Below are 72,089 nucleotides of genomic sequence, written 5' to 3'. Positions count from 1 at the left end.
CTGTTGGTGACTTTAGGAGTGATCATGGCACGTTCTTGTCCCAAGTTACCATCAAACATTATTAAACTTGAGAGTTTTCCAGCCAGCTCTTCTCTCCTAACACCACATCTGATTTCATCCCAGGTCAATCAAATTATCAGATCAACATCTTTGGTAGAGACTTCTAGTACCTTTCTTGTTTTCTCTTAGTTTATTTTTATTTCTTTCTGTGGAGGGTAATTCCTAATTTTCATCATTACTCATCTATAAATATATCTCACTTTTTACTGACCTGATTTCACACTTGTGAAATGAAGACTCCATCATCACCATAAAAGACTAGAAAATATTAACTTGACTGGAGATATTAAGGTCAGTCTTAGGGGCCTGATTACAAGCTTGCTTAGATCTAAATCTATTCTCAATTGATTCACTTCTTCAAAACATTTTTATGTTCTAAATACATTTTGTGCTAATGTAGCTTATGGTTGCATAACATCCTTCACTCTTTTGCCAGTGACATGTGGGCAAAATTGGATCCACTTCCAGATCCAAATCTTTTTAATTTCTACACTGAACTCCATAATAGTGTTGCCTTTAGATACAGAGTTTGAGCTTTCACCCTTAAACTACAAACTATTCAGAGTATGGGAAAGCAATTCCCAGTTTAACAAAATACTAAGAGCTGCCATGTACAAATAATTCAGGCTTAACCAGATATTTGGCATGAAGGACATCACCAGGAATCTAGATAACAGGAACCAAGCAATTATTCCTGATGGCACTGCTTACCTTTGTAGTAAATGGCAAAGTTATAATAGTACAAAATGGAGAGAGAACATTAGAATCACATTTTCAGAACAGAGAAGGGGCTCCAAAATATTCTTGGTAGCTCAGTGAGATACCATGTCTTGCAGTTGAACTCTGCATTCAACCACTCTCACAGATGACAGTGCTTTGCCTTTTAAGTCTTGATTGTGACGTGGTTAAGTCCAGTACAAAGCAGAGACTTTATTGAACAAAAGTATTTTTCATTCCAGCCAGAGGACTTAATGTTCTCTCCAGAAAGGCTCTCACTGTTGGTGACCAGCATTTGAAATTCAATAACTAATTTTGGTACATTTCTTCAGTTTGCTGTTTGTTTTTTGTTTGTTTTTTGTTTGGTTGGTTGGTTTTTTCAATGGTTTAATCTCATTATAAACTCAGTGGAAAAATTCCCATGTCAACATAAAACTCCAGTCCCTGCAGTTCAAATCACAAAAACAGTCAATGTTCCCTGTTTTTGCAAATGAAAGGGATTGAATTTTGATTGTCCCCACAGCCTTTTCTGTTCTGCTCATGCCATCATATATCTTCTCTCTAGAAGTATTTCATTATGTATTGTGACAGTTGTGCTTTTAGAAATGTTTTCAGTCATCTTTACAACCATTCTACAAAGCAGACTGGAGAGAAGTTGTTTCCCTTACCTTTGGTTGCACCTTTTCTTCTACCTCCAAGAAACTGGAAATATTTTCCTGCTGTTGATCATTTAGAGATCTCCTTGGTTACTGTCTTCTTTATTTAATAAGCCCTTTCTTGTTCTCTTCTCTATTTTTAGTTTAGTTAGTCCTATTTTTAGCAGTCTTTAATAAAACACAGATCAGCCTCTTAATTTTTAATATTGAGATTTAGTCTGATCATACTTAAAAATTACAATAGCCATTTTTTGACCACTTAGGTTTTATTTCCACTGCTGTCATTATCTGTCATTTTCATGAAATTCTTTTGGACTATGAGAGGCTTCCTTGCAAATCTGAATCTGGTTCTGAACTGGCTTTTCCCTTCATAGTGATGCACTCTTCCAAGCTAAAGGCAAAAGGCACCACTCAGGACTGCCTGAGGTTTAATGTAGCCCAGCTGTGTTTCCCTCCTTTCCTTCATTACTGTTTCAAATGAAGGAAGTTTAGTTTAACTTTGTGTCTGGTGGGTGAATGAGAGGAAGAGAAATACTTTCTACACTGATCTGCTTCTCGAAATTTTTTTAATGCAACTTACTTAAGGCTTGAATAGCAGAAGTGAAATCATTGTGGATCAGAGTTTAACCAATTTATCATACAAAATTCCTTAAAGAAAAAAAGGGAAACACTTATATTTTTCTTTGGGGTGTATCTCTGGCATTGTCTGTACCACAAATCATATGCATGGCATGTTTTTGCACTTGCTGTACTAGATGTAACATCACAGCCTTGCAAACATACCAGGTACTTAGTGTGATTTTCTTCTCCATTTTGTTCAGATCACCTACTGTAATTTTTTTGGAATTACTCCCTTTTAGGAGATGGTAATTGCAGCAATTTCAGAGCTTTTCAGTTCATTACAAAGCTGGGTTAGGAATTATGCATTATTTTATATTGACTGGTAATTGTTCTAAAATCCTCTATCAGAAAAAGAAGCAAAAGCTGTTGTTGAAGTCTTAGGTGCTGTAAGCTCTCATGGACAGAGCATGTCAGGTCTACAGGGAAAAAAAACATGGAAAATATGCAGTGCTACAATTGGTAGAAGAAATTAGATTATGATACACAATATCAATTGAGATGTCTTTGAATATCACTGGTAATCATTAATCCTTAAATGTTGTTTCTCAAGCTGTACAGTGTATTTTATGAGGCATTTCTAGCATCTCAAGTGCACTCGAATAACCTTCTGTGTTATTTCTTCCTCCAGACTTATGCTGTTTAATCATTCACCCAACAGACAAGCACTATAAATAATTTCAGTCATTCAGCCCTACCAGCCTTTCTGCAGCAGCTTTCAAAGAATGAAGAAGTCACAGTAGGAGACTTCCTCAAGTGCACTTTAAATAATGTGCAGCAGGTACCAGCAAAGATACCCTCACCAATGTGAACTCGGTGTGGGCAGGCCAGCAATCACACTATTATTTATTATTTTGGACTCTGTAAGCATCACTGGGCCTCATGGTTTGCACTTGAGTGCCAGAAGTTTCTGTATGTTTATCAAAGGTTATAAAGAGAAAGTATTAGAGAAATAGCATATGTTTATACAAACACAGTCTCTGCTAAAAACACAAAATGCCCTCATGGCACCAGTAAAAAATTTTTGTTTACAGAAAGTCTTCTTTACATTTGATCCTTATGTTTCCTTGCTTATCAAGGTCATAATATGCTTCCATTTTAGCCATAAAATCTGGTGTTGGCCAAAGTGGTTCTTTTCTTGGCCACAAAGAACTGGATTGTGCTGCCCCTGACTGTTTGGTCCCTTGAGTTGCACCAACATTTCCAGGGCTGAACCAGGGCATTGTTCAAGTTTTCAATATTTGAGATAAAGGTTGAGAGGAATAGGCATTGTCCCAAATATCAAATCATTACTGCATTCAACAGCACTGTTTTGTGCCTTTAAGTAAGATGGTGTTGTTCAAGACAGTTGTCTTACAGTGCATCTCTTTATAACTGTTCCATCAGCTGGTGCACCTACAACTACAATTCTGACTGAAAAATGAGGATCTAACTCAAACAAAGTAAGTGTTTTCTGGCTAGTAAAGATTTAATCTTAAAGACACTGAGCCATAGGGTACCAAATGGCACCTATTCCTTCACTAACTCAGTAGGTGCCTCTGAGTGACCCTTCTCTGTGCAACACAGCTTTTGCTCTTCAAGTTGATCCTTCCAATACCTGATGCCTTTAGGTGGAAAGGGGATTCAGACCTTCCCTTAGAGTCAGGCAAGTCCCATTTCTTTTGTAAACCTGACCCTTGACTGTCAGTGAGGCCAAGACACACTCCTGTTGAGATTTCCCTGTCAGGTCTAGGGACCATAGGGAGAGGTGATACCAGTCTTTTTGGAGGGAGACAATGGAGGGAGAGACCATTTCTTGATGGCTGCTGCCCCCTTGTCCTGGGTTTGCTGTCTGGAACATCCCTAAGTAGGAGGCTGTGGTGCATTCACTATCCTGAACTCCTCCAGTGTGTGCTCACAAGAGTTGAGGTGTGGTGGGATCATCCATCCCACCTGACATCAGCATCAGCAAAGAGCCAGGGCTTCTCCTCATCACAGGCAAAGGTCTGATGAAACATTCTGTTTCATGACTCCTGCTACATTCACCTCAGCAGGAACAGCTTCACCTCCACAAAAAGGGCATTTTCCTGGTTTAGGCAGCAGCTCCAAGCCTCCAGTTTCTGCTGAGTTTGATGTTTAAGTTACTCTTCTGTACTGCTCCTTCTGCATTCAAAATCATACTGAGAGTTGTATAAGAAAATGCCTTTTTAGGAGAAAGAAACCTTTTTGTTCTTTTTTCAAGATCTTTTTTCAATCTCTGTTGAAAGCATTCAGCTATGCTTTTTTTCCTTAGGCAATTTATTTAACTACAACAAAAAAAGATTTAATACTTGATGACTCATTTGAGGATTAGGGATGTATCCCAAGCTCATTCAGCTTTTACTCTTGAATGTCTTCAGTGCAAGGTGCATCAGTCTTTTAGTCCTGGAGCTGCCTGTGCTCCTCAGAATTTATTTTTTTGTTTATCTCTGCTCTTCAAAATTATTTATATAGGAATAAAGATGAAAACTGAATGGATAGCAAGAGTGACATACTATAGTCCAAGGATTCTTTTTTGATGCAAGAAACTTTCCCTCTGCAAGATCTTTTCTGGCAAAAGATGTGTGGATTGTGACTTTGATATCTGATCTGTACTGCAGGAATGAGCTTCTTTCCTTATCACATTCTCTGCATTATCTCTTGGGATTAGTTTTGTATATTATATATCCTTAATCTTAGATTCTCTCTCAGAAGGGAGATATTTTGAGGACTCCAGAAGTTTAATTCCAGTTTGAAAATGCCCAAAAATTTGTTTTTTAAAATGAAAACACAAAGTATTTCTAGAACTCCAAATGAAGTCTCAGGAGAACACTCTTCTTTTGATACTGAGATTCAAAGTCACCATATGTTCCCACAAGCACATCAGTTCATAAAAGCTGATTTCTTTCTACAGGGCTTGAGCTGCCAAGTGTGTGTTTGTGTATTCTGTAAACAGGATTTCAGACAAGCAGATATAAAAGGGGCAAGAAGAGATTATTACAATTTCAAGACACGAGAAACAGGGTGCAAGGGGAAAGAAGAATAGGGACACTTTCAATTTAAGTGAATATAAATAATACATGCTGATTTTCTAGTGGGAGATGAACATGTAGGGTCAGCTGCTGCTGGGAGCCCAGGAGGGAATGGGATGGAACCAGCCTGCTCTCCTTGGCACTGTCTCCCTTGTCCACACCTGCATCCAGCCAGGAGAGGGCTGTAAGGGATGCTGCCATGGATTAGGGCTTGGTGAGGGATGTGTATGTAACAAGAATTATAGTATTGCTAAGTCTTTTGAGCCTCCCAGGGTCCTGCCACAGGAACATCTCAGTGACTCAGACTCTGCTTTGTGTGCTGAGAAATCTGATCAAAGGCTTCATAAATCTTGTCACCAGGGATCGGACATAAGACACAGTGTTCCTGCTCTCCTGCTCTGATTTGGGAGCAAGAAAGACAAGAAATTAATTTCAAAAGTAGAGCTGAAGCTAGTAACTCTCCAGTGAGAGTTTATTCTTCTTATTTACCCTAGATCTCCATTCCTAACAGGTACATGGAAATAAGAGAGAAAACATGTCAACAATGTGCCAATTTAATTTTTTTAAATCAAATCACAGTTTCATTAAAAGCATATTGGTTCACTGAGCTGCCCAGCCTTCATTCAAAACCTCTCAGGCTCTTAATGACTCATGAACAAGGATGTTTACATCTGCACTTCAAAGAGATGTCAGAGAAGCAGATCCAGTGTACAGAGCAGACTTCAACCCACACTGTGGCGCTCAGACATCACTTTGCTGGCTTGCAACACTCCACATACACAAATGGGCAAGTAATAGATAACTCAATGAATTTTTTTTCATGGGCTAATGGTCAGAAAGACTAGGAAAGGGAAAGACAAAGAGAATAGATCACAGAATCATTAAATCATTACAGCTGGAAAAGACCTCCAGTATCATTGGGTCCAACCTTTGACAGAACACCACCATGTCAATTAAACCATAGTACCTCATCATAGTACCTCTAGTGCCTCATCCAGTCATTTCTGGAATTCCTCCAGAGACAGTGACTCCACCACCTTCCTTACTAATGGCTGACCACACTTTCAGTGAAAAATTCTTTCTGATGTGCAACCTAAACCTCCCCTGGGGCAGCTTGAGATTATGTTCTCTTGTCCTGTCCTGTTGCCTGGGGACCAACCTGGCTGCACCCTCCTTTCAGGCAGCTGTAGAGGGTATTAAGGACTTCCTTCTGCAGGCTAAACAACCCCAGTTCCCTCAGCTGCTCCTCATGACTTATTCTCTAGAACTTTTGCTAGCTCCTTTGTCCTCCAATGTTTTTCTTGAAGTGAGGGACCAACAACTGACACAGTACTCGAGGTGTGTACTCACCAGTGAGAGTACAGATCATCATGACTGATGATGATGACAGACTCTGATTTCTCCTTCCCCCCATTTGTTTTCCCACTGCCTGTGTGATCCACATGTGGCTTAGTGGCACTGGATCTGTGTTTGCATCCTGATGATTCAGGACCAATGATGCACACACACTTCTTCAAATGAAATGTATCACCAAAAAACATTTTGGCCAAGTACAAATGTGAGCTTAAAATGGCAGTGGCCCACTGCCTGCTTCTGAAGCACTGGAAGTGTAAACAGCTCTGCTGTCTCACCACTTGTTCTTTGCAGATGCCCTCTCACATGAAAACTCTTTTGAGCTTGGCTCCCAGCTCATTCCCAGACTTGTACAGCAGAGAGGCTCCGAAGGTCACCATCTGCCTTTAGAAAATGGTCACATTTAGTAAACTCCCATCAAGGCTACACAGGTGACTCCTCTTGACTTCATATTATTTGGTTGTATTTAATATTCTGTTAATTTGCCAGATGCTTTTTCCAGGGTTTTGAAAGTGCTTCTGCTGCGGTAAAAATCAGCGCTGCTCCTTGGATCTGATTGGCTATTTCGGCACTGTCCTATGGAAAAGTGTCTCACATCATTAAACAGTTTAATTTACTGAAAGCCTTCTAAGAAATTCATTCAAACAGTCAGGGTCATGGAATATACATATATTTTAAGGCTTTCAAATAAAAATGTCTGAAAAAAAGGCCAGGCAAACTGATGTTCTAAGACCTAGGAGTGAATAAGGGATGATATTTAGGGTTTGGAAGTTGTAAAGATGGGTGAGGTTAGTAGAGAAAGAGATGGAGATTCAGCTGGGAAGCTGTCACTGTCTCCCCCTGGATCCTGGACTGGTGTCATTTAGGTCCCAGCTGAGTTATGGGGCTCCAGACTACATGATTTGATTTCTTTGTTACTTGCTCAGGACCTTAGCCAAGGGCTGGTTCACCAACATGTAATTAATTCATTGTGCCCAGTGTATAACCTCTTCCTTTAGTTTTCCATATCTGTTTGTCATGATGTTTTGCAATTCAAATTGTACTGAAAGAGAAGCTCTTTGGACGACTATGAAAATGCATAAAATCCATCAAAAAAATCTTATTCAAACATAGAAAGACCCAATTTAGGCTCAGTGAGTTCTGACACTGGACTTCTATATTAGTATTTGCAGCCCCAGCTTCTGTCCTTGGCTTTCTGTTTCTAAATTTTTACTGTCCTTATCCATTCCCCAAGTACATTTTCTCTTTGATCAATTTCTTAGATTATTTCTGATCCTCCCTATTCCATGTTTAAGAACCCTTCTTTTTTGTTCTTTCTCTATGCCTTCCCCTTTTCCTTCCTCTACCTTTCATCATTTTTCTGGCACTTCTTTCCTTGCCTCCCTCCTTCCTTCCCTCACTGTTCCTGTGGCCCAGCTGTGGCCATTGGTGACTCTTCACCATATCCACAAGTGTCTGACACAGAAGGGAAGGGACGTGACCCTGTGCTCCCCCAGCTCAGCCTGAGGGCACAAAACCTCACATTCCCATCTCTCCATAGCACTTCTCCTTGGGGAAAGCTGAGCAGATGCTGGACTAGATGGCCCTGGAGTCACCTTCCAGCCTGGGTGACACTCATGTTGAAGAAACCCTCATGTCTTTTTCCCTGGAATTAGAGCACAGCAGCACGGCTGAATGTGAGGCTACACTTAAAGCACATGAGCAACCAGAGCCCAAGCTGGTACTTAGACCTCCAGTAAACTGATTTCAGTGTTGTTCATGGGGACTGTGAGTGTTTGGGGAGAGCATTTGTACTGGAGGGCTGATTTAACACTTTTCCTCTCTTGCAGTCGAGATCAAATATAACAGGGAACATTTCTTGCCTAAGGGGCTTGTCATGGTCCTGCTAACAACAATATTTCCTGAATAGATTTTAACATTTTTTTCTTGTTAATTTGAAATTTGTATTTGAAAGTTTCATTTAAATGCATTTAGACATCTCTCTAGATGATCAATTATCTCAATTCATGTAAAGTTCTCATGCACGAGCTTTTCTTATGATAGCAATAAATTAAATTTAATAATAAACTCTCATAAATTTATTAAGGTGCACAGACACAGATCACCATTGTCAGTTCATATAATGCTTCCCTAGTTACTTAAAAGCTGTATTACATGCCATTACACTTATAATCCCACTTAATATTAGTCCACTTAACAACTTCTCAAACATTGAGTTTGTAGTCTCTCATCAGTGCCTCTCTGAGGTTTATTGTAACGTTTCCTCTCTAAATGTTTTTGTGGTCTGAGAAAGGATTTTCTCATTGAAATGCCATAAGCCTTGCTCAACAACTCATTTGTTTCTCCCCTCTCTATTCTTTGTGCCTTTTTGTTTTTTCCCTCCTAGCTCATTTATTCTGTATTCCACTCAAGCTAACCTCTCTCAATGCAGGTGACTGGTTCTGGTTGTAAATCTTCAGTGCAAATAGCCCTAGATCCTGTACACTACCTACAGGGAAACAATAACTTCTGGGGATGTCATTGCTTAGCTGCTGTTATCTTGTAGAATAAGCTTTATATCTCTGCTTTCCACTGATTATTCATAAAAGCACACAGCAGTCTGAATCTGTGTCATGCCCACCTCTCTCCCTGACTAATGACCCCTCATTCAGGTGGGTCAGGATGCTGACAGACCCAGGCATGTGTTTCCAGCCTGAAATATACAACCAGTTCTCATCTAGTGTTGCTGGCTAAATGAAACTCAAAAGGGCTTTGCTATTAGAAAAGCCTCTGGAGTGTGCAAACCACAGTGAGCTGGAACTGCTGGTTTCTGTTGTGTCCCTCAGATCAGAGGGCTTCTGAATTTGCCAGGTGAGGCATGACATGGGTTTTACCTTTTTGTCACACTTTCTGCTGGCAACTTCTACAGGAAATGTCTGACAAATTTCCCCCTGTCTGAGCAGTTTCCTGGGCAAGTACATAGCTCCTCACATTTACAGTGGTGTTTCTGTCTGTAATGAAGCACGTCAGTATTACATTGTAAATGTAAATCCATAAACATTACAGCATCATGCTTTTGCAGGGACTTTTGTAGGAAATCCTCATGAACTCTGGGTTTGCCAGGAATCTGAAAGCAGATCCAGGACGTTCTTGCCAGAGCCAAGAAAGAAGGACCAAGCTAACTGCTGATCCTGTCTCTACTCTTCTGCTTATCCTGCCAGCAGCTTTTTCCCCAGTAACACTGCACTGGACTGGCTTCCTGCCTTTCATAGCCCTTGCTGCTGCATCAGCCCCAAGGATGGAAATGGCTCAGCCTCTCCCACACTGCTACCCTGCCAAGATCTGTCTCTGCTTGTTGTACAGCTGACTTTGTCATGGAATAAGGCTTTACTGACAAAATGCTCCAGCTTTCGTGGAAATACAGGAACACACTGTACATGATGTATGGATTGGAAAACAACTGCTGCCCAGCAGGCTGGCAGAGAACACAAGCATTGCTGTGTGATCCATACTGTCCTGAGGTTTTTGCAGCTCTCTGCTCAGCAAGGGGCAGCCAGAAAGCTCCCAAAATCACCAGGATAAAGCTTTTCCCAAATAACATTATTAAGATCAAAACATGTCTTTCTATTCCTATATCTGAGTGGAGTTTTAATTAGGTTTTTTCAGCCTGGGGTGGTTTTCCTCCCTCACTTGATGCTGTAGGCTCCAAGACAGTGTTTTCATATTATTTGATGAAAAGAGATTAAGTTAAATTAAATGGTGCCTCAACAAGAGAAAACAAAAGTGAAAGGACATCTTTTTCAGCAGAAGAAAACCAGCCTGATGATTAATCTCTGCCACCAACACAGACACAGCCTCTGGGTGCTGGTACACAGCCACCCAGCAGCTGCCTGCCAGGCTTTTAATTTGGGATTGCCCCTCCAGCCCCGAGGGGACTGCCTGCTGCTGGAGGATAGCAGTGAGGAATTAAAGGCACTTGCCTCTCAGTAGCTTCCACAAAACATCTGTGTCCTTAGCTAAAAGTTATAATAAAGGAGAGTTTGTTTAGGACTTCTATGAGGTTTGGGGATATGCCTTGCCCTCCCAGCCCTGCTGCAAGAGCAACACTCTGGCAAACATTGCACTGAGGGTGGACTCTTCCCCCAGCCCTCTGCAGCCTCCTCCTGCAGCCTCACCTGCTGTGCCTGCTCCTGTGGGGATGCTTCCATTCCCATCCAGCTTGGGCCATTTCCATAAGCAGCAAGCTGGGCTGGAGATTCTCCAGGGAAGCAAATGGCAGAAGGTGAGCAGAGTGAGCAGAGACAGCATGATCTGGCTCTCTAAACTGCTTTTTTTTTTTTTTTTTTTTTTTTTTTTTTTTTTTTTTTTTTTTTTTGTGGGCAATCTGGATTGTCACACAGAAGGCTGCAACCAACATATTGATAGAATTACACTGGGTCAAAAGGTAAACCTTTTCTGTGTATTTGAGCTGTAGCATCAATGATTTTGACATTTCCTGAAATCCCCTTGCATGCTTTCTTCACATCAGTTTAAATTAGGTAGCTGATGATTGTTATCTCTTTGTTTTGTCTTTATGGATGCTACAGAAGGGATTATTTTCTCTTTTACACTTCTTTTTTGTTGGTCTTGTTGTTATTATTATGCTGAGGCTTCAAATAGCCAAGTTGCCTGGAAATTCATATCTCCTCAGAAGAACCATTTGGCTCATCTGCTGATGGCAGAGAGCACAAGTTGGCACACTTTCAAAAGAGAAAGCTTATTTTACCAGCAGCAACTGTGCCTTTCATTCAACCTGGACTAGCAGATAGGAAGTCAAGGGACTTTCAAGGAGCAATTCCAGGCAAATTACAATCTAAAATCAGTTTTAAAAAAATGTGATGAAAAGGAACTATATTATTTCTTTGAGTTTTGTCTTGTCATTTTCCCCCCTATTGTTTTTTTTAAAGAGAAAGCTAGAGTGAAACCAATCTATTGATTGGTGTATTGATTCAGTTCTGTGTCTTTCAGATTATTCCTCTCTCAGATTTGTGAGCTCCTAAAAGGGCACTTTCCATCACTTTGGTGAGGTGATGTGTCCAGTATTTGAAACTTGTATATAATGATTCCTCAGTGATTTCCTTGACTTAAAAGGTTTTGGGTTTTTTATTACTGTATGATATCTGAAATGGGTATCTGTTTTATCTAGAGAGATTCTTTCATCCCTTCAATGAAATAAATTTTATTTTCAAGAGAGATCATAATCTTGATTCTCTCACAACTTTAATTGTACTGAGTGGAGGATTGTGCCCTATGGCCACACTTCTCAGAAAGGGAAAATGTCACAAGCAGCAAAAGTACAAAGCAGTAACAGTGGATAAAGAGTTCCTGTTTCTTCCCAGCTGGTGATCTTGGGGAAGAAAGCAGATGTATTGCCTCTCTGTGTGTATATGTGCCTTTCCCAGTTTACAGTATGGCAAAACTTGGAGCAGCAGCAAACTGTACCAGAATTTGAAAATCAATAACTGAGGCAGTAACTGCAGTGCACATAATGTCTAAGTCATATTGTTCACCACCAAGAGATCAATTCTGTATTTTGCTTTTGTGGTCTTTTATTGTAATAAAAGTCCTGAAGAAGGTACATGTGCATGTGGTTCTCCATGTTATGGTGTGGCTGAGGCCACAGAACCCATCCTGCTCGTGGTCTGCAGGAGGTTGTGGTGACTCTCCTGCCATGGTGACCATCCCATCATGGTGAACACTCAAATGCATGTTCTAGTGCAGTGATTTTGCTGTGCACAAGTAGTCCAGGGCTCAGATGTGCTGTCCTAGGGCCACAGACTGGGCACCCTGGTACCCACCACAGGCTAGTTGCACTGCTGAAGGCATGATGGGCTCTTCCACTCCCTCATCATCCCACGGAGCTCAACATCTTTCACAGCTCTTCTGTCACTGTATTTCCCATTATATGGATGCCTGAAATAATGCTATGGCAGCCCAGTGAAGACTAATGGAAATATACAACATCTATACTGTGTGAGTTGAAAGATCCACCCAGCATCTTGCCTCCAGCTGTGGCCAGAAACAGATTCTTATGAGAGAGCATAAGAAGCAGAACAAAAGCAAAGTAGCACCTTCCCAGCTACAGGTTTCTTTCAAGGGGCTTCCTGAGCCAAATGTTGCATCCAGACCATGACATTCCCTCACTACTGGGGGACATTCATGCTTACATGAATTTGTCTGATCCCTTTTTAAATTAATTTATAAGTTTAGCCTCTGCAACCTCCATGAGCCCTTAGTTTCACAGTTTAATTAGATGTTAGGGGAAAAGGCATTTCTTTCTCATTGTTTTAATCCTGCTGCTGATAATTGGGGTGCCTTCTGATTCTCATAGTGGGTGGAAGATTGAGTAATTGTTCTGTGTTTACTTCAGTTATCATTATAAACCTCTATTATCTCCCCTCTCAGCTGTCTCTTCTTTTCAGCTGAAGAGTCCAAGTCTAATTAGTCTGTCCTCATTTCTGCAAGGCTGAAACCAGCTCAAAATAATTGCCAAGCACGATCTTAGCACACTATCCAAATCATACCTACTGTACTCTGGAGGTTATTGGGCTGCTTAGAAAACCAATGCACATCTTTGCAAGGCCTGCTGTGAATGCTAAGGGCATGTCCAGGGTGCTTGGAGCAGAAGGATAGCACAACAAATATGTGACATTTTTGTACAAAGTGTCACTTTTGATCAGCTATAAGCTGTAACTGAATGTACTGGTAAAGAATATGTGCTTTTATGTACACAGGGAACTTGAACCTGGCAACAGAAACACCTGAGAAGATGCACCAAGAGCTAAGATGTTTTGAAAGTATATAAATATAACTTTAAGGTGTCAAGATTATATAAAATCATATTAGTAAATGAACCAGAGGTACAAGAATGAACAGCTTAGGTATGGTCATTTAAACTGATGAATATCAGAATCCAACTTGTCTTTTGCCAAATCACAGGGAAGGGCATTCTGTCCTTTGATTATATTCTTCTCCATGTTTCTCTTTGCAAACTAATATTTTAATGTGCACATCCATTACAAGATGTAAAAATGAGACAGACATAACTCCATTGATATGCACTTTAAAATCAATCTGATTTCACAAACCAAATTGAGAATGAGATTGTACTGAGTGTAAAAGGAGTCTGTAGTCATGAAGCTCCAAATCTGCTGAAATAATCTATATAAACTTCAAGTGAAGGGAACTTCTTTTACATTTCACATGGCACTGCAATGTTCTATATATTCAAAATAATCTCAGCAGCCACAGCAGCTCTTTGATTAGGATCAAACTTCTGTGCACAACCTGACAAGAGTCTGAATTTCTGTTTAGAAGCCACTTTTCCCTCTGACAGGATTTGTCCCCCACCTGCCATACACACAAACTGTATTTTCCCTTCCCCTGTGGCTGTCAGGGATTCAGGAGTTTGGGTTCCTCCAGGCACTGCCAGGACAGTGGCACTTTTCCCTCCTGGGCTCCTGGTCCACAGTGTAGGCTATTCCCTTCCAGTTCATACAAACTTTAGAAATGCAAACTTTAGAAATCTAGAATACTATTGCAGAATTTTGGGAGTTTCTAGAACACTGGAAATACTGGAACTGGAGGAAAACCAGATTTTGAAACATCTAAATCTGTGAGATAAAACTGACCATCTCTTTCTCACTCAGCTCTAATTCTGAGGCATATTTCAACCAGGCATTTTTATCATGTGCAGAAATTCAGTAACCTTTATAAATCAGAGATTTAAGTTCTGTGATGAGGCCCAGATTTTCAGATGACATTTAGACTTAGAATGTGGGTGTTGTCTGGGCTGCTTAAAGGGAGATGGAGGGAAGCTCCTGAATGGACCTGAGGTCTTTCTACCCTGCTTTATTTGACCTTCATCATTCTGCACAAATCAAGTGCATCTTCATTCACCTGAGTGTGAATTATCTCCCTGGTAGTCAGCAGCACTTGCAAAAATCTTGTTAGGCCAGCATCTTTAAAATTGCTAGGTATTTTCTACAATCTGAAGATTATTTGTCCAGTGATTCCCATCTGCCTCCTCCTTATCTTTCTTCTAGAATAATAAAAAAGCATAGCTATTAATATATTTAAGAAACCTGGTATAGTGATTCCTTGGTCTTTGAGATATCATGCTATCTGGTTATAGAAAATCAATTTTCAGACTCTTGAAATGGAAAGAAAACTCCCTAGTGCAGCAAAATGAAACATCCAAATATTCCTCCAGCAACAAACTAAAAATTAATTCAGACTTTGGGACAGAGTCACACAACACTGTTTTCTTCTTTGCTTTTCTAAAAGTGATGTTATATCCTCATTTATGTTCAAGGACTTACAGTAACCTTCTTATTCTGGAATTGGGATATATTTCAAGGCATATATTTAAGGAAATATAAATCCTGATATCTCATGGATGGTGGGCTCTTTCATTAGGATTCAGAAGGCAGGCACAGGGTGCACCAGTTCTTTTGTGTAACCTATAGCTGAACACAAAAGCTGCATCTTGCTGGTAGCTGAAAAGAAAAGTCCTGAGTTTTCTGAAGTGTGGGGCTACTCAAGGATGACACATGGAAGCAAGTAGAAATGCATTGGTCCTGAGCTTTCACCTGGTCACTCCTTATGAGTACAAAATGAATTTGAAGTGCAGTCTGGGGACAGTTTTACAAACACTGAACATGGGTGTAAATGATTACATGGGCTGGATCTTAGCAGCAAACAGATACTGACATGGCAGCAACTTCTTAACTCCTTCTTTCCTTTTTGCTTATCTGGGTATCAAGGAATGAATTGGGATACATCAGTGGCTCACCCCAAGCCCTGTGGAAATGTCCTTTCTCATACATGTGCTGCTCTCTGTTATGAAGCTGGTGGCATCCCCCCTTGATCTTTATTTTGTTTCAGGTTTCATGTTCAGAAACATTACAGATGTGTTGCACAGTATAACTACATGGTGTTTTACAAGCTTTTATTGAGTAAAACAATAAGGAAGGAAAGAATCAGAGCCAAGACAGAAGCAGGAAAAGCATCTGTCAGAGTACAGCCTCAGTCTCCAGTGACTTGTGCCTGCATTGACGTCAGTCAGAACAAAGTGTGTGTTCTTACATGTCCCCTCGTGATGCCTGGCTGTCTTTATTTTATGTGTGTACTGCATTGTTTTCCCAGCAGCAGTGTGCCCTGGCTAGGTCTGATACTCTGTCAAGGAGCTGAGTTAGAGACAGTGGGGCTGTGTCAGCACAGCAGAAGCCATGCAGGGTGGTGGGGCTGTCATCAGCAGCTGCTCACAGTGCAGCAGAGCAGCTCTCAGGATGCCTGCTGAGTGCCAGAAAGTGCTTCTGATATAATCCCAAGCAAGCAACAAGGTGTATTTTGGTCAGTCTGTAGCTCTTCCAATTAGAATGATGATTCTGTAATTTTGGAAATAATGTCTCCTCTTTATTACAAACCTAAAAACTCTACTGTTCACCAGGTATACACAAAGGTGGAGAAATGGTGACATAGAACACAAAGTGGTGGATCATGTAGCTTTGATATATGTTTTGTGTGCTAAAAATCATGAACATCCATGCTCTGAGAAGCTGGTTTTCCTTGCTGTTCTTAGTGCAGATCTAGTACAAGGAAAAACAGAGCATCTACTGATTCATTGATCTGGTAAGCAGTAGATTTTTCAAGCAATACCCCCAAAGAGAGAAGGAAGAAAAGAATGTCAGTTATTGAATGCTAGAGAGACAGTGTGGGGACAGTAGATCCAGCAGACATTCTGTGCTCTGCTGCTCATTTCTAAGAGCTACACACATATAAGTAGTTTTAAACTCAAGCACAGAATTCACTTTCTATTCACATAATTTCAAACTAGTGTCACAGGATAACTCAGTTACTGAACAGAATCAGTTGTATCTTACCAAGAAATGCCAAAACCTGCTGTGTGCCACACCACAGGTGTTACAGGGAAACTGAGAAATCAGCCTCCTATCCATTTTAAAGGCTCTGTTTAAAAACTCCCAGTCTTGATCCATGTCACAGACACTGCACAGCAGAGCTCCTACACAGAGCTTGTGACCCAGTTCTCACAAAAAAGCTTGGGCTTTTCTGGCTCATGCAGATCACATTAATGTGATTAAGTGAACTGAGGCATCCTTCCATTGCAGCTGAACTGATGCTTCCATTCCTTATGGTATGTTAGGAAGCTGAAGGTCCTTCATGTGTAGGTGGGGCTCCTCTGCAGGCAGAGCACACCCACTCACAGCCCTGACCCCAGCAGGGCAGAAGCCCTGAGCACTTCAGCCTTTCTGCTGCCACTGCTCACAGCAGTGACCACTGCTCAGCACACTGAGAGCAGCACTGTGCCACTGCCTCTCCTTCCCTGCCTAACCACCTCAGCCACCTCTCCCTGTGTCTAGCTCAGCAAGACCCATCTTTGGAGGAAAGCAGAATTGAATCACCAGTTTTTCCAGGGATTTCTCTAGGAAATGGCTTTGTTTTGATAGAGCTGCTCCTTATGCTCAAAATGTGTAAGCTGAAGAGCAGCAAGCTCATCTCTGCAGCAAGCTCTGGCTGAGTATTTGCTTTTTTCCTTTGCAGATCCCCCTGGATCTACTCCATTCCATCCTGCTCATTGTACAATTAAGAACTGAAATGGGAATGTGATCGTTCAATCTAATACTGAGGCCCCTGTGGACTGGTACTTCATTTCTCTCCTGCCTGTTGTAATGGCAAGTCCCCACATTTATTCCCCTGGTGCTCTGCTGTGCTGCTCTGGTGAGAAAGTCATTACTCTTTTAAGGGAAAAAACTGCATGGCATGTCAAAAGCCTGAAAACTCAAAAAGCTGTTGCTTTTGAAAAAAGAAATAAAAAAAAAATAAAAAAAAGGAAATGGAAAAACAGGTTTTGGAAGCTGCAGCAGTTTTCTCAAGGAGAGCTGTAAATGGCATTTACTGTGTACAAATACGAGCCAGCAATGATGAAAAGAAAGCAACAAATAAACAAATCAATGACAATGCCAACAAAAAAGTGTTCACCTGCCAAGAACATACTTTATCTCTCATTAGCATAATTATTGCTTGGAGTTTCAACTCCAAATGCCACAAACCATTAAAAAGTTGTGTTATGCTTAAACATTTTGTCATTTTTTGGTAAGGCAGGCTTAGGGAGAGGAGAGTATGAATTGCATCGCTGCCTTGTTCTATGAACTTACCTCTCTCTTTTGAGGAATTACTCTCCTGCAATGATAAGCCAATGACAGCCAAACCTGACAGGAGCCAACATGGCCCCTGTGCATCAGAGAAAGTAGAGGGAGCTGCTGCCAAACTGCAGCAGCTTGTAGATTTTTAAGATGCTGAGGATCTTTTAAGGATTTTTTGCCAAAGAAAATTTCACACCGAATTTTTTACTCCCAGGGAAAGGTTGGGAGAGGCAAAGAGCTAAGGTCTGGTCAAGGAAAGTTGTTCAGATTGTTTTTCCTGGATATTGCTTCAGCTGCCTCTTTCCCCAAACCTTACAGCATGTATAGACAGAGCATAGGGACCCAGAGGGGAAGTGAGCAGAAGTTTGGTGCCAGCTGGGCAGGAAGCAAAAGAGCAAGCAGTCTCTCCCTCAAGCCAGAGAGAGGCTGGCATTTCCTAATCCTCCTCAAACACTGCTTGTAACCATGCATAAAATTATCACATATTCCTCCAAATTAGCCTTATGTTTAGGCAGTGAAAAAATCTGCATGAAGACAGTAATTTTTACCCAGCCTGATCCATTCCATTTAACTTGGAAAACAGTTACTGGCTTTTTGGGTAGCAACGACATTCTTGAGACTTCTATGAACAGATAAATGTGAACTGCATATTTCTACCTAAATACTGCACTTTCTCATCTCAAGGACGGTCCATATTGTTTCCAAAATAAATTTAAGGGAGATTTGTTAGTAACCTCTCTGGGATTGAAGTCCTGCAGCTGAGTGAGTCATATATAATGGATCCACCTCTGAGAAGTCCCATCAATTAAAAATCAGGTGTGCTGCAGGAAAGTGCTCTGGCAGCAAATCACCGTCAGAAGGACCTTTCAGAGTCAAGTCCACCCTTGTTTTATTGCAGGGCCCTGCTGGGTCATTACCTTTGGAAATCAATTCTAAAGTGTGACAGATGCTTTCAGCTTGCAGAGCAATGCACTGTGGCAGGCACCAAATAGCTGCAGAGCTGCTGTGGCTTTTGTGGGGTCTGCTGATAGCTGGTGGCTATAATTAGCAGAGCCCTTTATGCAACAGTCATGTCCCTGGAAGAAATCAATGCTGCAGCATCGTTTTACCTTCCTTGCCTTACCTAGGCTGCTCTAAATTGAAATGCAAACACAGCCACTAACTGCAAGCTTTGAACCATATTTTACAGATCTTCACTGGTTATTACAAAGTTTCAGCAATAGCATAAGGAGGTGCAGAATAAAGCTGTTTGCTCATGTAATTGTCTGGGGAATCCTCAGGGCTGGGAATCTTCGTTAGACAGATGTTTAGCAGGTATGACACAGCATCATTTATCCAGTTTAGAAGCCCTCCCAGAGGCTCCTGTTTTCCTTTTTTTGCAATGGCTCTGTACACGTGGGATGATCAGGTTACTTACAAATTGTTTGGCAAACTGGAGGACTAGGAAAGCTTCATTGGGCTCATGAGTGGATTCCCTTAATCTAATAACATGGATGGTGTTCATATTTCTTTCAGGAAAAGCATGTACAGAAAATTCTCCCTCCACAGACTTTTGTGTTGTAAATCTTACAGGACCAAAGCATTGATTGAAATTGGCTGGCTATCACAGTAGTTATTAAACAAGTGCTGACACACCTACCTGCAAGCAAGCACAGAGGGTGATTGTGAGAGCCCTATTACACCATGAAATCAGGCTGAAATGTGAAGCTGATGCAGGAGCCTTATGAGGCAATTTGGCAAATGACCACTCTGTGGGAGAAATGGGAGGAGGTACATAAGGTTTTAATTACACTGATTATGGAGTGAATTTTTTTAGTGTATTGCAGCCATAATTTTGTGCTAATCAGGCAATTCAAAGCTTTCAGAAGCTCTTCTTAAATTTTTCTCATTTATTTTGTGTCACTGGTAAAGGAACCTGGATGTACCAATGTATCTAATTCCTTCATAGTAGCAGTCACTGGTAAAACAATGACAATAGTATGCACTAAGGGCTTATTTTGTGGAGTTAAAGCAGAGTTTAAAAGTATTAATTTTATGTGGAATTTTATTTTTGTATGCTTCAATGGCACCTACTCCCAAAGACAGAATGAGAGTTGCAGGTGATGAACTCATGCATGAGTTTAGTGTTGCTTTTTACTTACAGAAGATAGAAGTCTTGGGGATGTATTTGACCCCCTGGGTAACATTGCAGGAGTATATCCACTGTAACACCTCTCAGAAAGCCAAAGGGGAACATGCCATGTTAGAGCTGTATTTTTTTCATAAAACTCTCAATAGTGACAAACAAATGGGGAAAGTTGAGTGGGGAATTCCTTTGAATCTCAGAGGTTGGTGCAGAGGATCATTAAAAAGTGGGTCTGAACACAGAGGACATGGAAGAGGGAGCACATGAAGGAACAGCATCCTGACTAGAGCAGAGAGTGATGCATTCCACACCCAGTGGAGATAGGTCTTTTTTTCCCATATCTTCTGCTGACAGAAGAGGGAATAAGTAAAGTCAAAGGAATTACACTGAGATCAGATCAGAGGAGTTAATGAAACACTATGTGAATCTATCTAAAGTTCAAGATACTCAAACAAAACTGATCAAGAGATTCAAGTTTATCTTTTTGCTGTGGTCCTTGCTTTTCCCAATTTGTGCTCTGCTTGTTTTCTCAGTGTGCATTTTTACAGTTTCATGCAAATTTATCCCCAGGGTTTCTGAACAAGAAATGTGTAGGTGACCAACCAGCATTCATGGCAGAATTGGATGGAAATATTTTTCTCATCTTTAATTTGCCTGCAGTAGGTCTTCCCTTCTGACAAAATACCAAAATGCTGCCTGAAAAATACCAAATGGGATGCACTGGAGTTCAAGACTGCAAACGGGATAAGGAATAAATGTGCCATTGATGGCTGCCACAGCTAAAGCTTTTAAAAATGCCACTCAAGTTTCTCCTGCCTTCCTCTGCACACACCCATTGAGAGGAATCATCCAGGGGAAGCCACTGGAATTTGGTGAACCTTATTCTAGCTGATTTGATGGGCAGGGTGTAGGCCATTGGGAATAAGCCCTGGAAGCACATATTAAAATTGATTATTTGTCCTTTTAGTGGCTTGGGGTCTTCTGCTGTCACGTCTTACTGATGGCTTTTGCTTTTGCTGGTGTCGGAGATGGAGTGTGATGAGGTTCTATGCCTGTTTTCAGACTGAACTGGGAGTTTCAGACCTCTATCCTTATTCCAGCTCAAAATGGTGAGAAACATGCTGCCAGTGAGCTGCCATCCCTCTGTTCTCTCTGGGACATTTATGTGGAGCTGGAATGGTGGACACAACGTCCTGCAGGGAATGGCACCATGCAGACAGCTTTGTCCCAGTCAGACTGCTCAGGAAGGGCAGAACAGCAAAGAAAATACTTTGCTTTGTGGGGTTGGGGTTTGTTTTTTGATATGTCTGTTTTTAATTAGTAGTCTCTAGGAAAAAAAAACACATTATGCAAAGTAGTTTTTTCCCTTGCTTTCTTAAACTCCCTGGTGCCACCTGTTTGTAGCACATGTTGTACTAATGCTGGATACGGGACTCCAGCAGCCAGGGTAGGTAGCATTTTAATAATTCAGCCATGGTCTGCTTGTCAGAGCTGTTTTCTCTCTTTTCAACCAGCACAGCAGCCCTTTCCTTATGTGACAACTGAAATGTTCCCTCCAGACTACCCTGTGCACAGTCACTCCACACTGCTTTCAGAGCCCAGGCAGCAGATGCAAATGATCAAGGATACATAAACCTTCAGCAGAAGGCAAGGCTGGTACACAATGGAAAAATGAACCACTGATCTCTGGGTATCTTCCTGTCTTGTCCTGCTGCTGGCTATTTTAGCAATTTCAGCAGCTTTTTGAGGTATACCAACTCTACAGTTCACTGCTGGTTCTTGATAACAAAGACTCTTGCCAGGGATCATTTCTGATTAAAGGATTAAAGCACAAGGATGAAATTGAGAGGGAATCAATTTTGATTTCCAAGTCTTTAGATGCATGAAAGATGTTTTCTTAGCTCTGGATTCAGAAAAAACTCTATCTGTGCTGGTATGTGTCATGTTTGCTTCATCCAGCTGCTGGAGAAAAGAGGCTTCAGTCCCTTTGAAGTTTACCCTCCTCAGCTTAGTGCTGGTACAAGTAACTGAAGTGGCAACTTTGCCGTTTGAAGATGCCTCATTTCTGTCTCAGAGTTTCCTTCATTTTTTCCTTTGGAAGCTGTTGGAGTTAAGGGAATACAGAGCCAGTGTGAACTCAATATCAGCAAGGCTCTAAAGTCCTAGTAATAAGAGCACTGTAATAAGCTGAGTGAAGCAGTAGCATTATCATCATCAGATTTCATCGTATCTATCCCTGATGAAAAACACTTTATTTGTTCTGGTCTCTCCATGGAGTATTGTGGTCTTGGAAGTGACTCCCTCACCATGACTACAGAGGGGTGAGTCTTGTAACTTAGCACTGCCATTAGGTACATAAACCCAGATGAAGCCAACACCCTACAGCTCCCCATCAAATCCGAATCACACATCACAGTTCCTCTAGCTCTTTGGAGATATGTGTAACTAGAGCCATATATTTTACATTTTTCATTTACTTTTTCTGTGTTTTTTATTAGCAATTAATTTTACAGCAACATTCTGAATTCTTTATTATTCAAACTTCTTTTCTTTATTTAATATACTATAGAGAGATTAAAAAAAAGTTAAGAAGTTCGGCCTCTCCCAGCCATTTTCATCATTAATTTCATCAATTTCTCATTTTTAATTGCTGTGTTATCTCTGTAGCTCCATTCCCACTCCAATATGTTAGGGGAAAAAAACCCATCCAGACCATCCTTCTGGTTTCTCCTAGCCCCTTTGGCTAGCAGTAACTCATTCTAAAGCTTTAATTGCAGTTTTAAGTAAGGCTGCCACAGCTATTGGCTTTGAGCCTTTCATCATGCACAGTATTTTGTTAGCATGCAAAGCAGTGCACACTGTTCAACAGGGACAGCCTCTCACAGAGGCAGAGATAAAAAGTAGAGCATGTAATGCTGTCTGCTTGACGAACCTGGGCAGGGAATATGGAGATGTTAGTTAATTTCTTGGCTGTCTCGCATGTTTGGATTTAATTTAGTCACCTCAGTTCTCTGCCTGTAAAATATTCTTTCTTACCAGCTAGTGGCACAACTACTCACAAATACTTGGCCGTCTTCTGCCTCAATCATCCAGCAGATTCTTTGGCACACGCCCTCACACAGATACCAAATAGTCTCTGCCTCAGCACCAACATTTCTGGCATTTGCAGGGTGCAAGGATTGCTGCCTTCTCTCACGTGTGCCAAACCCTGCATCAGCTATTTTCCCATATCCAAAACCCTTATGTACTGCACAGAACCCAAGAATAAATAGAGTGATGTGGTGCCTGTCCCTATGCAAACCTTGCCCTTCCTCTGCACGTTTGCCCATCCTTTGTGTGATGCAGGATGGGAGTGCATGCTCTCTGCTGTGGACAGAGAGAAAATCCACCCTGCTCCTGCTGAGTGCTGCAGTTGTGCCACCTTAAGCAGAGTGGTCACACACCATTAATGCCCAGCTAGTGTAGAGGACGCTCACCCGGGTGTGGGTTCAGCCATCCGCTATTACTGCACTGTGTATGACTCATCTCTCTGACCTTGTGTTAACATAAAATCCAGGCTGCTGCTAATAGGAGCTGTGTTTAAACAGTTGTAAGGGCACACCCTTGACACTGCAGTCATTAAAAACAGCATTATTTCATTTCCAATAGTACAAAGATTTTAGCTTCCCTATCCTAGCCACATTCTAACTGAATATTTACTTTTTGCATCTCAGAGTGGTTTCTGTCATTTTCTCTAGAACCATAGCTTTGCTTTCTACCCTGAACCCTATTAGATTGCTCATAGACTGTATACAGTGCCGCAGAGAATGAAGCTGTAAGTGTATTTGTATATTGGAAAACATTCTGAGAAGAAAAGACAGAATATAATGTTTAAACATAATAACGTATCATATTATTAATTGATATATTTTTCTGAGTGTTCATAAAACGCTCTGAATTTCTCTGATGCAATGTGAATTGTGAGAACAGTCACTGCTTATACAGTGACAAACTGTAATCACAAATGAACCTGAAGTATCATAATTGCTCTCCTTCCAGATTTAGCAGATTTCACAATGCCTTAGAAAAGCATAACCAGCAATAAGGCTGCAGGGTAATTCATTCATTGAAAGCAGGGTGGACTTCTTGTAAAACAAGCTAACATACCTCATTTATTTCAGCTTCTTCAGGAAAATCTCTTCAGGCTCCTGATAACCACTGAGCCAGGAGTTGACTCAAGCACAAAATTTAGGGAATTGGTATCAGATCAGCCCTTCCCATGATGAATCCTCTGGCCAGGTTCTGAGGAACAACTGATCAAGTTGAAGCTCACAGATTCCCCCTTTCCAGTGAGGACAACCCCAAAAATGAGAAATGGAGCAGCTTCATAGATAGCTTTCAAAAAATTATTAGCATTTTAAAGTTAGTTTCTAGAGAAAACCTGCTGACTCTGATATGGCACCCAGAAAGGTTTACTCCTATGGGTCCAGATGTCAGGAGATATTTGTCCAACTAAAGTGTCACTTTTGGAAGCTTTTAATGTGTAATTATTTGTAGATCCTGCTAGTGATTCATTAATGTCATTAATTTCTTTATGAGTCATTGAGTTTCACTATATTCATATATACTAAATTTTTTCAGGTCTCTGCTTTTTCTTGATACTCAAAACCTTGTTTTCTAAGTGTTTTTTATTTATTTTTGGGTTTTGTTACTTTTCCTTATGAAAGAGAGTTTTAAAACAAATGTTTGATAAAATGATATTTACTAGAAATTATAAGCCTTACAGACTTTTGAAGCACCCGTGGAGTTTCATGGAAAACTGCATCTTCTGTAGAATGTAAGAAGAAGCTTCAAGAGTATCACCAAAAGATGCTGGTAACAGTTCAGAAGTTTGATAGCAATTTTTAGCAGAACCTTTTGCATGTGTCCATAATTCCCCTGCAAATTTAATAAGGCATCTTGGGAGAATCTCAGCTCACTGTTTGTTGATGGATTCACTGTGCACCATTCCCTTGAAAGTTCATGGCCTGAAGACCAAGTTGTTACACGTCCAAGACCCTTCCCTTTGTCTTATTTGGGATCTATCAGTGGGCCTTAGTAGGAGTATATAAGCAAAAAGGGGAATTAGCTGCAACCTTTCGTTGTTTGGGAAGACAAAAATGATGTGTTTGAGAAGACTTTCAAAGGCATGGGAACAAGCCACTTCTCTGATTTCAGAGGGGGTTGGGCCAGGCTGTTTCCAGAAGCAGAGTTTCCTTGCAGTTTTTCAGCCTTCAAGTAGTCTCAGCAAAACTTTCCTGGCTGCTTCGTGTGCTTTGCATTTTCTTTGTTCATCTATTTTTAAATAACCAGACAGACACACTATTATAGTTCAATTTATTCTTCAATATTGATTTTTTTAGGCTGGCATGTGATTTGCTCCCATGACTGTTTGCTGTGACAGATCTTTGGAGTCAGGACTTTTTTTGATAAAAGAAATTGCATTGTTTCACCAGCCACACAGTAGGTAAGCAAGGAGAGCCAAGCAGGCTGGGTCACCTGAACTGGAAATCATGGCTGTACTTACATGACAAGTTAGTGAAAGTCCATGTGTATGTCCTAATTAGATTATCTTTTACAGCTGATATAAAGACACAATGTCCTGAACGCATGCCACAGGGTCATAATTTTCCAAAGAGGAAGGCTATATTCTGGAACGATATGCTTTGTAAGGACTACGGTCTGTAGAAATGCTAAAAAGCACTGAAAGGAGTGACATTTAAATCTAATTATAGACAGATTTTCTAACTCAGCAGACAATATAATTTCCTCTATAGTTTAGTAAAGCTATTTTAAAAATAGCTTTCTTGATTATTCCATTTTCATAACCAGAACCATTACAATATAAAATGATGAGGTGGAAATGCAGTTTTCTGCTTTAACATGAAGCAGAAGAAATACATCTTAGGGAGTTCATTTGGGGGGCTGGAGGAGAGATCTTTTCTTGCTGCAAAGCATCACACCATTTTTCATCAATTTAATATCTAAAAGAAGTGCTTTGGGAGCAAAGTCACAAAAGTATATTGCACAATTGTATGTAAAATGCTGTGATATATATTTTTCATAAATGTTTAATGTTTTAGGATAGTTACATCCAGATTATCTTTCAGTCTGAACCTCCCAGAAGACAGGGAGGATTTATATGATCCTGTGGTAATAGCCTATTTTGTTCTCCCAAAATAATGTCTATCTATCACAGAATATGAATGGGAATGTCTAAGCAAAAAGAAGCCTGTGGCTAAAAATTTTGGAGCGTCTGTCTTCAAGTTTCAGAATTGGCACTTAGGGAATTAATCACAAGAATCTTGGCTTTCCTGAGCTGTTACAGGTTCTTTTGTGCAGTGTTCCTTTATGTCTGTTGTTGCCTTTGCCTGTGGAAAAACATACACTTAAAGCAACATGAGAGAGAAGGCAGCAAGCCAGCAGCTTCAGTGTCCCTGGCATGTGTCCAGCATTTCCACCCCAGCCCAGACACCATGGGAAGTCACTCAGGCCAGCTCTGCCCGAGGTGCTGTGCTGGAAGGTAAGCACTGCACACCAATAGGATTCTTCATCCATTGCCATTTAAACTGGAAACCACAGTTGTTCTTTAGTGGGGGGTAATGCTTGGGAATCATTAGCAGGGGAGGGTGTCAAGCAGAAAGGGCTGATGGTGACTGGCATCAGAGCAGCTGGGACATTAACAAGTTTTGCATATGTCTGCATGCATATAAACATCCAGAAAATCCTGCAAGAATTACTGACAGGTAAAGAACGTGCCCCAGAGAAGCAGCAAGGTAAGACCCTGCCAGGGAACAAAACTTTCTGACAGAGGCCAGCTTGGAAATCAGACATCCCTTCTATATGCAGTAGAAAAATACACTTTCCCTGTGCTTTTACATAGATCTTATTTCCAGGCAGCAGGAAACTAATTCCATCATTGCTTTCTCCTCAAGGACTTCAGTCACTGGGGATTAGAGGCTTAGGAGGCAGGAAAGTCCTTCATGAGATTGCAAAAAATACTGCTATCAACTGTACATGTCAACTCCTAATGATGTCAGTAGGGGTTTGCTGGCACTCCTGACTGTTATTAAATGCCTCTCCCCATCCCATGTTGACTGGCTTTCAGAAAGTGATCTGCTTCTGTGATTCTATTTTTCAGATACAAAATCAGAAAACCAGAATTTCCTCACTCACAAGCTATCAGGAGATTTAAAGCACTGAAACTTTCTCTTTTCAGTGCTTAAAATTATTAAGTTGTTCAGTAATTATGGTAAAGTAATATCATATATTAGATAAATTTTTTGGCTGGATAGATTTTATAATAGCATCAGGATATAAATATTCAATAATATTGAGGCTCTTTGCAACCCTGGACCAAATTGCTATGGTTTTGGATAGGAATAACCATCATAATTTTCTTCTTCAATATAATCCATAAAACCTCACTCATTGTGTGATTCTTGTAACTATTTCTACCTGACAAATAGTATTTCTTTTCCAGTTGCCTTAAACATTTGAGACAACTCCACAAGATCCTTTCACTGATCATGGCTAGGGGAGATTTGTCCTCACTAAAATTCTGACAGGGTTCATTCAGCATCTAGCTGCTTGCTGCATATTCTCCTTGAGTTGTCATGCTTGTTTCCCTTGTGGAACGGGACTGAGAATCCTTTGAGGACTAAGGGATCTACTCAGCACTAAACTAAATTCTTAATGATACATGTATCACTGTGCACTATTCTCACAAAAATTTTGCTGAACATTCTTTTATTACAGTCTGATTCTTCTGGTTTCACTCCTTGGAATGTACTATGTTTTATATTACATTATTGTAATCAAAGCTCAGATTAACTGAAAAAGAGTATACAGCCCATAAATTATTTCTCTATAAACAATACTTTCCTTTTCAATTCAGTACTAGGTTTTGGATGTACTGAATTTCATCAGCAGATTTATTTTTGTTCACCAACAGTGTTTTGTACTGTTGCAGGTAAATGGCACTCTATTAATAATGCTTTTACAAAAAGAAACATTTAATGTGGTATGGTAGGCACACAGCATATGAAAGCCTTTGTATTTTATAGTCAAACTCAGCATGGTAAAAATTTAACTGTGGTGAAACAGAAGACATCAGTACAATGTGAAAACTATTCATTGGCCCCTTTGACTAGTGATATTAAAAGTTACTCCAACACCCAATAACATTAGGGTTTCTCTTTTGTCTTTCCTTGCCTGTGCACTGCAAAAAAAACCACTTTCCTTTACTTAATAAACACAAAATAAAAGTAGTTCTTATTGTGGCAATACATCTGATTACTATTAGTTGCAACTTTATATTCATCAATAATATTTTGATTGGTTTTATGTTGATGAGGTGTATGATGTTGACTTGGAAACAAAAGTTCACCCAAAGCATAAAACCTGTGAGGAAGATTGTTCCTAACACTAAGCTGTGTATCTACTGTCCCAAAATTAATTTAACACCAATTCAGTTTCACTGGAAAATCTTTGCTAAGGGTCAGTTCTGCAGCCTGGTTGAAGATTTGATCATTAGCTGTTTGCATTGAGGTAATGCTTAGGACTTCATTTACGAAAGGATAGCTTGAAATATATACATAGTATTATTTTATTTCATTTTTCTGTTTATGAAAATATAGTCCTAAATTCACTTTATGGGCTGTGTAGCAGAAGAGGACTTTAAATAGGAGCAAGAAAAGGCACAGGTAGGACTAGTTTAAACAAAGAAGTGGGGGAGGTAGAGACAATCACGATGTCGCAGAAAAAGAAAATGCACAGTTGGCAATGTTCAAAAGGGCTGTGAATGTTAGGTCCCAACCTAACATCTTTTCAACATTTTTGTAGATCTGTCTGAAAATCAGGTGTGAGACATCAGAAGACAAATGGTGGCACAGTGAGAAATGTGGGTTGTTTTCCCTGGAAACTGGGATATTTCAGTTTTTATTCTTTATTCCTGGCTAGGCTGGAGACTTTTTGAAGGATAGCAGACTAGATTCTGGGAAAGAGTTTCTAAGAAGAAGGAAGGAATGATATTCCAGCATATGTTGTAACTGTTTCTTATATATGTTTCATGAATCAGACGGAATAGGATCAGGTCTCTGACACTTGTTTTGCTGTAACAACACGAAAACCAGATTTTGGTAGTGAGGTGTTGTTTTTAAATTACTTCATGCATTTTTGAAAGTACAGTGGAAAAAATGGTCAGGTTTTTAACAGAGGTTCTTCTAGATAGGCCTGCATTTTAAGCCATTTCTTTAACAGCTTGTAGGCCAAATATCCTTTATATCTCTGTATCTGGTAAATGTTATAAGAGTGTACAGTGGACTCTGACAGAAATGGGTAAAACAATACTACTATTGTATCATATTTAAAATTTTTAAGCAACCCAATAGTTAGTATAAAGGCTGATATTAAACCTGTCTTACTTCACAGAAGTTTTTCTCTGTCCTGTGATGTTCCTTCTAAGTGTACCTTTCCAAGGGAGAGTGTAGGATTTGGCCTTGCTGAAATTGTATTTTTTGTAAACTTTATAATATATCACATGACACAAGATTTGCAAAGGTATAGGGCTGAGCGACAAAACCTTTCTTTTGAACTTCTGATCAGTTTGTTAGGTTGATTGAAAGTCAGTGGGTGATAATAAGATTCAGCCTTAATTTTGATTGATGAGTCAGATGACACAGATAAAGTAGGACATTGTAGCTTGTACTCCCTCTAAGTGGATAAAAATAAAGGACTAAATTTTCAAAAGATTCAGGTCACTGAAATAGGCTTTGATATTCATTATAGCAGGTGCATGTGGCAATAGTACCCATGGGCTGTTCCACACATTGGTTCAGTGAGGCAATGAATAGCATTTATCAAAATTTAACACTGCTGAGACAGAAGGGTTGCCTGGAAAATGGACCTGTCCAAATAGCATGGCTAGGTGGGAGCATCACAAATTAGATGGTTTTGCCTGTGTTTCCTCATTGCCAAGTAGTAATTCCTGCTGACTTCATCGTGGTAATGCGGGCCTTCAATTACAAGGAATAAATGCCATGGCTGAGGGTATCTCGTACAGTGTCTTGGTTTGTGCTGCACTCCCTGAGAAGAACTATTAGACCTCAGAGCTATGAAAAACATGGATTTGCTTGGCAGGAATGATGAGAGAAGGGTGCCTGTTTCAGTGCTCCCCCCAGTATGTGCTGGCTGTAAAGCCTGTGCCCAGGGAAGAGGCTGCCTGGGTCCTCCATCCTGCTGGGACATTTTCAGGGAAGCATTAGAACTTATGCCTCCCTACAGTTAAAGATTAAGCTCCTTTAAACTGTAGGATCCAAACAGCACAGGAAATACGCAGGGCCAGACACAAATGTTGTTTCCAGGCATGCCTAAGTATCTGGGTTAGAATGTATCTTACAAATTACAGACTGCAAAGATGAGCCTCTCTTTAGGACTGCTCTCTAGGAGCCTAGAGCCCTGAAAAGTCAAGCTGCAATACATCCCAGCCATCAGCTATGTATGCAGCAGGAAACAGAGATCCTTTCCCAGATTTTAAACTCTACTTCTTTCACAGATGATTTCTTCTTGGGTAGCATCTAGACAGCATCTGAAACCCATCCTAAGAACTTACCCCATGTGATCCCCATGCAGAGAGCCACATCCAGGACCAGACTTCCCTACTTCAGCAAAGTATCTTGGTCTGGAGGTGATGTGCACTATCCACTAGGTCTCCAATGGGCTGGAACCATTGTGTTGCAGGCATGAAGACAGTGCTACAAATGATAACAGCCTCAGAAACATCCCCAGTCGCTGGAGCCCAGCTGCCTAAGGCAGAGCCAAAGAGCAGTTAGTGCCCAGACCAGGCTCCAGAACACTGGTCCCAGTACATCCTGTTGTGTGCACATGTTGTTCTGTGCAAACTCACAGCCCAGGGCGAGGAGGCCCAGGAACACAGAGTCAAATGGAGCTGAAGCTGAAAGCTGTTTTGACAAGTTAATGTGACCTTTCCATGAATGGGTAAGAGGGTGTGTGAGCTGTCAGAGAGAACGTCACCAGTGCAGGGTCTGAGCTTTTGTCTGCCACTGTAACACAAGTTCAACTCAGCCCATTGCATTAAATTGATTTCACAAGTACACAAATTCTACAGTGATGCAAACTGAATAAAAAGAGGCAAAAGGATGTAGCACTATTGCCCAACAGCACCACTAAACTTAGACTGGGACCAGGCCTCAGTTAACCAAAATCAGAAACCATGCAAATATAGCCCAACTACTGTAAAGAGTCATTACAAACAGACCATTTAATGCGTAATCCATTCTAAGTCTGTATGTTTTGAAACTGGCCCAGAGAAAACTGATGGGCTTTGCTGACACCATCATCTCCTGTGTGCCCAAGAACTGGCACAATATCTTCTAGACAAAACCTAAACTGATTCCAGAACTGGTAAGATCAGGATGGAGGCTTGGACACTCACAGCTGTGTGAGCCTGCTTCAGTTTCTGCATTCTTTTATTTCCTACCATAACCACCTTTAAGAGCAGACCGCCAAGCTGGGGGAAGAAGGACCAAAAAATTCTACAGAGTAGATGGGAGAGATATAAAGTATTTTTTTACTTGAATCCTTTCTTTTCAGTACAAAGTATTAAGTATATCAACCATTTGTCTTTTGAACATCTTGAACAAGAGATTAAAAAGACCAATTCTGCTGGGTGACTCTCACAGGACTTAGAAGGGCAAGGTCACTTTATTCAAACATTGAATTTTATTTAATGTAATTCTCTAATAAGGTCATGTTGACATCTGGAATTCTCTGAGCAGGTACATTTCTTTAGTGTTAACACAATCCTACATGTAACGGGTAATTACCTTTCTAAAAAGATACAGCACAACTTGGAATATAATAGTGAGGAGTTTGAAGAAGCATGCTATATATATAAAATTATATAAGACCCTGTATGTATATACATATGTTTGTGTATTTATGTACATATACACAGCCCTCATCCCCATTAGACCTATACCTCTTAGAGAAACCATGCTGCTTTCTGGATAATGCCATTGGTAAACCTGATGGCAAATATACATGAAATCACTTTTCCCATGACAAAAAATGCTTATCTTAATAAAATGGTTATCTATCAGTTATTCTACCTGGACACCAAGATCATTGGTTAGATATGAATACTTATTGCAACTCTAAGGAAAATTATATTTACGATGAACAAGGGTGACTCACTCAAGAAAGAAATTGTGCCTGACCATGCATATAAACTTCCTTGATTCTAAGCACTACTACTTCATGATGCAAACCTTCACCTAAATATAGCTCCAAACTAGGCACATTCATTCCTTTGCTATCACACATCAGTGGTCATAACCTTTGTGGACAGTATTGCACCCTTAAGTAAACAGCACAATTTTTTTTTGAGGAAACCTCTAAATCTCAAGCCTTCTCCCTTCCCTCTCAAGTAGAATTTAGCCAGGCAGGTTTTGTTGGAAATAGCATGAACACAGACACAAATTTTGCTGACTCTTTTTCTTCCATAGCAATGTATCTACTCTCACCAGTGTGGCTGCTGTTACATTTTGAAGACCTGAATACATCTGTACTCTCCTATTCCATCTCCATCCTCCTGCCAAATTAAGGTGGGAATGCATCCCATCTTCACATTTTACTTTTTTCCTGAGAAGCCAGGCTGTGTTGTTTCAACTTTTATAAGTTTTACTTTTATTTGACCCAAATCTAGATGATACCACTTAGCCAAAATAGAACACCCTACCCATTAGAAACAGAACACATGGCAACCCATTTGACTGCTTCTCAACTTAACTACCTTTGTGTCAGTGCCTGTGAGGATGTGATTCTTATAACTTACATCCTGCCTGCCCACAGAGCCATGACATTCAATCAGAGCTACTAGTCAACCTTGTACTAACTTCTGCAAAAGCTTGCAAATTGAGTATTTAGAAACAATTTATCAGAAAAATTTTCATCTATAAAAGGAAAGGTATTATGTTCCAGCCTTCACTTTATAGATAGTACAAATAATGAAGGATTCTACTTCTTATCAGTTTCATTTAAAAATATTTTAGGGGCAGAATCATTAACAGAAGTGAATTCAGAGAATCTCTCATTTATGGCAATTTTTCTTCATGTATACATAATTTAGGACTGATCAGTCAGACTTCAAACTTGCCATAACCACTGAATTTATATCCATGCCAAATTTGAAGAAAAGTTCTGAAGGACAAATCAGTTCTCTTCTGCTATTCAATATTCAGCTGTCAGGGTGACACAGCTTTGATACTGCCTCATGTTCTCTCCACTAAAGTTTTTATTGCCTCCCACGCTGTCCTGGTTCATCCCACCCTTCCTCACAACCACCTCCTCTGTTCCCTCTACTGTGAGGTCATGCTATAGGTATGCCAGAGCAGAACAGGTTTGGCAGGATAAGTAACTGGTAACAAATTTTATTTACCCAGCTTCTAGGACTTAAGGTTTTCCAACACAACGAGAGGAAGAGCTTACTCTCCCAAGACTGATGTTAAAAGTTTTGTGATCAGACAACTCTTGATATATAACAGTACTAAACATGGGTGTTTCCTTTCCCTAGACTCATTCCTGCTCACAGACTAGAGCTCAGCAATTACAGCAGCAGAGGCCCCACGTTAAATCTCCTCTTTAGCCTACACCACCCAGCACAGACCAGGCTCTGGGCACTGCAGCACTGCTGAGGGCTATTCTTGCTTTTCACTGAAGCTACTATTTTTACCTATTGTCATTTTCAGTCACTGAACAAAACACTAGAGTCCAGTGATCCCCCTCTCTGGTTACTGTCTGCCACCAGGCTGTCCTCTTCCTCTAGCCACGATCTCCTTGTCTTCTGGTGTTTCAAGCACTTCAGCATTTCATTGGAAATGTTTCAATAATTAAAGATTATTCTGTTAACCACAAATCTCAGAGAGAAACAGACTGCCATTAACACAAAGTCTCTTTACTCCAATTTCACTTCTCCTAACAGAAAATGTCAGTGATTCATACAGCTCTGAAAGGGTCTTGTACATACATTTCTTATGTACAAGAGAGAATTTTCTCAGCCTCTGGACTATGCTATAGAAGCTGGTAGCCCAGTGATGTGATAGGAGAGTTGTTCTACCTCCCTAGGAAGCAGAGTTGGAGACTAACTAATTTTCTCTGTGGTTTTCTAGCACCTCAGGACACAACTGTGGTTTCTATCTCAGAATGTATTTCAATGGTGGATTAGAATGAATGCCTTCTTCCCTGCCCGTGTAGACAGGCAGCTGGTATTTGCATTTTCTGTAGCTCAGAGGGAGTTTTGTGCAATGGAGAGCACAATTATATACCAATAGTGGGTGTCTTCACTCTGCTTGCAGCTGGTCTTCTCCAACAGTAAGGAGCCCAGTCACCACAGAGCATTGCTGGTGGACAAGCAATATGATGATGTGCTACACTTTATTAACTGGATTCATGTTTTATTAAGAGGGATGATCACTGTAAAATGAAAGTTCTGCTGGGGAAAGGATGTTCTGCAACAGCCTGCTCCCCAATTTCAGTCACTCCCTGCTGAAGCATGTTGTAACAATCTTTTATAAGGGCATAACACAGAATTCAGTACACTGAATCCTTGATTAGCCTAATCTTTGACTAGAAATACATGAAAATGGATATAGCATGCTGTGGAATGAAGCTGCCATGCCATAACTGCATTCACATGTGATATTATCATGGTAAATACAATCAATCAAAATCAGAAAACTGAATATGAAGACACCTTTCTATCCCAAAGAAATCTATAATTAAAGTTTTGAGTTAAAATATGAATATTAATAATGATGTCTAAAACTCAGACTGTCCAGATGTTTGCTTTGGAAGCAAGAAGCCCATGCCTCTAAAAAGCTTTGGGGATAAAAATTGAGTTAGGACAGTATTGCAGGCTCTGTTCAGCAGAGAGTCCTCCTTTTCTCTCCAGCCCAGCAAGCCTCCAAGTGTGAGAGGCTTCTATAAATGGAGAATGACTGATTCATAAAAATGGAAAACTGAAGGAGGCTGGTAAATAAAACTGTTCAGCTTACCCAGCAACGGTTTCCTACAACTGAAGAGAGGTGTATTCTTAGGCAAACATTTTCTACCCTTTAAACAAATATTTGGCTCGAAGGCTGGGAAAATACTGTGTTATAGCAAAGACATGACCACTGCCTATCACGAATACCACACGTGTGCTCCCAGCACGTCATGGAGAGTCTGCCTGCTCGGCCTGTCTCCTGTGCACCTCCCACATCCCCCAAGTGCTCTACTGACCAACCATTCAAGCAGCTGCTGTTTCCATGAAAGAACACATTTACATTTTAATGAAACTTGGGGGCGGGGGATGTGTTGAAGGCCCTGGAATGACCCAGCTGTGGCTGACAGTGGGGAATAGACCAAGAACTGGATGAGCTATTCTGCCAGGCCAGATGTATCCCATAGCTTCACGTAGCTGTTGTATAAAAGGAAATGTTGACATATTGTTTTAAGATTTTAGCCTGAAAAACTGTTTTTTGCCTTCCATTTTTCTATTCTTTTCTCTCAGTAGTCCTTAAACTTAGAGGGGTACCTCACAGCTTAAGACAGGTTGCTGGATTTTATTTACTTTGTCCAAACTCCCTGGCCCAGCCCTAGTAAATGTCTAATTGTGTTTGTATAAATTGCCATCAGCTGAGAGGTGAAAGGGCCATGGCAGAACCTGTGACCAGGGAACTTTCTCTCGCTCCTTTACTAGAAGTGGTCTTTATTCACCCTAAGGGATAGTTTGGGAAGCTGTAATTTTTACTGCTCCTTTTCATCTGGTGGGGAACCTCATCTGGCAAGTTCACTGTGTGGTTGCTGGTTGGAGCTAAAGATGGATGAAGAAAGAAGCATTCAGAGTGAAACTTGTGAAGATCGCTGGCCGGGGCTGCCCAGAGGGCTGGCTGCACAGCACATTTGTATTCACTGCGGCTGCTGCTCTGAGCACTAGCCAGGCACTCCGCACCATTAAAAAGTAAATGTCTCCAGGAACCCTGCGTAAGACCAAAGGCTCCTTTAGCTTGTTTGGGGAGCTGCTGGACGTCATCTGGTTCAAACCGCACCCCTAAAAAGGCCCCATTTTGAAGTTACAGACCTGAGGGAGTTCTCCAACACCTGACATCAGGGTTTCTCCTTGAACTCACCACATCCTGCACTGAATGAAATTCAGCCTCCTGCTTCACACTGCGTCACCTTACTCTGCGTTTAAACGCGAATGAATGAATTAATGAATGAATGAAACAATAAGTAAATAATAACAACAATAACAGTGGAAGGAATTGCTGTTTGTTTGCAGGCGCGGGGAGCAGCGGGGCAGGGAAATCTCCAGAGAGTTTAGCGCGGAAAGGGAATAAGCGCCCGCCGCAGCGCGCAGGGCGGGGGGAGGCCGTGGGCCGGCTCCGCCGAGCGCCAGCGCGGGATTCCACGCGTTACTCGGAGACGGGGGACAGCAGCGCGGGAAGGGGCCGGCGTCCCAGCCCGCGGCGGGAGCAGCACCAGCGGCAGGAGGAGGAGGAGGAGGGGGAGGCCGGCCCTTCCTCCCTGCGTCCCTCCCGCCCTCCCTCCGCCGCGGTACCTGCGCCGCGCGGCCACGTGAGCGCCACATCAGCGCCCTCAGAGTCAGCCAGCGCAGGGGGCAGCGCCGGCCGCGCTCCCCTTCCCTCCCCTCCCCGCCTCCCTCGGCCCCCGCTCCCCTCGGCGGCACGGCCCGGCCCGGCCCGGGGCTCCGCCGGCCCCGGCTCGGGAAGATGCTGCAGTCGCTGGCCGGCAGCTCCTGCGTGCGGCTGGTGGAGCAGCACCGCTCCGCCTGGTGCTTCGCGCTGCTGGTGCTGGGCTACCTGCTCTACCTGGTGTTCGGCGCCGTGGTCTTCTCCTCGGTGGAGCTGCCCTACGAAGACCTGCTGCGCCAGGAGCTGGGCAAGCTGAAGCAGCGCTTCCTGGAGGAGCACGCCTGCCTCTCGGAGCAGCAGCTGGAGCAGTTCCTGATGCGGGTGCTGGAGGCCAGCAACTACGGCGTCTCGGTGCTCAGCAACGCCTCGGGAAACTGGAACTGGGACTTCACCTCCTCGCTCTTCTTCGCCAGCACCGTGCTCTCCACCACGGGTAAGGCACAGGCGGCTCCTCGCCCAGGCCTTGCGGGCAGGCCCCGCCGGTGTGGGGCGGCCGGGCCGGGCTCCCCAAACTCTCCGGTGCACAGGCGTGTTTTGTGCGGGATGCATCACCCGTGACTGACCCCCAGAGCCACGCTGCCGATTCCCCCACCCTGAAATCGCTGCCGGTTTTCCAAAATCCGGCGAAATGCCCGTCTCTTCCTTTGAACTTTTGAATGCTTCTAGAGGTGTCTCCTATGCCTTCTCCTTCGGTTTTCTTTTTTTCTTTCTTTTTTTTTTTTTTTCGGAGGTGAGGTGGGAGACACACATGGGGATGGACGCTGCTAACCTGGTTATAATGAAGTTAAATTTCATTTTCATGTTTTACTGTCAATTTTCATTTAATATTTAAATATAAATGACTGAAAGATAATGCTTCCTTTCTTCCAGACAGCAATTTGCATTGGTGTTTTGAGAAGCTCGAGGAAACGTTCCTCTGACCATAGTTTTTACAGGCACTTGTTTTTACAGTAGTTGCATTTCACATACAGTCATAGTGGAGAGTCCTCTCCTAAAGGACAAGTGCAGACATTTGTGCTGGGAAGCTGGGTTCTGGTGATTTGAATGCAGGTCACTGACATAAATAATAAGGGCTTGTCAAATAAGAAAAGCTTTTAAAAAAAATCACCCTAAAATTTGTCCAACTAGAGAGGACTTTGTGTCTTGCTAGTACATTGATATTACTGTAAAATATCCAGTGTTTATTTTTTTTTTCCCTCCCTACCCCAAGTTAGCACTCTTCTATTATGGGAAATTTAATCAGCTGATATTAATAATGACATTTAATAATTTGCTTACCTGATCATATGTTAGTGCTTCCTGACTGATCTCAAACAGGCAATGTTTGTCCTATAAATAGTTGTCATTGACTATATGGATTAGGGTTATAAGGAAGTTGTGTTTCTAAAAAGTAAAACAGGGTTATGAGTGTCTCCACAACACCTCCCCTCCTCGCTTCTTAATTACTGGAGTTTGTAAGAAGAGAGAAAATGACACACTAAAAGCAGTTAAATGCTTTCAGTGAGTAACTTTCTAAACATTAATCAGCATATAGGAATATTGCTGATGAAAAAAGCATGGAATTGTGATGGTACTTCAGCACTCATTTTTTTCTTTCTTTCTTTTTTTTTTTTTTTTCTTTCAGTAAAGCTATAAAACACTTAAAACTTAAGGAGCTGGATTGATTTTATAATGCTTTTTAAAATTCCTAATCAGTTATAATGTTAGGTACTATAAAACGTAAATTATCTTGTCCAGGAGCTATTTTTATATTCAAATTAGTTTTTCTGTAGTGTAGTAACATTAAAAAAATGAAAAGATATTGAAAGAATTCCCCCTTTTTTATTTTTAATATGGTTCAGTCAAAAAATATTCATAATTGGGACAGTAGGGCTGGGTCTGAGTTGGTAACACCTTAACACTTCCTGCTGATACACAGCTCCAGGATGTTTGGCTTCAGTAGTAAACTCAGGCGGGGATATCTCTTTCCCACTGCATGTCTGCTGAAGGGCAAGGCATAACCTGGCTCTGCATGTTTAGCTGGCTTGAACATAGAGGTCTTAACAGGGGAGAAGACTCAAGGTACCATTGTCCAAACGGAAAACCTTTTAGAAAATGCTGCTTACGTGGCATGTGCGCAAGAAAACCCAGAGGTTTGGCATGCATGAGGCGAATTTCCACTATTTCTGTCAGGCTGTCCAGTCACCACTGATGTAATAGACTGGGCATCAAGTGGTGGTACTTCCTTCTTTGTCTGACAGCCCTTTGACTTGGGCCCCCTTTAACCAAATCCATCTGTTCCTATTTTTATGCAGCAGCCTTTAGCTGTACGTAACCCCTATTTAATATAAATTAGAGTTTGTACAAGTAGACAAGTATAAATCCAGACCAGTATAGTACGTCCAATGCGTGTTCAAATTCTTCCCAGAGCGTGTCTATTTCTGGTGAGGTGCATTTTTTTCCCCCTCAATTAACTCTGCACCTTTGTAAGAAATCTTTCAAGTCTCTTGAAATGATCCTTAAAAGGGATGACAAGCAGAAGAACTCGCCTGGCCACCTCAAACAGTTGTGCAGAAGTGTTTGAACATTCAAAATAAGCTGTATTGTTATAAAGTGTATGCCTGAAATGCCCTTCCTTTGCCAAGTCCAGTAAGTGCAAAAGCAGAAAAGAGAACCCTGCTACTGGTGGTGCCAGCTGAGGGTTGTTTCTGTGCTTAAGTGAAATTACAGGGAGCACCTGGATGTTCCTTATGTTCAGCTGACTGAATTTGTCTCTCATATGTAAATAAATGCACACCTATCCCTTGTACAGAGGACAAGGCTTCTTTCATAGCCTTTCAGCTTTCTATATAAAGCATGTAGGAAAGTGTTGAAATTTGGCAATCCTGACTTTTCTTCTTAGTTCCCTCCAAACTATTATTATAGTTTGGCTTCTTACTCACTAGAGAAAATCATTGAAGAAAATGATAAAGCCAGTTAAGAATGAAAAAAAAAAAAGTCTTAAATGAAAGGAGATTGTAGAATAAGGCAAATTGCTACTTGAAAGCAATTAATATTGATGTGCACATGGGCTGTCAGAGGACTGTCACAAGCTGCCTGAAGGACGGGCAAACAAAGGGCAATGAAATGGACTGGTGGTGAGGCTTCAGCACATTGTAGCAGTGACAGGCAGCAGGTTTCTCTTCTGACTTTGTTCCTCCCTATGCGAGTTAAGCAGTTGTGCAGAATGCCATATGAGCAATGTGTAAGGTGAAGCAATTTGGTCATTAATAATTGACAAGCTAAACACTGAGAATATACAGTTGTGTGCATTTAAGTAGTGTCTGCCTTGGAGACTGCCTGTAATTAATACCTGACACACATCTATGGTCAGCTTGTCTCAGTGCTAGATGCCATCAGATCATTATACTAAAGCAGTTCTTTCTGGTTGGCTTTGTTGTGGTGCCATATGTACTGAAGTCTTTTATTTCTAACAATAAAAATGAAGTCATTTTTTGCACTCACCCCTCCAGGTGGTGTTTTCATTTGTCTTGGCATGCTGTCAGTGTCTAACATCTTATCCCATATTGGTGCAATATGGGAATACTGCATTACATTAATTGTAAGCAGAATGAAACAACCAAAGAGAATGATACTGGTTGTGTTGACAGATATGAAGAGGACACTGGCTTCTGCTTGTTGAAGAGAAAATAGGTAGGGAAGGAAAGGAGCTGCCAATTTAGGAACTTGGGCCCTGTAGTTCTATGTTTGTTTCTGGAAAGAGTCTTCTCAGTGCAAACATATTCCATGGCATTTTATACAAATGGACTGTAAGACTTATTCTGACTGTCCAGCTTTGAGGATTTTTGCCTTCATCTACAAACATGACTGGAGATTTCACATAACATTTAGACACCAGAGGGATTCTGAGGAAGAGCTTCTTTAGATCCTTCTCTGCTGTAACAGAGTTGTCATGATACCCATTAGAAGGAAGTGAGCATAGCCTTGTCCTGATTTAGGGATTTGCAGAGGAAAGGTGAGAAGTTGCCTCTTCTAGGATGGCAACACATTTTAAACGTTTTGATTAAGGTCAGCTGGCCTCTCATTTGAACCACAAGAATTAAGGCAATAAGAGAGGGAAGGATTGCCTGTATTTGATCTCTTCTGGTTGTCTGCAAAGTGGCTTGTGAAAGCAGGATTTTCTCTGGAACTCGGCCTGTACCAGTCTCATTGTTGGTGCTGAGGATGGTTGTATTGTGCTGCATTCAGAGAATGTCAGCCAATGGACTGAATTTGGGTTTCTGCTCGCTGTATCCTGAATGGAGTAAGGAGCAGTAGTAATTCAGTAGTTGCAGATAAATGCTGACAGAGGCTGTTGCTTTGAAAGTGCTTGGTTGAAGGGCTAATAAAGATACAATATGGCTTTCAGGGAAAGTTTTGCATTCAAGTTATTTAACTGCCAAACTGTATGAGGAGTTAATGAATTTATAATTTGATTTATAAGGGTGTTCTCTGTTGGTTCTGACTCTCATAAGCATTGCTACCGATGGCTTGCAAGAGAAACTAAACTATGCCTTTATTTATGACAGGTAACAGGCTATGAGGTTGTGATATATTGCACAAGAAAGTGCATTCTGTATGAGGAGACCAGGGAAAGAGAAGTCTGGCAGTCTGCATAATTTTCTCCATGTTCTTTTCAGAAGTGCTTGATTTTCTTGCCTTTCTTCCTCCTCAGGGGAACAGGCCTCACATCCAGTGCATAGTGTGCATTACAGATCTTAGCAAATCCACAGAGGATGAGGGAGTGCCATGAAAGCATCACAATAGAGCATTACACAGACATCATAAGATTTGTAGGCTCTTACAGTGGAGCCCTCAGGTGGAAGAAACTACTTGGGTCTCTCGTACCTTTATAGAAAGATGTGAATATAACTTAGATAGGATAATAAATAAGAGGACAGTGAAGAGGCTTTAGAAAAAATAAGGTTTTTTGTCCCATGCTTGAATTCAATGAAAAATGCAGATGCTATTTTTGCTGCTGTCAGAATATGTGGGCTGTGTCCCTGGTGATGCTTGTATTATCTCATTAATACACACCACATAAATGTGTTTCATAATTCATACCAAATGTCCATCTAGAGACCTGACATAAGATTCTCTGTTGCCTCTTATCTGAAAATACACAAACTTGGTGATGGATTAAACTCAGATCTGTCTCACTGGTAGTCACCCCTGACTCCAGCAGAACACTGAAGCTTCATTGTGCTGTTGCTCTGACTGCAGAAATCATAGATTATTTAAATTGGTGTGATGAATTGCAGCTATTCACTGGGGTGAGGATGTTAAACTTCGGGAACTTTGTTTCTCGTTTAATAGTTGTTTGTTACTTGGAAACAACATCCACAGGAAAAGGTAATTTGCTGGGAATAATCAAGGAGGCAAAGGGAGGTTGTTCTCTGCTCTGCAGCAGTGTGTTTTTTTATACAGGAGATATTGCAAGAGCAAAGGAAATCATGAATAGGTTGAGAAAGATGCCAGAGGAAAAGGACTACATTCAATAAGCCAACTGTTTGGGTCTGAAGCCTACAGGGTTTTCTGGGGCAGGGTAATCACAGTTACTGGCCCCAAGGCTGTTGGCCTTCAGATCAATAGACTGTCCTGAAACCAGGCATCCCACATCTTGCATTAAGTGGTGTACATATACAAAGTCCAGGAGCCATTCTGTCTGCCTGTGTGTCTGCTTTCTTCTCAGGGGAAGTACCTTCACTCTATACACATGGAGCAGTTCCAGATTTGCTGCTGTCATATTTTAGTCTGGCCCCAGGGTTTAGATGCTTTCTCCTGGGGATGAGGGAAATTTCAGTTGAGTTTGTCTTAATGTTATTCTCAGGACAAAGATTTGAGCTAGGATTTTCTAGAACTCCTTAGTTCTCCTTAGGAAGAGGAGACTGAAAGACCACCATCTGGGAAGTTGTGAAAGAAGCTGAGTGTGTATAGACTAATACTGAGAAAGTAGCTTGGATGCTTGTGGTATTCTGCCTTACAACAAAATATCCTGGGATTTTCAATGAAGTAGTAAAAAAGAAAAAAAAATTAAACCAGAGCAGAAGGGACTTGACAAGTTAAAAAACCCTGCAACACAAAACCAAGCAAACCTACCAAAATACACAAATCAAAAATATGTGGTATGAATATATCCAGACTCCCTGTATTTTGTCAAAATCAATGTTAATAAACATTTTTGAGAAAGATATTAGGCTCTGACTTCAGGACAGAAAGCACTCAGTTACCAGAGATGAGTAACAGAGATAAGTTACAGCCAGCAGATTGGTCACATTATCTCTTGTATGCCCAGGACAAAGGTCTTGTTTTCTCTACTGAAGTAAGCAATAGCAGTGAGGAAATCTGGGTCTCTCCCTGTCTTGTGTTCCAGGCAGAGTGGTAGTTCCTGGTTTCTTATGGGACCACAGCAATCAGCTGAGCCAAAATCCTGCTTGTGCTTGCTGTAACAAAGGGTGTCAAGAGTTGCTCTAAATTTGTGAGAAGTAAAAACCATCCCCTGACAGAAACTGAAGAAGCCATGGATCACCAAGACTGTATTAGTGTTCTTAGCAGTGCTGGCTGTTGATGGATGGAATGTCTTTCCTACAAACTTTGCTCTCACTTCTATCTCCTCCAGTTCCACTCACCTTGCTAAATTCCCAGATTCCTCCAGATGAGGAGCCACCTCAGCAGCTCTCAGCAGGTGAAGGACTGCAGCTTCTGCCTCTCTAGTCCTAGGGTTATTCTTCCTGTGCTGAAACACAAACAGTTGAAAACAAGAGAGTAATCTCCCTCAAAATTTCCTTTCATTAAACATTTTCTATTTTTCAACCCTTTTGTAAAGCTGGAGTTGGTATTTTTATTTTATCGGCATCTCCAAATCAAATCCTAGGTTATGTTTACTTTCAGAGTAAGATTTCTAAAACTTAACAACCAAATTCTGCAGTTTCTGACCATTACTTAGTAGGATTTTCGCTTTAATTTAATAAATTTTTGAAGGTCTTTTAAAACTGTAGGTTCTCCTGTTTATATTTATTTGTTGATTGTTTTGGTACTTTCCTTGTTTTGCTTTGGCCCACTGCATCATCATTTTAATAATCTGTGGGGTTCTTTTGATAGAGTAATATCATATCTATAGACAAATGTCTATTTTAGTCACTGTTCCAGGTTAATTATGAAGTAGGTTACAAGCTACTAAACTGTATGAAGACCAAAACATTTTTTGGCCTGTGAAGAAGAAAATTTAGTGTTTTGAGGAAAAATTAGAATTCCTATGAGAGTTTTGATGCCTTCAGGAGTAAAGAACAGTAATAAAAAGTTTATTGGGATTTAGCTACCTAAATCCCTACCGTTTCTCTGGGTCTGACCTCAGCTGCTTGAGAATTATGATATTTGTAGAAAATTCAACTGAAGACCTACAGTCTTCAGTTAGTCTTCAGTAGTAACTCCTACAGTAGTTACTGATGGTGACCCAGAAGATCTAGGAGAAATGTACCAGTTGTCTTTTTCACTGAAGAACCTTGCCTGAACTGTAAACAGATTGTTTCTTATGAGGTCAGAACAGCAATGTGGTCCCTGTTAAGAGCAGAACTGAAAGGAATGAATGGAGAAAAGCATTTCAAGTGGCTGTGCTTTACAGCCAAGTATCCAAGTGCCTCTTGGAAGAACATATGGATTTCCTTTCCCTTGGAAAGGAAAAGATACACATTCATCTTTGAAAACAGAATATGCCAGCGTCCTTGTAGGAAAAGCACATATGAATCCAAGTGGTACACCAGCTGTCACCACACTCCAAACATTTACTAACTGATGCTTCCTGTGTATTACCATGGTCTGTACTCTAAACTGGTTCTGTGCCAGTCACTGGAGCAGCTTTGGAAGTTATCACATCATCTTTGAGGAACCAGGGAAATGCCAGCTGCAGGTTGGGCTGGGAAGCAGGTTTTACCAGCGGAACAAGCTGGCCCAGTAGTCTTCCAAGTACCCTTTGCTTTTGAGTCTGTGCCCTCTGACAAAGCTGCATACTATTTACTGCTAGAAACTCTACAGCAGAATTCCATTCTCCTGCAAATTGTGAGTCCACACTGTTATGATAATAGCAAGTAGAAGCTTTCTGCTGTCCTCTTCTACAAATTGAAAACTTCTGGCGTGACCAGAATCTCTGTGTAAAATGTTTTCAAGTGTAATTTAATATCATTGCAAATGCAGCTTTTGAGAACACTGGTACTATAAGAATGGAGTTTTTCCATACATTTTGCTCCTCATGCTTTTCATGTCTGACACACTGAATATCTTTTCTGAATATGTTAAAAATAACTCAAAATTAAATGGAAAGGTTAAAATGTACCTCTGAATTTCATTCTACTTGTAGTATGAGTACCTCCTTCTGTGTCTTTCAATTATTTGATCACTGTTTAAATTGTCTCAGCTGAATAACCCTAAATTCTTTAACAGTAGCTTCTTCACAGAAGGTTTCTAAGACTAGACATATCAATTGGTTTAAGGTAAAAGAAGGACCAACCAGAATTAGATATTGAAATGATAAGGTTAAGACACATCATTGTTCACTTTTTTTTCCATTAAGCAGAATGAGAGATGAATCTAATTTCCAAACTGTGACTTTTAAAAAGAAAATACATTTCAGGCAATACTTAGATTTTGTGACTTATTTTCTTTGTTGTACTGGCTATATGATATGTCTAGTTGTAGTTTGTCAAAATGACTGTAAAAGGAGTCCTTTTTTAAACTATTGAAAATGTTTTTAGGAGCACTTCTCCTATGAGAAAAGGCTGAGAGAATTGGGATTGTTCAGCCTGGAGGATAGAAGATTCTGGAATGATCTAATTGCATCCTTCCTGAAGAACCTGAAGGGAGCCCACAGGAAAGCTGTAGAGGGACGTTTTACAAGGGAATGTAGGGATAGGACAAGGGGGAATGGCTTAATACTGAAAGAGGGTGGGTTTAGATTAGATATTAGGAGGGAATTCTTTACTGTGAGTGTGGTAAGGCGCTTGCACAGAGAAGTTATAGATGCCCCTTCCTTGGAAATGTTCAAGACTAGGTTGGATGGGGCCCTGAGCAACCTGGTCTAGTGAAAGGCAGGGGGGTTGGAATAAGATGATGTTTAAGGTCCCTTCCAACCCAAACCATTCTATGATTCTATGAAATACGTACTAAAATTATAATTATTTCCAAGTGATTTCTCAGGTTTAAGAGGCAAAAGTAATTCTTCAGAAAATCTCAAATGATGCAGCACTGACTGGAATGGGACTTAGGTATGATTTTATTTTAAAGTGTATGTTGAATTTTCTCTTATGTGACACTTGGTCTTCTACTTTCTTTGATGTTTTAAAACTGCATGGCACACTATGAGCACCTATATTTCTCAGTTGAGCTTTTAAAATGTGATTGGCAGCTTTAGATATTGCAACATGCAGTACTAGTGCCAAAGTCCAGGGCAAGTTAGAGTATGTATCCTCTTTTGTTTACAACATAGTTTGAAAGGGAGATCTTACTTCAGAGTCACCAAGTGCAAACACAAGGCAAAAATCTGATTTCACCTCTTTCCTGATAGGTGAAGACTCTACTGTATGTGGCTTTAAAGCAGAAAAAATGTCCTCATGTTCAGAAAGTAGCAACATATCCAGAGATCTGCTAAAAATTAAATAGTTTGGATGTTTAACTCTTGGGGACTTCATCATAGAAGTCTATACATCTCCACAAAAAGGGGAAAAGAGCTTTAAAAATTGATCATTGTATTTAAGATTAATATGAGAAGGCGTTGGAATCTCTGCTTTGTGTATTATTTAAAGTAGCTGTTTTCCCAACTGTATGCTGTACAAGAATGGCATAGACCTTCTCCTTTGAAGCTTACAGCCTAAAGGAAATGAGAAAGCTCTAAAGTAAACCAGAGAACTTCCATCTCTTGTAGTGTTTTGGAAGCTGTAGGCAGTATGATTTACTAATGGGCAATTAAATTTTAAACACTTCACAGCAGGTCTTGTTACTTATTATATATTTATATATAATATAATATAATATAATATAATATAATATAATATAATATAATATAATATAATATAATATAATATAATATAATATAATATAATATAATATAATATAATATAATATAATATAATATAATATAATATAATATAATATAATATAATATATAGGTTGATGGTTGGACTTGGTCGTCTTAGAGAGTTTTTCCAACTTTAACAGTTCTCTGCACAGTGATTTCCATGGCTCTGATTTTGGTTAGTGTCAGAATGCTGACTGAGGACTATTGCAAAAATGGACAGGGCTCAAAGAAGTGTCATTGTGTTACTCTTTGAAAACCCCAGTTTCCCTAAGTGGTGCACAGAAATTAATGAAATATGCTGTAAATAATTTGAGTGATTGGCACTTAGGAATGAATTTCTCTAATGCGAGAATTGTTTAATTTGCCTCTGGTAATTGCACATCTGCTGAGAAATCCAGGACTCCAGCCTGGCTCTTGGTCCACTGCAGCAACTCTGGTTGGGTAATCAAAGAACTGTGAACATTACAGGATGCTGCACTGTGTGAATGAACCATTCATGTTGGTTAAAAAAAAATAAATCCAAGACTAATCTAAGGCCTTAGATTTAGGCCTCAGTTTGTTGTTATAGTTACTATGTATTTACATTCTGCCTACCTATAGTGAAAAGATGCATCTTTAGTTTTCAGTTGTATCTTTTAGTGCAGCTCTGTGTACTCAGTGAAGCCACCTGAATGTTCAGGTCAGGTTTTCTAGATGCCACTAGGAGTTATTGTTAGCCATGAATCTCAATCAACGTCTCAAACAGAAGTTTGAGCTCCAGGTTTTACACCATGTCACAGGAGGAAGATGGTGATAATCTTTCACATTATTATGATAATGTTTTATCAGTGAATCTTGAAGCATGTGAATACCAGAAGCTGCTTTGCTGATTAGTGCACTACTGTTATGTTCTGCATCCTAAGAGATTACAGTGACATTTTTTAAAATGTATTTTGCTAAAGGATGACCTAAGACAAAGGGAAAACAATCGTGAAAGACTGTGTATGAGCCATTAGTATGGTTGAGAATAGGAACCTGTGTATTTTGTCTTGCAGTTCTCCATTTCTGCTGCTTGGTTGTGTTCCCAAACAGTAAGCCGATTTCTCATCCTGTGGTTGCACTTCAGCAGGATTTTAATTTCTTCCATTTAATGTTATTTTTTCTTTTCATTTAGTAATAGCTTTTCTGCTCAGTAATATTAGAGGAAATCACAGCTACTTGAATAGAGTTTTACAGAAGCGACATCAAAATGTGCAGTGCACATTTCTGTATCTACAATGGAGAATCCAGAAATATTGCCTCTCCCTTCTGGAGAATTGTTCAGTTGTGTGCTATGTATAGAAAACAAACTACACACCAGATAATGCTGCCCATATAACTGACCAAATGCCTGAGTAGCCTTTGTGAGAAGGTGGCAGTATTTTCTCTGCTTTAGTATGCTGGATGCCTCTATTTACCTAGCAAAGGGTTTGCTCAGGTTGTTGTAAAACAAAATGGGCTGAGCTGACCTAACAGCTTTGCCAGTGGTAGGAAGATGTCTTGGATGCCTGATTCTCACCCTAGGGTCCAGCCATGTGCTAGGTCTGTCGCCAATAGTACCACAACAGTAAGCCAAGTCAGTTTATCAGACTGGAAGAAACATATTCTCTTCCTACTGGATTAGTTTTCTCTGAGTTATTACATTTGAGCAAGCTGCAACCAATATAAGAGGGGGCAGAACCAACAGCTACTTGTTCCTAGCAGTTACTCTAGGGTTAGTTAGGCATTTCATGTAACAATGTGGTTGCACAGAAAGAATCAAAAAAGCAGACCCAAATCAATAACAGATATAAGAAAGTAGCTGATGACCTAAGAAAGTGTTTCCTGTACTGATAACGTATGTGACAATTGCTGGCTGTCCCTTGTAAAGGAGCATTATTTCATACAGGATTAAAATGTCAACTAGCAAAGGCGAAAGAATTTTACCTGGTCTCCTTTTTGTTAATTCAGATGCCATCATTAAAATATTTCTATTCAGTGTATTTCAGATCCACATATCTTCAGGGAAACTTCATTTTTTCCTGCTGGGTAACTATTGTTATGTGGTAAATTGCATTGTCTTTGGAGTTAGTAAGGAAGTAATGGAGTCATACCATTGTATTCAGTTTGCAAATTCTTATCATTGACAATTACGAGAAACTGGATGCATTCATAGGACACTTGCAAAGAAATCTGTCCCTTGTAAAGATGTGCTAACTATCAGTTTACTCATTGCTGCTCAGGCTCTTCAGTGCTAGGCCTTTCTTCTGGAACTACCAACAATTTTACATTCCCCTCCCCTTTATGCTGAGGTCTGAGAGATGGCTTGTACAGCATACTGATTTCCTTACAGATCCACAGCTTGTGTCATTCCAGCCTTTTCCATATTGGTCACTCTTTGCAAATGCAAGTGGTGGCAGGAGGGTGCTGAACATGAAACCTTCAGCACTAAGCATCTCTGATATATGTGCTGACTTACTGGAAAAGGATTTGAAGAAATGGGTCTCAAAGTCTTTGGTCAGTGTTGATGGTCTTTGACTGACTTGATGAGTCCAGAGTTGTGATTGGGCAACTGGAGTATTTTTTGATGAATTTTATACTGATTTAATGTTGCCTGCTTTCATTATATGCATGGCTATCTTATTCTGGCCCTGAGAGGTTAGAATTGTGTATTTCCACTAGGAAAGTCATCCAGTAGTTGTAAGAATTTTTGGAGTCAGCAACTGTCCCGCCAAGAGAAATTTTTGTAGCAAAGTGAAGTGCATTGTTTTAAAACAAATTGCCATTAATCTAAACAGACAATATAGGTTTTGAAAACCACAGAGTATTTAAGTTGCTCTGTTTGTGTCTTTACATTGCTGGCTAAATGTCTTGTGTATGTAGTTTACCTTTCTAAATGCTGCATTCCTATTTATTTCTAAATAACTTCTAAATAAGCAAAAACCTCTACATTTCATCTGCTTGTGAACATAAATAGTATGTGCAACCACAGTTCTTTTTCTTTCCCTTTATTTATTGATAGGACATACAGCTGTGATTATCCCTGATGTCCTTATTCCAGTGTAACTAATCAAATTTATGTTTCCCACAATTATTGTTTGCCATGTGGGATGTGAGTAATTTAATAGGACTAGTGTATATAAAAAAATATCTTTATGGTTCAGTAAACTAGTTCTCACAACAGCTGAAGTGTTTCCCCATTGACTTTTGCAAATTTGTGTTGTATTTTGAGCTTGAAATGGTGAAAATTTTCAGTTAGACTGTATTCAGATGTGAGTATATATTATGGTGACTGACTTATATATGAAATATTGACACATCTTACAAAAATAGGCAAGGACTATGTGTCTTCCTCTGCCAAGCAAGAGAGCTGATGCTCATAATTTCCCTGAGTTCTACATGTCAAATCAATAACAAGATTAGAAGTAAATATTCCTCTTCCCCTGCTGTATCTAGTAGATAAGGCTTTCTTCTATGAGGTTGCATTTTAATGCAAAGATGCTGCTTACAGATTTGATTTTAACTCCACAGCGTGAAATGGCCTAATTTTTTAATGTTGTGTGATAATTCCTTTCTGCCCACAATACGAGTTTCCTTCACTGTTTTCATGCTCTCTAATTTCTGATGGTGCAATAAAGCAATCTTCATTTCAAAGTGGAGGTGGAAAGCCTACTAATTTGCAGCTGGTTGTTTCTTTTTATTTCCAGATGGTAGGAAAAAAACCCACAGCTCATTTCAGTGCGAGAAATTATTAAGTTAGCAATTCTAGATATGTATTATTCAGTAACTGGATATGTGATTAAAACACTGCAGTAAGTGCCACTGCAACACATTCAAAGCTTTTTACACATCCCAGGGTGCATTTGGGATGGTAACAGGTGCGAATTATAAATTTTTAGAAATCTCTTTTCCAGTGAACTGTACCAGGCTTCAAGCAGAGTGCACAGGTGCTGGGTTCAGCAATGGCAGCTGGCACATCCCTGTGGTACACCATGCATACACAAGGTCTTTCAAGTGGTGAAAGTTGAAGTGATTGATAGAACTTTAAAACATGTTACATGAAAATTAGAGGGGCTATGGAAAGACAAAGTTGCAGCATTAAATGAATAAAAGGTTGCAGACCACTTCTGGAAAAAAAAATAGCTCTGTCTTCTATGAGTCCTCTGGGGTTCACTGCCAGATGTCAAATGTGTCTTAGCTGCTAAAAGGAATTTTTACATAGGTGCAGACTTCTGGAATTAAAGACAAAATCTGGATGTGTAAGATCTATTGTGTGGAATATACTATTTCTACGCTGCAGTCAAGGTGAAAGCCTCATCATGTTTTTTTACTGAATCAACATGAGAAATGAGAAGATCAATATCATGGACAAGCTACTGGCTAAGTCTAATCAATAATGACATTTTCACTCTGCCAAAACATTGTCCATGTTAAGGTTTTTTTTCTTTCCTACTTTGGATATTTCAGGATGTGAACCTCAGGGAGAACTGTAGAAAGGCTTGTACCCTGCCCTGGTTTCAGCTGGGATAGAATTTATTTTCTTCTTAGTAGCTGGTGCAGTGCTCTGTTCTGTATTGACCATGAGAATAAGGTTGATAAAACTCTGACATTTTAGTTGTTGCTCAGTAGTGCTTACCCCAAAGCGAGGACTTTTCAGCTTCCCATGATCTGTCAGGGAGCAGGTGTACTGAAGAAGCTGTGAGAGCTCATGGCCAGGACACCTGACCTCAACTGACCAAAGGGATATTTCGTACCACAGAACCACATGCCCAGTGTATGAACTGGGGGAAGTTGGCTGGTGGAGGCCAATTGCTGCATGGGGATGGGATGGACATCAGTCAGCAGGTGATGAACATGCTTCTTTTGTCTCTCTTGGGTTTTATTCCTTTCTGTATCCTTTTCATTATTATTATTTTCATTATTATTATAATTATTATTGTATTTCACTTTGTTTTAGTTACTAAAATTTATTATTTCAACCGATAGGTTTCACTTTTTGTTTCTAATTCTCCTCCCCACCATGAGGGAGGAGTGAGCAAACAGCTATATGGTACTTAGTTGCCATCTGGGGTTAAACCACAACAACTGCTTTCAATACCTTGAATTTGGTATTGAAATTCTTATGAAGGTTTTTATAGAACTTGTTTCTTTGATTGCTTTGATAATCTTGGTGATCAGTGGCTTTAAAAATCCATTCTTATGGGAATGCTGCTGCACACGTGTTGCTGAACATTCCAGTGCAAAAACCTCATCTTGTTTTCTGATGTTTCAGAGGACTACAAGTTAAACTTTCCCAATAAAACTCACTTCTATTTCTCTTTAAACAAATTTAAGTTTCTGAGATGTACATAGTTTGTTCTATTAGGAAACCTTAATAATAAAGTAGTCTGTTGGAGCCCTTACTTTGATACAGATTTTTGACCATCTGTTGCCTAGCGGGCAAGTAAACCAATAAAAGAATAATTGGAATTTTCCTGGCTGAATTCTCAGAGGAGCCCTCAGGAAGTCTCACCTTGCTTTTGACCTGTTGGTTGAATTTTATTCAACAGACTTTTATTATTTTTTCTTCTTTCTCCATTGGAAAATGAATCTGAGATAACAGAAAATAGTTGTGGAAACAAGATAAGTGTTTGTTTATTTATGCTAAATCTTTGCTAGAGGCAGATCTAAAGATGCAGTGTTTGTGTTTTGCATAGATATTTTAGGTATTTCTAGAATTGCACTGTTACTGAGAGTTCTGTGGGGGAAAATAGCCCAACACCATATGGATTCTGGTTGGATTGCAGCTAAACCCTTATAGGATCTTAAATCCAGGATGACACTAAGAGGAACCAATTTCCAGTATAAAGACTTTGGACTTTAAAGAAAAAGAAAAAACAGAAAAAGTGCTGTTAGCTTTGAAGAAACACAAACTCAAATGGCAAACCCAGAAATTCATGCATACCTCTTGACTCTCATCTGTGATAGAAGTAAGGCCTGAATGCTTTGGCACAGAGGTTTAGCAGACCTCTACATGCTGAAGTCACTCACATTTAGTCTTTGCTCCTGCCCTGGAGCACTGTGGTGCACTCAGAGGACAGGAAATCTTTAATAACACATCCAAAAAACATGACTGAAGTTGTGAAGGGTCTCTGGGAGCATGGGTCCGGCCCACACAGACTGCATGGCAGGCTGGAAGTTTAGCATGTCCCAACAAAAAGGAGTTTCTCAACAGGCAATGTAGCTGACAGGCGGGGTTTGAAAAATCCTGCTCTTGTAGGGGAAGTGGGAAAGCTTTGCCTGGTCTCCGAGTGCCTGAAGAACACAAGCTCTTCCTGCAGGGAACATGTTCTTTATAAGGGCATATTTACTAGCCTTGAATGGCAAATGTGCCTCACCTGGAGCCCTGTCTCACACATGGTAGGCATCTTTGTTGTGGCTGTTTTCATGTAGACTCTGCTGGAAGGCTCTAACAGTTCCCTTGGGTTGATAATACCTGTTTTGGTCATACATAATCTGTCGAGGCAGGATGAGCATGACCCGAAGTTGGGGGGTGGCAGGAAAGAGTGCTATCATTTTCCAGTTCAAGTTACTGTCTTTTGAGTTGTGTTTCCCTCTGATACTTCTGTTAAGAAGAGATAATACTGCACCAAACACTCTAATAGTCATCTCAGATGTAGGGGGGTGATACTGATTTCTGTACTTAATCTTATGGCTGCATTTGGTTCCTGTGCAGTGGATTCCATCTGCTGTTGTGCTGTTCTAGTAACAAGTACTTCCTTGTACACACCTCCCACATCTTAACTGATATGGGAATGACTTGATCGTTAGCATCACTGCTGTAGGGTTGTGATGTTTTTCACGTGCTTGCTATGGGTAAATACTGTCTGAAACAGCAGTTGCTGTAAATGGACAATATGTCAGTGCTTGCTGCCATTTGCAATTCCTATCAGACTGTAGGTGTGCCTTGCCTTGCAAGGTGGTGTGAGAGACATGGATGATCTTTCTGATGACAAGAAAATGTAGAATACTGTCATGAGAATTAGGAGATACTAGAATTCATTTGGTTTGGGTCAGAGTTATATTTAGTTTCCCTTCAATTAGTAGAGCATCCTTAGGCGTTATCAAGTGGCCTGGGGTTCAGGTAGCCTCATAGACCTTTAATACTGTTGTTCATCTTATTGAGCTATGATGGAAATTCAGAAATGATATGTGAAAGTCTTTCCTCCCAAAAATCTGGTGCCCATGAGGGAAGTGTGAGGAGCTGTGATATTAATCCAGTCTGGCACAGCTCTGCTGTTGAATACCAGTAGAGGAGCTGATGCCAGGGAAGTACTGAATTCAAATTCTGAAGGCATCTGAAGTCTGCCATATTTCTTGGCCCTGTGCTTGGATTCAGATCAAGAGTGGACTACAGATCATTCAGACTTCCTGCTTTGTTTCACACTTGTAGAGCAGTTTTGGACCATGTAGACTGGACTTCTTTCTAATTAAACAACCTGAAGCAGTGGTGAGTACCACAGCTATTACTGGGCATCCAGCATTTGTGAACAGAGTAGAACAAATCTAGAATATTTAGGCTTCCCTAAATATGTTTGAATTCAGGTACATGCTACCAAATATTCCACACTATGGATCAACACTTACTGTGCTATAATACTAATGTAAACAAGGTAACCGTGCAATTTTTTGGTTCCAATTATTTTTTTCCTGTGGCTGTACTTTGCATTCTAATGGTCAAAATAATTGTTTTGGGGCAGGAATTGGCAGATATCTGATCTCTTAAGTAATATGATCAAATGCTACTTTTTTCATTACATTCATATATAAGATCTAAGCTCCTGTTGCAACCAAACTATTTTCATGTTTTAAAGTTTTGCTCACAAGCCCAACACAAAAGCATGTGTTTTCATCATGGCATCTTGCAATTTCTCCTGCTGCCTTGGTGGTATGTGAAGAGTATAAAAAATGATCATGTTTTGAACAGTAAATTACTGTCTATAAATATGTAGTGTCCAGGAATCCTCCTACTGTGACTGCAGATTTTTTTCTTGCTGATTTAAATGATAACAAGATATTTGTTCTACTTAATGTTTTTCCAGTCGAATTTGATTGAAAAATATCTTTAGCTTGCATTTTTATATTAGTCTTTGTGGATCATGAGAACAGCTAAGTCTGAAGTAGAGAAAGGCTTTTTTTCATCAGTCTTCAAGAATGCGTGCTTTTTCCGGTTTAAAAGTCATGTTTATAATTTGATCTCTGCATGACTGAAAAGTATAATAGTAATTCATAATAGTTTATGTTAAAGTATGACAGAATTTAAAGAAAGAAATAAATTAAAAATGATATGTGCATTATTGTCACTTTTCCTGAGTATAGAAGGTGACAACAGTTTCTTCTGCTGCATTATTGGTATAGAAAAAATGTGGAATTAGAAAGACATGCCCAGGCCACAGAACCAATATTGCCACCTTCTATGCCTTTATATGTTTATATGTGAAGGTGCACAATAACATTAATAGATTACAGGGTACAAAAATTTCTCCCTGAACAGCTGTTTCGCCAGCATTAGCAGCTGGGTTGGAACAGAAGCAATAACCATCATAATGCATTTCCTAGCTGAGAAGAAAATATTCCCTGGAGATCATGGAAACTGGTTAATGGTAAACATAAATAATGTAAGAATTTCTGTGCTATAATTTTGGAATTATGAAATGTTTTTTGGAACTTGAGAGTTCACAGGATCATTAAACTCAAAACAGAACAGCATTTATCTCTCTAGAAAAAATATAAATGGTCTTACAATAGCAAAAAGATACAGGACTGTTGTAAATAAATGGTTCTGTAATTTTTCTCTAGTTAAGAAAATTAATAAATTCATAATGTATGGCTTTATTCTGATCCTACTCATTTGACTAATTTGAAAAGACTTAATGCACTTTCAGTTTTCCTTGCACAATTAATGGGGGCAGGTGAGCCAGCAGCACGCCCAGATGGCAGAGAGCACTAATGGTACCCTGGGCTGCACCAGGAGTGCTGCCAGCAGGCTCAGGGAGATGATCCTTCCCCTGTACTTAGCACGGGTTAGGCCACACCTGGAGGACTGGCTCCAGTTCTGCACCTCCCAATGCAAAAAAAACCCCATGGAGCTATTGGAGAATCCATTCAAGAGCTACTAAGGTGATGAAGGGACTGGACCATCCCTCCTGTGAGGGTTGGGAGAGACTGGGACTGCTGAGCCTGGAGAGGAGAGGTTTTGTGGGGAGCTCACCAATGTATATGGTTACCTGAAAGGGCAGGTTAGGGAGTGATGTTGCAGGTGGCATATGGATACCTCTGTGTTGCACACTGCCTCTGTCAGATCCTTCTTTCAACCTTTCCATTCGTGTTCACTGGCTGGCTAGTAGTTTTTTACTTAAGGTGGACATTTTGAGGGCTAGGAAATATTTTCATTCTGCTTTGGCAGTAAGTATTACTTAACTGAAAAGAATACAAACAGTAGTGCTAATTATTACAGGATACACAAATACTTTCACATTAGTTTTAGTTTAGTTTTAAATACTTGTAATTTAAATTCTAAGGGCTTATTACATTTATTTAAAAATAATATATATACAAATTATTTGCTAATTTTTAATATATATTTTATATGGGTAATTATTTTCCACCAGAAGTGCCTTCTGTTTAAAGGTCCCAGTCAATAAAGCATTGTTGTCTCTTTGTGTAGGACTCCCAGAGAAGTCAGAGTTGGGATGGGCCTATTGCAGGTTGGCTTTTCAGGGGACTAAGAATATACTCAGTGGGATATTGGAAGCTTTACTTTATTACTTTAGCTTTATTACTGCTTTCGCTTCCAGCATAATATTTTTGATTTTTTTTATTACTATTATGATCACCATGATTTTTGAATGAGGATGTATTGCACATCCACACAACGTAAACCCATTTTCACACCAGTTATTTAAGCTGACACGGAATGCATAAGAATGGGAAGTGAACATCAATATTTTGCTAGCATTGATACAAATCCACAGGCAGTTTAAACAATACCAAATATAAGACTGTAGAGCAAGCTGTTCTTCATATAAATATGAATAAAGTGTGAAAGTATCCCTTGTCCTCATACAAACATTTTCCCCAGTTTGATTCGTTAGCGTCCCCTTTTCCCAGCATCTGTGGATGCAGTTTCTTTGGGCAGGTGAAATACTGCTTCTTGTGCAGGAGCAGACAAGGCATATTTTGAATGCTTTGCAAGATAAAAATGTTCTGACATACAGCTGTTCTGGTAGAAATTAATTTTGAAACTGGCTTTGACCATAGAAGCGAATATATCCATGCCTTGTTTCTTTGGTTCAGATATTTTTGACAGTCAGCCAAATTGCTCATATGAGTGCTTATTTATTATTTAGTATTTATTACTAAACTGACTGTTAAAAACCATTTCAGCTTTCCTTGGTGCAGCAGGTGAAATTTGTGAGCTGATTGTATGAACATGGTCCTTTCCAGGGAAAGTCCAAACCTAGCTGGCAGGACACTGTTTCAGAGGAATTAGAAGTCTTTGGCTTTCATAACTAGTTGCAGCAGAGAACACTCTCTGAAGGAATCAAAATCACACAGAAGATGTACGTAAATCAGTGTGTTGGAATCTCTTTGGGGTTTGGGTTGGGTGGTTGATTGGTTGGTACTTTTGAAAGAAGCCCCTTGACTAGATTCTATTCTGAGACATGAAAAGGTGAGATATTGCTGTGAAGAAGATTTAATCTTCATGGGTACATTAATTTAAATATAATTTTACTACTTTTATTCTAGTGAGGTTTGAGAGGTACATTATTATTGAAGAGAGTTGGATCAGCACCGTACTAAATCACCTCAGCTTGAAGTCTGAATCACCTTTAAATCACCTTTACTGTTGCTGTGTGCGAATGAACCTAATGGCTGTTTTCTTTAGTGGCAAAACTGGTTTAAGAGGTTTCTGCCACACCCTTCATCACACCTCTAATTGTGCCAGTGCAAGTCTTTGAGGGCTGCATAGTAAGCTTTTATTAGTGAAATGGACTAGATTTCAAACAAATCTCTTCTCTTCTCTTCTCTCTTCTCTCTTCTCTCTTCTCTCTTCTCTCTTCTCTCTTCTCTCTTCTCTCTTCTCTCTTCTCTCTTCTCTCTTCTCTCTTCTCTCTTCTCTCTTCTCTCTTCTCTCTTCTCTCTTCTCTCTTCTCTCTTCTCTCTTCTCTCTTCTCTCTTCTCTCTTCTCTCTTCTCTCTTCTCTCTTCTCTCTTCTCTCTTCTCTCTTCTCTCTTCTCTCTTCTCTCTTCTCTCTTCTCTCTTCTCTCTTCTCTCTTCTCTCTTCTCTCTTCTCTCTTCTCTCTTCTCTCTTCTCTCTTCTCTCTTCTCTCTTCTCTCTCTTCTCTCTTCTCTCTTCTCTCTTCTCTCTTCTCTCTTCTCTCTTCTCTCTTCTCTCTTCTCTCTTCTCTCTTCTCTCTTCTCTCTTCTCTCTTCTCTCTTCTCTCTTCTCTCTTCTCTCTCTCTCTCTCTCTCTCTCTCTCTCTTCTCTCTCTCTTTCTCTTCTCTCAGATTATTTTATCAATTTAGTTTACAGCACCTCTTCCTCTTCACTCTTCTAATGCACACAAAATTAGTTCCTTTAAATCAACCGACGAGGTAGCAAAATGCAATTTCAAAATGGATTTCCTCTGCTTGAAAATGCCTGTCATAGTGGAATTTTTTCTCCCCATTTCTGCAATATAGGGTGACGTATTTCAGTCTGGCTGGAAATCCAAGTTCTCTGATTTGTTTAGCAAAACAGTGTTAGGGAACTTTTCCAAAGTGTTTAACAATGAAATACATCTTTATTCATAACACTGGATCTCAAACTATTCTCTTCTACTGCAAGGAAGAGCATAGCAGCAACCAAGGTGATCTCTCTTACTGCACAGATCTACCATCACCTGACATTTCCTTTTTTTTCTTGGAAGATAATAGACCAGTTCTGAAAAAGGATGCATTTCACTTTTAAACACAGTGGAAAATGTCAAAGGCTTATAAAAATAATAGTCTAGAAATTATGTAAATATTATCATTGACCATCTTCATCATACTTCAGTGAGTCATGATATGCTTGGGATGAATTAAATATTTTTACATAACTTAAAAATACATAGTACATAATGCACTTAATTTACTGGGGCATTTTGAGATTATGAACTGACTTAAAGGTCTGACTTCTCTTCAAGGACACTGACTCAGATCAGCAGAGGGATGAGCACACTGGCTGTGATGCTGCATGGTGTGATCCTGCCATCTGAATGGGTGTGTGGGGAGGACACCGGATGTGCTGAACAAAACCCTCTCCATGCCCTGAGAATATCAGGGTGCTGCACAGGTCACCTGGGGCCAGAGGGAGGTGTGGCTTGACAAAACCTGTCCTAGAAGGAATAGCACCTCTAAACTATGAATAGGCAATGGAAGAGAGCGAGTCAGTGCTGCAGCCTGGATACACCTGCCAGGCTTCATCCCCATAGCCTGGTGATAGATGCTGGCAGGGGGAGGCTTCCTCAGGGAAGGCACTTGTGTTTGCCTGTCACTTGCCTCACTTGATGTCAGATCCATCTCCACCATTCAAACATCTACTCTTTGAGGCATCATCTGTTGATTTGTGTGGAAGTCTAGGCTGGGTTATTACTACACAGAACCATGGCACCTCTACACTCTGGCACTAAATGCTCAATTCGGGGTCCTGAAAGACCTGTAAGGCAGCCACTGCCTCTTAAGACAGAGAAGGACTCATTGATGAGCTGCAGGAGAGGCTGAACTGGAAAGAGACAAAGCAGTGATGATACACAACTGCTTTCATTTGTCAAAGCAGTGTCTGAGGTCTTGTCTGCTGGTCTTGTGTGCATTCTTTTCCATTATTTCTTTTTTGAAGGAATAGGACCTCTAAAGTATGAATAGACAATAGAAGGGATTTTTTTTAGAGTGATATCCTTTATCTCTAGTGCCACTGTGAGTAACAGTGCTTGGGCAGGTTATCTGTGGGTTTGATTTTTCAAAGGTCAGTGCTTTTAAATGGGTGATTGTTATTTGATATTTTCATTATAAATATGAAAATATAGCATTCAATAAATCCTGTTTTTTCAAAATCAGTAATACAGTTTCAGACAGGCTGCATTGATGGAATAGGACCTCTAAAGTATGAATAGACAATTGAAGGGATTATTTTTTGAGTGATATCCTTTATCTCTAGAGCCACTGTGAGTAGCAGTGCTTGGACAGGTTATCTGAGGGTTTGATTTTTCAAAGATCAGTGCTTTTAAATGGGTGATTGTTATTTGATATTTTCATTATACAATATGAAAATATAACATTCAATAAATCCTGTTTTTTCAAAATCAGTAATACAGTTTCAGACAGGCTGCATTGATGATTAAATTCTGGTCACCCATAGCAAATACCCTTGATAGAATAAAAAAATACCTTCATAAGTAGTGCCCTTCTGTTGAGCATCCTTTTCTCATAGCAAAAATAATACCTGAGGATTGCAGCTGTAGTGCCTCTGATCATGGTGGTTTCCACTCAAAAAGGGGAATGGGCACACACACCTCCCTGAAGAGGACACAGTACGAAGTACAAACAGGTGCAGGAGCAATGGTTGGAGGCAATGGAGCACAAGTGTCCGTAATTTCCTCTCTTTTAAAGTGTGGCTGTTTGGCTTGGGGTGTTTTAATGACTTTGTACAGTGATAACTAAGATTATAGACAATTTTCTTGACAGTTAAGATTGCCAAGAAAAATTACATAAAGCAGTTGCACACTGGAAAAAAGTAGGAATCCTTTTCTTCCCCACTTGCCATAGCCTTATAAATTGTGGCTCTTTCAGCTCAGGATTTTCCATATCATCATTCCCAAGCAGTGGCTCTCTTTCCCAATCACTGATCAGTCATTGCTTTTGGAAGATGTCATTTTACTGCTGCTAATTGAGTGAAGCATGTATTCTCTCCTCAGTCTGAAACTGTCACTGCTCTTTAGTGTGATAGTTCCTGTAATTGGTAGGAACTGGAGAGAAGGTTCTTCCAGACTCACTTCCTCTGAGCTTAGGTGCATACTGTGTAGCAGTAATTTCTGCCCTTCAGAAAGAATTATGAGAGAAGTATCAGAGAAGTAACAGAATCCCATGTCAGGTCCAAGAAATGAGTTCATTGCTGCCTAGATCAGCACAGAGGCTGGAATTAAACCACCATCAAGCTGCTCTGTGCGTAATGATCTGGCAAATGTGTCTGATACTGTTGTTTGTATGCACGCTACAGATATTTGTGTTAGAATTTATTCATTATGCAGTGCAAATACATGTAAATTCAGGAACCTGGAGTTTGCAAGGGACTTTCTAGGTCTGCAAGCTCAATTTCTGCTTGTAATGTATAGCTTCGTGTTCCTGTTCCATCTACAAAGTTACCAAACGTCATACCTTTACCAGGCTCCATTTTAACATAGGTGTTTGGGGTTTTTTTCGCCAGTTCTGGAAATGGCTGATTGCTTCAAAACTCTTCTCTGAAGCTTAAAAACCTTTTTCTTATTTCTAGACTAAATGTATTCATGTTATATCTAAGTTTTTTGGTTTGTTTTTTTTTTTTTTCCTTGGTGGTACTATTATATCTCTTTATCTAAAGCATTTATATTTAGTGGTACTTGAATGCTGATGTATTAACAGGGAGATGCTCCATCACTTTTCAATGTCCATTCCCTTGTGCCTAGAAAGCCAACCCTTTATCTTCCTCTTATAAAAAAAATCTCTATTCCTGTGCTGGTTTCAGTAACATTTTTCTGCTTTTCTTCTGATATGCTTGCATTCTTTAAGCATGGATATACAGAATGAGGTAGGTTATTCCAAATGAGGTCTGATCTGCAGCATACTTAAATAACATACCCATAGTTCTGCTTTATTGAAGACACCTTGATGTGATGGAGCAGTGAAGCTGCCTTTTTTTGTGTTTGTGTCACATGGATCAGTTTTAATTATCCTATAATATACCCACAACACTCTTTTTCTCTGCCAAACTTGCAGTTGCAAACTTGTCTCACAAATGATTTTCAGGAAAACTAAGTAACTGGTGCTTGCATGGATGTGAAATATGTAAACATAGCAAACAGAGTAGGAGAAATGGTTAGTTTTTGAACGAATGGTTTGTTCATTCCCCTAAGGATTGTCATAGGTGGTGTTCCTTGCAGATCTGTGCTGTTTGACTTATTCCTAAATGACCTGGAAGAGGGAAGCAACTAAGTTTACTAAAGATACAACATTAATTAAGGCAGTAAGGATGATGGAAGAGCCCTGTGGCCCCTGGGTAGTAAAGTGTCATTTAAAAATGAGTGTGGATAAAATCATGCTCAGTCATGGTTTCAAACATTAAGTGATGGGATATGCCCTGGCGCATGCAAGATCCAAGAATTCTTATAGACAGGGCCAAGGAAGCATGAGCTTGGTGGTAGTCAGAAATGCCAGTCAAACATCCAGCACAGAGTAGGCACAGAGTAGAACACTTCTCTACAATTTCATGAATCTGATTGAGCTGCTCTGTGCAGTTTTGATCCTCTTATCTCAAAGCAGATAAAGCAAACATAAGGTGAGCAGGAAAAAAAGCCATTAAGTAATACGATTTACCAGGGCTCAAAAGACTGAGCTTGGGTAAATTATTCATAATATCATTAAAATTCAAGTACAACCAAAATTCCCTGTTGGGTTAGCTAACACAGAGAAATTATACCTCATGTGTTTCTTCTACAAGACTTTGTACATTGTGGTGATAAGATGTTTTGTCACCTCTCATTGTCTGGAAGTGTCTTTATGCATCTTAAGAAAAGGAAATGTTATTTTTTATTTACTCCTCTAGAAAACTTAAAAAGCAATGATTTTATTATTAAGTCCATCAAAATAGAGAAGAAATCTCTTTTGCTCATATAAAACTTGAAGGGACATGCAGAACAGCCGGTTTCACAGGAGAGCAGGCAGAGAGTTCCCAGGAGACTCATGGAATGTCTGCCCAGTTTAGAGCAGCACTGGGCAGACTGGGGAGGTAAGAGTGAGTCCAGTTCAGAAATCAGAAGCAGCATAACCCTGAATTGACTGCCTGGACTGCTCAAGATAGCTAGTTGTAGTAGGTCTGGAAAATGCCTTACTATACAGCAATAATATAATCCAAATGAACTGGCTGATCTGGGGCATTTCCTTTTCCTAGCTGCAATGAAAACAAAACAAAATACTTTTTTTTTGGTTTTTTTTGTTTTATTTTTTTGTTTTTGGCAAACAGAAGAAAGAATTCCTGGCTTATGCTGGATTTACTGTTCCTTTCTGTGGTGATGACTTACATTTAGAACCAAATGCTGTCTGTCAGAGTGTGCTTTGACAGCATAGCCACTTGCACTGAGTACAAGTACAATTGCACAGATTTGTGACATAAGGATTGATGGATGTGATCAGCCACTACACCATTCTGTACTCTGCATCCATCACTATTCATCCTTCTGGTGTGTAAATGATGAGGCAAAAATCTAGCCACAGTGGCTATATCCCTGGAGTTTTGCTGTGAAAAATGTCTGTTCTGCTTTTAGATACCTTTGATGGATTATAATCTGTTGGAAGCATGGAATTAAATAGCTTGGAATGTCAATTATAGTACTTCTATGTAATTTAATTGATTTTCACAAAAGGTGTTAGAGTGTGTTACTACTGTAGATGTAGGAACACTTTTCTGAAGTATGTATTATTGCAGTTTACAGAGTAGGTAGAAAAGTGACATCACTTTGCAAAACTAAATAAAAAGTTCAGCAGGAAAACCGAGAATCAGATAAAAATTTCCTGGCATAAGCTTCCACTCCTGACTAGGCCTTTCTTCCTTCTCTGGAATAAGCATTTATACAATGATGTTCACAATTCTGAAATATAAAAATGTTTGGGTATACTTGCATGTGGCTAGTACTGAGGTTTGTTTGCCTGCTTAAAACAGACCTTTGAACAGCATTTATCAAGAATAGCAGAATTCAGAATCATTGGTAGTGCAGCTTATTCTTCTCACTTGATATAGCCAATATTGGAGTGTCACCTGATCTCTAAGTCAGCCCATGGCTGCTGTGCTTTGTTGCAGGTTATGGACACACAGTGCCTCTGTCTGATGGGGGAAAGGCTTTCTGCATCATCTACTCGGTCATTGGGATCCCGTTCACGCTGCTGTTCCTGACGGCCGTGGTGCAGCGCATCATTGTGCACGTCACCAGGCGGCCGGTGCTGTACTTCCACATCCGCTGGGGCTTCTCCAAGCAGGTCGTTGCAATCATCCATGCTATGCTCCTCGGGTTCATCGCTGTCTCCTGCTTCTTCTTAATCCCAGCAGCAATATTTTCTGTCCTGGAAGATGACTGGAATTTTTTGGAGTCTTTTTATTTTTGTTTCATTTCCCTGAGCACCATTGGCCTCGGAGACTATGTGCCAGGAGAAGGCTACAATCAAAAATTTCGAGAGCTGTATAAAATTGGAATTACCTGTAAGTGCCAAACTAACCAGCTAAGTAAAAGACATTATATATATATATATATATATATAAAATCAACATCTAACTGACCATCAGACTTCTCCTGTCCATTCTGTGAGTAATGATCATTTGTCAGCTAGCAAACACGGCATTAATTTAGGTAGCTCTGTAAAGAGTAAGCTGTTAAGTAAGGTCAGTTTTCTTAGTTAAGAAAGAAAAAGCTAAGACTAGAATTCCATTATTCTAACCACAGCTATTTGCTCTCTAATAAAAAAAAAAAAAAAAAAGCCCTCATGTAACTGTCATGGAAATGGTTAAGAGCATCTTGGGCTAACATTTCAGTGCATCACAGAGCCAAGATGATCTGTGTAACTTAAGGTCATCCCATAAGGTTAGATGACAGGTGGATAGAGATGAATCAAGAAACCATGGCAAATGTGGCTGAATTGCAAAGTTTCTGACTCTAGTTGTAACAGAAGGTAGCTGAAACTGGCACTGGTACATACCAGCTGTCAAAGACAGACAAGTAGACTGAGATGTTAGGAAAGCAAGACCATGAATGCTAAATTTAAATTGTTTCATTATATTTGACACAGAAGAAATTATGGTGATCAGTGATTTTAAGGAAGTGAAGTTTTTTAAGAAGAAAATTACCTTTATGTTGGTATTCTGACTAATGGATGCTGAAGGCAATATTTTTCAGCAACAGTGTTTTGAAACATTGCAGTTTCTCATACAGCTTCAACCTGAGCAGCCGTTGGGTTGTCTGAGGCATCAGTTAAAAGATCTGAACAGCCAAAGCAAGCCTTTCCTGTCAGGTCCATTTCTTAGGCTGGTCTGCATTTGACTGTGCCTCTGTGCATGGTCCAGCAATCATAATGTAGGCAAAGAGTCTGTTAACTCAGTTTTGTGTTCTACCTGAAGAGAGGTTTTTTCATTCCTTGAAACAGGGCCTTGAACTATCCAACACAGCACTTTGTTTTATTATCCTGCTTGGCCTGTTGCCATTGCAGATTTCCTCCTCACCCTGTCATGTTTATCTTATGAATGGTAGCTTTTAATTATTAACCTGCTGATCTGCAGTGTTGATTTGAGGATGCTAAGTGGTGAAGTGAATGGAAAGTCACACATGGCAAAGGCCTCGCTACAGACTTGCTGTTCTGAACAAAACATTATGGCTCAGATTAAAGCTTTTTCAAGCTGCAGAACAATTAGGAAATAAATTGCAGGAAATACTAAAAGGAAAAAAGTAGCTTTTAGGCAAAGTTATGACCTTAGAATATCTAATTTCAATAGGTTTTAAGTTTATAAGTTTTAAATTATTATTTTTACTTTCATGTGAACAATTCAAGGGACTAAATAAAATGTTTTCTCCTGAACCTAAATTTTCTATAAGATAAATTGGACTTCTGCATTAGAAAATGCTTAACGAGTACTATAGGCTTTTCAAGAATTTTTAGAAGAACACAAATCCCATTTTAAACCAAGTGGCAATCAACTAGACTGAGTTTCAGAGATAATTACAAATTCTCAGTGCAGATTTATAGATGCTTTTAAATTGATATAGCATTGTCAGTTCTTGCTTGTGTTAATGCATAGCTCCCATTTGATATTATGATATAAAGTTTAAAAACATTTAATAAATTTTAGCTGTACTGCTGATTTAGATGAGTATTCAATATTACAAAATTGATTAATGGTACTCCTGGAAAGAAAAGGAGAGTGTTCCTGCCAGTGAATAATCTGTAACTACAGGTGAGGTATTTATGCCTTTAGGTAACAGAACAGTGACCATATGGAAATTATAATCATTAATCTGTGTTGATTTTTTCAGCACACTTAATATTCAGCCCTAGGATGAGTGCGTTCTGCTAATAGTTACACACTCAGCGTCTGCTTGATTTACTTCATTGAAATGATAAAATAACTAAGTAGTCATGCTCCTCGTTGAATTCTAATGATCAGAAGTAGGGATCTAATGGAACACTGAGATTAATAAATATTCATTTTAGCACCTTCCTTTAAACTATACACTTGTATGTTTGGAGAGGATAAAAAACAGAGCAAATTGTGTCGCTGGTCATGATCTCCATTTCCAAAAGTCTCAGACTATGAAAGCTGACTATTACCTCTAAAAATAAGTCAGACAGTACACAGCTAAAGTAATTTGTAAAATATTTTAGATAACATTTCCAGGTTTTGGGTAATCTCTGTACCTTAGTAAAACATTGCAAATATCCCAAAAACATGGAATAATTGTGTCAGGTTTTTCAAATTCGAGGAGTAATTTTACAGCAATCTTTCATTTTAGTTTTATTAGGTTTGTACATGTTTCTAGTTGCTTTTTTTTTTTCTTTTCAGGTATTTCAGGGTGTTGTATGTCTAATAATTTTAGAGGAAAATAATTTCAAAGTTTTCATGGAATACTAAGTGATTTGTCCTGCTAAACTGATACAAATAACCAATGATCATAATTAATTTCCATATTTTTACTTCTGCTTGTAATATGTAGGAATGTTGTGGTAAAATTTTGTTTTCCATCTTTTGATCAAAATCTTTTGAAAGGCACTTAATAATGAAAGTCATAAGTGAGTAGGGGAGTGTGCATGTGGTAAATTTTAGTATTCTGGTTTTTTTAATATCTTTACATGTTGTTTTTCTTACACCATTGTAACAGAATTGCTTTCTGTTAAAGTGGGGTCTTGCCGGTTTTAGAATTAAAAAAGGAAAAAAAACAAGGATATCACAGTTCAAAGCTCTGAAATCATGCCATAAAGAAAATGAACATACTAGTCAGATATGACAGGGGTGAGAAAAGTCACTGGCTCAGAACTGGTCCAGCCCTACCTAGTTTGCTAATAATTAATTTTCTTTTTTTTTTTGTTTGTTTGCACTCAGGTTATCTGTTGTTGGGCCTTATCGCAATGTTGGTGGTTCTTGAGACTTTCTGTGAACTCCATGAGCTCAAAAAGTTTAGGAAGTTGTTTTATGTGAAGAAGGACAAGGAGGAGGACCAAGTGCATATAATGGAACATGACCAGCTCTCCTTCTCTTCCATCTCAGACCAAGCAGCCTCCATGAAGGACGATCAGAAGGCAAACGAGCCTTTTGTGAATTCCCAGTCCCCAACTTCCAATGACAGCTCTCTAAACAATTAATACACGGGTATCCATACCGGTGTTTGGTGCATTTATGCTACTTACCATAAGAAATAGAAAGCCTCATATTTTTTTCTCAAAATATAAAAGCTGGAACTGTGCTACTTTAACAAGGATTCATCACTTCTGAAGTAAAAAAGACATTTGGGAAAAATGTGGGAGCCACCCTGGGAAAAGGGAATAAATATAAGATGTGGCTGGGAACATAAGGCCATTTTGGTTGAGGGATAAGGATTTAGGTGTACCAAAATCAGAGATGCCAGAGAGAAAGGCTTGCATTAGCAACTTAATTGAACATCTTTAAGAGACTAGGCCTTCACTGACATCCGGCTCATTGCGTTGCACACCCCATCTTGCAATTGGTTGACAGCAGATTTTGTTGCCCCATCTTGCAACTGGTTTTGACAGCAGGGATGTGCATTTCTGATAGTCACAGTTTTAATCAAATTAAAGCTAGCATCTTAATCTGGAAAACGTTTTCAGAGCAATATCTCTAGATCTGGTGGAGGGAGGAATATCTAGGTCATTCCTCTATTACCCCATAACTTGCAGGTGCAAAAAATAACTCTAGGACAGCAAAACCAAGATTGAAGTCCGTCCTTTGCCCATGCCATTTACATCTAAATTTCTTGCTTCCTTAACAGATCCTTTAATCACCAGAAAAATATTGTGCTGGAGAGAGTGTGCCTTGAGTCTTCCATGCTGTTTGTTTTTTGTATGAAACACTTTTCTGAGAGGTAGAAAAAGCAATTCAAAATTCTAGATGAGGTGAGATGCTAGGGAAGGAAGACAGATGCATTTCAGTCTTCTGAAATGGGCAGGGGCGGGTTTTTAGCTGTATAGAATGGAATGAAAATGAGTTAGCATATGCCACACATGACTGGCACAGTCATGTGCATACAGCATTCTCTAATAGGTGGTTGGAATCTGTTCAGCAGAAGGACTTGGTGCTGTTCCTTCCACAATCCAGCCCACTGCGCACTCTGCTGAGGAGGAACAGACACAGCATCACCTTTGGACATGGCTCCTATTTCTTCTTTTGCTTTTCTAAATGCTACTTGGAGCACTTTGGAGGAGAAGGGAATGTTTCAGGGCAAAATGATTTTTCAGTTTTTCATATGGCAAGAAAAAAGGAAAAACGTCACATTTGGTTCAGATGGAACCGAATTTTTTTCCCCTTGGGAAAAGTCACTAAAAAGTCAAGATCTCGCTCAACTCCTGAAGCTGGAACCTCTTTGGCTGCAATAGGAGAGATGTTTTAGTCCAGCTACCAGTCACTGTGCTGAATGCAGGGACCTCAGAGTAAATTTCAGTGAGCATGAGACGAGATTTAAGTGGTTGTAGTACTTTCTCTTCTGGCCTTAAGAATCTTACGATAGAGGAATCTTGACAATGCTTTGCAATGAACAAAAGACCTGGAGCACAAATAGCCATATTAGGACAGCCTCCCACATAGGAACAGTGTAGAGGAGAGCCTTTTACCTGCAGTGCAAGCATGCCAGATTGCCTGTAATTTGGCTTTTAGTTTAGAGCTGAATAATAATTTACTGTAAAAGAAAAAAAATGCAGTGTGTCTAGATTTAGCGCACGTGGGAAAAATACTTGAAAGTAAATAACCCAAAATATACTGTGTTTGAGCTTAATTATAGCTAGCATCAAACAAATTTTTATATTTTACTGGAAAACTTTATGGTTAAATCAGCTGAAAGTCTTCAATTGAAATTTATATTTATAGAAAATCAGAACTAAAGGTTTTGGTTGTTTTGTGTTTTATAGATTAGGTGAGAGCATATTGTGTTTGCATGTTCCCAGGAAAGTGGCTATTTTTATACTGCTTAGGTTAACACAGTTTTATTTATAATGAATGTTAACCAATATATATGTACATATATACATAAATATATTTATATACTGTACATATATCATAAATCACCAGAGTCTAACAGACTTAGGAATGGCATTTTAGATAATTTTTCCCCTAGTTTCCTCTTTATACAGTCAATATTTGAAAACGATGGCATTAAAATGACACTAACATAAAATTAGAGTACTGTACTATAAGAAACATTTATACTATTTTTTCCAGTGGAACTTTATTGATTGTTTTCATTATCTTAAAATTCAAGATTTCTTTTGATTTCCTTATTATGTTAAGCTCTAAAAGATATGCACAGATGTTAAATTACATACAAAGTTACTTTTGCAGCGTGTACACAAATGTGAAATGTAGACACGTGAAATGAAAGCACAGAATTCAAAGCAGAAGCGATAAACTAAGCAGTATACTGTGATTGTAGGTGAATATTTGTTATTTTAAACTTAAATAAAAAGTCTGGCTTTTGCCTGCCTGCACTATGAAGTGGGAGTATTTTCTGTAGTGGCGAGTGTGCTTTGAAGAAATCCTGTTTGTGCATCCTTTAGTTAGCCTTCCTCAGCTCACGGAGGCTCTATTAATGTCACTGTTGTACTAAACTTGATATTAATTGTGGCTTAGAATTGCTCTGGTTATTTATTTTTAAAAAAAAAACTAAAAAAAAAAAGAAGAGCAATCTAACATATGTTTGGTTTTGTTTCAGATGCTGACTGATTATAGCAAATAAAAAGTAGTGACATAGCATTTATCATCTCCTTATGAACCAGCTGCTCCAATATTTGAGAAGCCTGAAAAACTGAAAATAATGGCCCCCATTTCATACAGCTTTTACATCTTCTCATGAGGCCAGCATATAAGATGAGTTAAAACTGGAATCCAGATCAGAAGGAGAAAGATTATCATGCAAGTACTTCAGTATAAAGTGCATCCCTTACCTAGAGGCAAACTTCAAAGCATGAAGCAGGTGCATGTAAATCCAAATGGAGAACATGGCTCATAAAGTAATGGTGCTGAAAAAAGTTGCAAGAGACAGTGAGAAATGCAAACAAATTACTTGTACACATAAAAGAATTGCCTGGGTTCTGTCCTCACTCTCCTGTCTTCAATTGTTCCAGGCATATATCCTATTAATAACTTTATTCCTGTGCTACAGCTGACATTTGCCATCTTCTCTTTGTCTGTCAGTCATTAAGTATAAACTTGTTTTCTTGTTATTTTAAGGGGAAGAACTGGCAGGATATTCATTGTGTTGGAGGAAAGAAAATGGAAAAACCCACTTGAGTTTTGATTTTGGAGCTGAGTGACAGCCATGTTGTCCTTAATTAACATGTTCTCTTCCTGAAGTTTCTTCCCAAGGTTCACCAGTGGCACATTGTGTGGGTGCTGAAGATTTGCTGGAGGTTGAAATGAGTTATTTTCTGAGTGGGTAACTCCATAGACTGGGGCGGTTTGCAGCCCTAATGTCAGCACTACAAAACCTCCCTAGCTATGTGCTTATGTCAGAGGAGTTGCATAACACCAGCAGTTCTGGAGTGCATTAAATATTTGTTTAGCCCAGTGTTTTGTCTCTGGCAATGGCCAGGAGCAGTATGTGAACTTGTGTAAGGAAGGGGCAAGTGTATGGCAACCATTCCCTAGGATGTTCTCCTAGCTCCCAGCAGTGTGCAGCTCTGGATCCATTACGTATCTAGGAGGGATGGAAAGTCAATGTAGGTGAGGTGTGCGGAAGAGATTCTACACTGAGGTGCCTGCTCTCTGCTTTGGTCAGTGAGAAACTGTCCTGCTCAGGATCAAATGGAGATTTCCCACAAAGCTCTTTCAAGTTAGATGCTTTGCAGCTAGCAGGTAACTTGCATGGGATGGGCTCTTGAAAAAGGGAAGGAAGGGGAAAGCCTTTTATGCACTGTTACTTGGACAGTGCTGTCCTGCAGGTAGGTAGGAACTTGCACAGAACCTGTTTGCTAATGCCAAATCTTGAATCTCCACATTAAAATTTGCTTTGTAAACGGTTGCCAGAAATGTAGTGAGATGAACCATAAGTTGCTAAAAATACTACTGCCCTAACATGATTCCATTATTACTCATTCTTCTAGATTCTGCTTTCTACTGAAGCAAAATAAAGTTACTATAACGGGAAGCAGTGTAACACCAAGTGTGCACCAGTACAAGAGAATGGGGTTTCTCTTCTCTGCACTACCATCTGTATTGCAGCATACATAAAAAAGCACCTAGGTAGTAAAAAAAAAAAATTTCTTGTTGCTTGTTTTGAACAGAAACAATATTTTTGAGATCCCAGAGACTGTCTCTGCAAAGCTGTGTCTTGCTTAATGCAGATTAGGTACATGGTGGATGTAATTTTAATGCCTGCCTTGTTAGTCTCATGGCTTCCTAAGTCACCATTCTACTTACTTTTAATCATGGAGTTCTTATCACAATTATCTGCAAAGGTCATAATCTTGCCACTGAGTATGAAGACTATGATGCAGTTATCTTGCTGGTGATGATACAGGTTTGCCAGAGCTGTTGCCTTAGCTGATAATAAGATGATCTCACTTGTGGCAGCTGGGGCCAAATGACAGATTTAGGTAATGAGGAGGGACAGTGTGGCTGGGAGCAGGTGCACAGGCTGACAGCCAATGTCAGGGAAAAATCATCCTGGCAAACTGCAAAGTGACCACACAGTTTTCGCTGGGCTTCATTGCCTGTCACTAGGAGTTAGAAGAAGGAAGAGCAAGGACATTGCCAAAAGTCATCTGAAATGAAGTTTAATGGAAGTAAGTTTTTCACCATTTATCTACAGTCTGTAGCTCTGTAACTTCAGTCATACCATATATTCTATGAATCAGGATAATGCTTAGGCATTTCCCCAGTGTTGATGGCTCCTGTGGCCCCTGAGGCAAGTTATGCTTGTTATCCTAACAAGTTTTTTCTGTGTTAAGTTTACTGATTGTTCAGACCCATGAGCAGGAGCGTAGGTCAGTGTCACTGCTGAAACTTTTCAAGGGCAAA

At 39.9% G+C, this 72,089-nt stretch overlaps 1 protein-coding gene across 1 annotated transcript; it reads left to right on the top strand.

The window, feature by feature from the left end:
- The first annotated feature begins 36,270 nt into the window (after positions 1–36,270).
- Positions 36,271–69,566, top strand: KCNK1 (potassium two pore domain channel subfamily K member 1). The gene is made up of 3 exons (XM_056487810.1): positions 36,271–36,907; positions 63,666–64,061; positions 66,948–69,566. The coding sequence occupies exons 1-3, from the start codon at positions 36,553–36,555 to the stop codon at positions 67,205–67,207; spliced, it is 1,011 nt and encodes a 336-aa protein (XP_056343785.1). The 5' UTR covers positions 36,271–36,552; the 3' UTR covers positions 67,208–69,566.
- Positions 69,567–72,089: the final 2,523 nt, after the last annotated feature.

This window comes from Oenanthe melanoleuca, chromosome 3 (assembly GCF_029582105.1).
Source record: "Oenanthe melanoleuca isolate GR-GAL-2019-014 chromosome 3, OMel1.0, whole genome shotgun sequence".
Classification (NCBI taxonomy): Eukaryota; Metazoa; Chordata; class Aves; order Passeriformes; family Muscicapidae; genus Oenanthe; species Oenanthe melanoleuca.
Note: the sequence above shows the minus strand (reverse complement) of the source record. Positions and strands in the feature narration are given on the sequence as shown.

Excerpts from the sequence above, each read along its gene's own strand:
- KCNK1 (XM_056487810.1), top strand. The coding sequence starts at position 36,553 with ATGCTGCAGTCGCTGGCCGGCAGCTCCTGCGTGCGGCTGGTGGAGCAG. Across the intron at positions 36,908-63,665 it reads CACCGTGCTCTCCACCACGG|GTTATGGACACACAGTGCCT; the intron begins GTAAGGCACAGG and ends GCTTTGTTGCAG. Across the intron at positions 64,062-66,947 it reads GTATAAAATTGGAATTACCT|GTTATCTGTTGTTGGGCCTT; the intron begins GTAAGTGCCAAA and ends GTTTGCACTCAG.